This window comes from Globicephala melas, chromosome 15 (assembly GCF_963455315.2).
Source record: "Globicephala melas chromosome 15, mGloMel1.2, whole genome shotgun sequence".
Lineage (NCBI taxonomy): Eukaryota > Metazoa > Chordata > Mammalia > Artiodactyla > Delphinidae > Globicephala > Globicephala melas.
Window position 1 is genome coordinate 73,849,577 of NC_083328.1, and position 71,679 is coordinate 73,921,255.

The 71,679-nt window shown below is 48.9% G+C and overlaps 2 long non-coding RNA genes across 6 annotated transcripts; both read right to left on the reverse strand.

The window, feature by feature from the left end:
- Positions 1-11,190: 11,190 nt before the first annotated feature.
- Positions 11,191-12,883, reverse strand: LOC132593521 (uncharacterized). Of its 3 annotated transcripts, XR_011376751.1 has the most exons (4): positions 12,485-12,883; positions 12,042-12,178; positions 11,655-11,812; positions 11,191-11,315 (listed from the first exon to the last, which is right to left on the reverse strand). It is a non-coding gene; the product is annotated as an uncharacterized lncRNA (long non-coding RNA). The 3 variants fall into 3 exon arrangements; XR_011376752.1 differs by lacking the exon at positions 12,485-12,883 and having other exon boundaries at positions 11,655-11,809; positions 12,042-12,296; XR_009559120.1 differs by lacking the exon at positions 12,485-12,883 and having other exon boundaries at positions 12,042-12,296.
- Positions 12,884-19,404: 6,521 nt separating this feature from the next.
- LOC138842353 (uncharacterized) lies at positions 19,405-34,416 on the reverse strand. Of its 3 annotated transcripts, none has more exons than XR_011376758.1 (4): positions 33,610-34,416; positions 29,480-29,651; positions 27,790-27,952; positions 19,405-19,452 (listed from the first exon to the last, which is right to left on the reverse strand). It is a non-coding gene; the product is annotated as an uncharacterized lncRNA (long non-coding RNA). The 3 variants fall into 3 exon arrangements; XR_011376757.1 differs by lacking the exon at positions 19,405-19,452 and adding an exon at positions 25,448-25,527; XR_011376756.1 differs by lacking the exon at positions 19,405-19,452 and having other exon boundaries at positions 25,820-27,952; positions 33,610-34,412.
- Between the last annotated feature and the right edge of the window lie 37,263 nt (positions 34,417-71,679).

A 71,679-nucleotide genomic window follows, 5' to 3' on the forward strand; every position in this document is an offset into this window, starting at 1 on the left:
ATCTTAAATCCAGCTAAAGAAAATACATGATATTCAGCAAAACAATCAAAATGATGGCTGCTGACTTCTCTAAGAAATGGTGGGCGTCGTGAGGCAAAGAATAATTTTTAAATGCTGGGAGGTTAAAAACAACAACAAAAATTGCCAACTTAGATTTGCTATACACAGCAAAAATATCCTTCAAAAATGGATATGAAATAAAGCTATTTTCAAACAAACAAAATCTGAAAGAATTTGTCACCAATCAATTTACCCCACAAGAACTGTAAAGGAAGTTCTTCAGGCTGAGGTAAAATGATGCCAGAAGTAAGCACAGATCTACTGAGAGGGATGAAGAGCAACCGGAAGATAAATACTGAAGTAAATATAAAATACTACTTCAAATAAATTAAGTACTGACTTAAAGTAACAATACCAACAATGTATTGTAAGGTTTATTACATATGTAGAAGAAAATATATAACAATAACAGAACAGACAAGAGTGGCAAGTGGAATTACACTGTTGTAAAGTTCTTATTTGGTATGTGAATATGAGACTAATTTAAGATTAATTACAGGCACTTCCCTAGTGGTCCAGTGGTTAAGACTCCACGATTCCAATGCAGGGGGCGTGGGTTCAATCCCTGGTCGGGGAACAGAGATCCCACGGGCCGCACAGCACGGCCAAAATTTTTTTAAAAAATATATTAATTGCAATAAATTAGGAATGCATATTGTAGTCTCTAGAGCAACCACAAAAATATTAATTGAAAGGAATAGGTACAATGATGACAAAAGAGGAAACACAATGGAGTAATAAAAAGTCTTGACAAATCAAAATAAGGCATAAAAGCAGGGCCAAAGGCACAAAGAATAAATGAGACACACTAAATACTCCACTTAAAAGACAGAGATCATCAGGCAAGATTGAAATAAATAAACCAACAAGAAAACTAGACTCAACTTCTTTAAAAGAAACATTTTACTCAGAAATGAAAAAGAACAATGGATAAATTCAACAACATTAAAGAATCTCAAAAGCATGATGCTAGGCAAAAGAATGACTCCTTACGATTCCATTTGTATGAAGTTCAAGGACAGGCAAAAAATTATCTATGATCAGAGATTATTATAGAAGTCAGGATGGTAGTTATCTTCGGGATGTTACTGACTGGAAAAGGTCACAAGGGAATTTCTAGTCATGAAGGAGATTTATAGCATGACCTGAGTGGGGGTTATAAAGATGAATATGTGTTTTAAAATTCAGCAAGATGTATATTTAAGATTTGTGCATTTACAGTATGCAAATTTTATTTTCTAAAATGTGTGTATGCAATCATATATATGCACACACACACACACCACCCCTTCTCCCCACTTTCACTGTACCACTGTCCTCGATCAGGTTTACCAGGACCCAGAGGCTGAGATGAGGGTAGCCAATAAATGGTTTACTGTTTCCAGAATACCACCTGTGACAAAGCAAAGGAAGCAGGGAAGGGTGGAGGGAGAGCCTGTACTGTGAGCCTTCCGCAGATCCCACTGGAGCCCTGGCATCGGCGTGGCCTGCTGAGTTGTACCCAGTTGAGGATAGGGAGTTGGATCTTTGCAGCCCTGTGTCAACCAGTTACGGGATGTGGGCTACGCAAGAATGTAACACCCAGGGAAGGACCCAGCTGTGAGCTGTCGGCAGCCAACACCCCACCACCTCCAGCCCCCAGGGAAATGAGGGCCGGGGTCATGAGGGGGAGATGGGGTGGCATGCCACAGCGTACACGGCAACCGCCCTGGTCCGAGCCACTGGCTTGCTGACCAGGACAAACACCCCAGCCCTCTCGCTGGTCTCCAGGTTCCCACTCTGGTCCTCATGATGATTTGTTCACCCCACCACTGCCTGGGATAATTTCAGAAAAGAATGGGATGGCCAAAAAGTGCCTTCAGTTTTTAAGTAAAAATAAAAGACACGTTTTTCATTTTCACCAAGAACTTTATTGAACAACGTATTCACCCTTTTGTTCCACTACCTTCTGCCATTTTTCAGGCAACTTCATAATTCCATCTTCCCAAAACTTTTTATCTTTTTGAGCAAAGAACTGTTCCAGGTGCCTTTCACAGTCTTCCAGGGAATTGAAATTTTTTCCATTAAGAGAATTTTGTAAAGACCGAAATAAATGGAAATCCAAAGGAGCAATGTCTAGTGAATACGGTGGATGAATCAGAACTTCCCAGCCAAGCTGTAACAGGTTTTGCCTGGTCATCAAAGAAACATGCGGTCTTGGGTTATCCTGATGGAAGATTACGTTTTCTGTTGACTAATTCTGGATGCTTTTTCTTGACAGCCGCTTTCAGTTGGTCTAATTGGGAGAAGTACTTGTTGGAATTAATCATCTGGTTTTCCGGAAGAAGCTCATAATAGAGGACTCCCTTCCAATCCCACCATATACACAACATCACCGTCTTTGGATGAAGACCGGCCTTTGGTGTGGTTGGAGGTGATTCATTTCGTTTGCCCCACGATCTCTTCCGTTCCACATTGTTGTACAGTATCCACTTATCATCGCCCGTCACAATTTGTTTTAAAAATGGAACATTTTCATTACATTTCAGTAGAGAATCTCATGCAAAAATACAGTCAAGAAGGTTTTTTTTCACTTACGTGGAACGCGAACGTCAAAACAATGAACATGGTCAAGCTGGTGCAAATGACTTTCAACACTTTATTTGGATATTTTGAGTGGGTCGGCTATCTCCCGTGTAGTATAACATTGATTGTTCTCAATTAATATCTCGATTTGATCGCTATCAACCTCAACTGGTCTCCCTAACTGTGGAGCAGCATCCACTGAGGAATCTCCAGCACAAAACTTTGCAAACCACTTTTGACACATTCGATCAGTCACAGTATCTTCTCCATACACTGCACAAATCTTTTTTTTTGCGTTTCAGTTGCGTTTTTACCTTTCTTGAAATAATAAAGCATCATGTGCCAAAAATGTTGCTTTTTTCTTCCATCTTCAATGGAAGAAAAAGTGGTCACACAAAAATTCACCAATTTTGATGTCTTTTTTAAAATGCACGCTGATATGACAGCTGTCACACACAATCTAACAAAATTGTTTTGAATGAAGTTAAAGACAACTAAGTGCTACTAGAGCCATCTTACGGAAAAAAAATGAACGAACCTTTTGGCCAACCTAATACATCGTATCCCATCAGATATGATCCCCACTCGAATCCCTTCAGTATCTCCCCATCACATCTAGAATGAGATTCTTTAGTCTGGCTATTAGTCTCCACCTGGATCATCCACTCCAGCCACCCAATGCCTTTTGTGCAGAAAGGGGCGGCCAACCCATCCTGGTTTGCCTGGGACTTGCTGGCTTTAGCACTGAAGGTCCCACATCCTGAGAACCTGCTCAATCCCAGGCACACCAGGACTATTGGTCACCAGAAGATTTGCTGATGAAATTGAGACCGCTAGGTGGCATTTCGTGGGGCTCTGAGGAGCTCCGGTTCTTTATGTCTCAGTGCAGAAAGAATTCAGCAAGAGGCAAAGTGATATGTAAGAAGTGATTTATTAGAATAGGATGCTTGTGAAGCTTACAGGCAGGCAGGTGAGAGGGTGCCACACCATGAGTACTTAGTGGGCTACAGTTTTATAATCAAAGGAAAAGTAGGGAGAGGAAAAAAGACCACCTTCTTCCTCATTCTTTTTTTTTTTAAACATCTTTATTGGAGTATAATTGCTTTACAACGTTGTGTTTGTTTCTGCTGTATAACAAAGTGAATCAGCTATATGCATACGTATATCCCCATATCCCCTCCCTCTTGCTTCTCCCTCCCACCCTCCTTATCCCACCCCTCTAGGTGGTCACAAAGCACCAAGTTGATCTCCCCGTGCTATGCAGCTGCTTCCCACTAGCTAGCTATTTTACATTTGGTAGTTATATATGTCGACATTACTCTCTCACTTTGTCCCAGCTTACCCTTCCCCCTCCCTGTGTCCTCAAGTCCATTCTCTACATCTGTGTCTTTATTCCTGTCCTGCCCCTAGGTTCATCAGAACCATTTTTTTTTTTAGATTCCTTATAAGATTCTATCATCAGCTCCTCCTCCAGGCTGGGCAGGGGAGTTTTCTTGTCCCCACATGGTCAAGCCAGGACTGTCATTGCACTATGGAAAAATTATTTCAGGTCTCAGTGCAATGGGGGGGGGGGGGTCTTTCACTTTGAAATGTCACCTTTCCATAAATTATTGTTTCTTATGTGTGCAAAGAGCATGTCCTAGGGGTCATTAACTTACTGAGCTCACTGGGCAGGATGTGGGTCTCATGCCACCATTGTTTTATTGTTTTGGGGCATGTCTCATGCTTCTGTTGCATGGTTTTGTTGCTAAGCAAGCCTGCTTGGTTTCGTGGTTAAGCAAACCTGCTTTCTTGAGTGACCATTAACTTACAGGGGTCCCCCATACTTCTTTACTTACAATCCCCTAGTGGGATTAACTATTTAATTACCTACTTTGTCCCTTTACTCTTCCCCTGTCAAATTGACTAGAGAAAAAGCAAGAGATCAAGGGATTGACAAGGCTTTCACTTGAAGCATGGGTGAGTGAGGGCTGACTGCGCTGAGGACACCTGAGGAGGAGCCAGCCCACCTGCCCTCAAAGCCCAGCCCGCTTTTCATTCCTCTGCTCCCAGGGGACTGTTCCCAGAGGCCAGAGCCTTTGTGTGCAGCGAGGCGGGATGGTTCCTTGTGGTTGGGCCGCGATTAGAAAGGCATGCCAGGCTGTAACTGCAACCGATTTATCCCTCTGCTCACCGTAATTAAAGCCCCCAGCGCATTCCATCCACCAGGGCCTGGGAGCTTGGACCTGTCTGGACTTGCTGCTTCTAACCCAGCTGGTGTGTCGGGCCAGGCGGTTCTCTAAACGGTGCCCCCTAGTTGTCCTAGGGCCAGCTTTTCTGGGTGGAAACCTTACAGACTGACATTTGTAAAGAAAGAAAATAGGGGTAGAGAGTTGGGGAGATGAAACAAATTCTATGACCTTCTTTATTTCAAAACTTTGAAACTTCAAGCCTCACTCAGGGCATCTCAACAGTGGATGCTATAAGCATTTTGTGCAAGGCAATTTTCATCGTGTGGAACTGTCAAGAGATATTATGGGACATTTCATGTCCCTGGCTTATGCCCAATAGATGTCAGCAGATCACCCCTTTCCCTAGCCATTGTGACAATCCGAACACCCTCGCTCATTTCCATTCACTCAGCTTTGCATGCAAATCTGACACACAAAATGCCTTTGGAACTCAGTTCGGGGGGGTGGAGATGGGGACTGGGGTAGGGGACACAGTCCCAGCGGCATCACTGCCTGGGGGAGGCTCTTCACACGATGCCAAGCCGTTTCGTTCCTAGCGCTGAAGCCTGTCAGAGAATCCCATTAAACCCTCACCATTTCTGCAAGGAGAACAGGATGCTACTCACTGAGCATTCAGCATCCCCAAATTAGACAATTATACAAAATGGGAGAAAAGGAGAGAAGGATTCCGGTTTCCAGCCAGCAACCAGGTGCCAGGCCCAGTGCCCAGTATGGGCAATGCACAGACTCAAAGGAACTGCCCAGACTCACGGAGTTCATGGTCTGGTCAGCAGAGAAAAATCATGCACGGCAGCAACAGCCGTGGGAGCGAGCCCTGCGACAAGGTGGTGTTTTCAAATGGGCAGGTAAGGAGCTATCGTGGATCCTTACTTCTATCTAGTGCATCTTGGACAGTAGTTTGAAGCTGGAAAAGAATGGAAGAGAGTAGAATAGAATATCATCAGATAGTATCAGATCTGTAAATTCGAGTATATGTTGGCTTGTGATACAAAATAGTTCATATCGTGGATCAGAAGCAAAGAGTAAGCGGCCACAGTGTGAGGGGCTACTTCTGCAATAATTGATCTTAAAGCAGGTATAAAACGTGTCAGGAGTTGGAAACTCCACATCAGATTTTGGAAAAATTTGCAGGCAGAGAGCAACTACATATGCTGCATCCGTTTAGATGATTCCCCAACAAGCCCGAGAGAAGGCAAGACAGGATAGTTCTTGTTGCAAAGATGGGGAAAGGAGGCTAAGCAAGGCTGAGACGCTCTCCAGAGGTCACACGGGTGAGAGGCCAGAGCCCCAGGCCTGGACCCCGAAGCCCCAGACTCTGACCCAGGAAGGTCCCATCACACCAGCTGCCGCCCAGGCTCCACCCACGTCACCCAGGATCTCTGCTGCTGCCATGCGCTCCCACCACACACCATCTCCAGGCGCCTCTGCAGTTAAAGCCACAGGCTGGTAGAATTTTAGGAAAGCAACTCCGCCGCCAAGACCTCATGGGCACAAACTCCCCACAGTCCCCTCCTGGGAGAAAAGCTTCCTCCTGTGACCGTGACGCTTTTCTTCAACGCCACCGACTGTCAGCTCCTAAGGACGCCACCTGGTTTGAGCTCAGGATGTGAAAAGGGAAGCAAATCTCCCAGGTTTTTATTCCACCACAGCCTGTGGCTCATCACTCCTCAGACTAAAAGAGCCAAAAAAAAAAAAAAAAGAAAGAAAGAAATGTCAGGATTTTTTCCAGAGGAGAAAAGCCACACGAAATGGGGTAAAGAGTGAGTCATGCCCCTCCCCCATTTATGTTCCATCGCCCCCAGTACAGGTGTGTGTGGAGGGGTCCTGTCCACGCGCCACCTCCCCGCTCAGTGTCCCTCTGAGGGGCGCAGGGCCGTGGTCTCAGGTTTGGAGCTTACACATGAAGTGGGATCTGGGGTCTGAGCTGAGTCTTGGGCACAGACGGCTTCGTTCTTGCTGGAGGGTCAATGATGACCTGTGTCATGTGTGCCCAGGACGTGTGTCCACGTGGCAGTGCAGCCGGGGGGGCAGGGCACACGTCCTCTGTAGAGTGAGCAGGTTGGGGGTGACCTTGGGGATTTCTCCGCGCGCATGTCATCCATCCCACAGGCGCTGGGGAGCCCATGCTCTGTGCCGGGCATGGTTCCAGGCCCTGGGGATGCAGCCCAGACCTTGCCCTCGTGACGGGAGACACACAGTGAGCAAGAAATCAAGGCAACCCTGCAGACGATTCCAGAGAGTGAGTCGTGTACTGGGAAGAACTTTAACCAGGCTGAAGTGATGGAGTGGCGGGCGGGGGTGGACCTGAATAGGGACTCAGGGAATGAGGAGGGGACATTGGCCCTGAGTCCTGGAGGAGAAGGAGCAGATCATGGGAGGAGCCAGGGGCGGGGCTCCCGGCAGAGGCAGTCACAGCATCCCGCCCTTTCCAGCGGGCCCTGCAGGACCCTGAGAGAAACAGGCTCTACCGTCCCCTGCACAAAAGTCCCTGCGCTTGCAGCCTGGGGCCCTTTTGGGGGCCACACAGAATAGTATTTAGAAGCCTGGACCCCGGCACCAGGCAGTCTGGATTCAAATCTCAGCCCTCTCACTTACTAATGAACTTAATTACTGCTCTGTGCCTGCTTCCCAATTTAGAAATAAAACAGAACTGTTGTGAGGATCAAATGAATAAATCCCCATGCAGCACTTAGCCCAGCGCTGGTGCACGGTGGGGTCTGAGTGGCTGGACAGCCAATCAGCAGATGTCCTTGGAGGTCACAGCAAGCACTTTTAAACCAGCCCACAATCAGATCAGACCTCTGGGGCATCTTCAATGAGAAAATTGCACCTTTCCAGAATAACCAGGAAAATCAGTGCTCAGACTCCCAAAGGTCTGTCTTCTGTCCTGACACCAAACGATCTTCCAGAAAACCAGGGCTTGCCCTCAGACCGGGGACACAAAGGCCAGGCTTGTCTTCACTGGGGATGTAAGAAGGGGCCAGTGAACCACAGACCCTGAAGACAGGAAGGACCTTTGGGGCTATGGTAGAGGTTACAAGTCAGGGATCTGAGGCCAGATGTGGGTTCCAATCCCAACCCCACCACTTACCAGTTGTGTGGCCTTGAACAAGTTTCTTACCCTAAGCCTCAGTCTCCTCATCTGTAGAGTGGAGATAATAATCACAGAGTGGTTTATAAGGCACAAATGTCCTAAATGCTCACATCCCTCCTATATTCATATAATGTAGCATCATGAGTTGTCAGCGTTCATCCTACCACCCAGGGTGAGGACAGTCTGAAATCCTCAGTGCCAGTGAGGTGTGCAGACAGGACCTCACGGGAGTGGGGGAGGGGACCCATGCTAAGCACAGTACTCACAGGGGCCCAGAGATAAGCCGCTGAGCCCCACGGCCCTGTCTAATGCCCGCAGCTGGGATGGAGGCATATTCCTGTGTTCTGGTTACACAGCACTTACTTGGGGCTCAGCCCTGTGTTGCTGTGACCAGAGCCTACCGACCTCATTGACTCCAGGGACTGCCACCAGCCAGCCTTCTTGCCTTCTCCATTTCTCCTTCACTGGGATGGAAAAAAATATGCTCTTGTCCTGCTGGAGCCCTCATTCCCAACCTCCAGTACAAGTTCCTCTGCAAACCTGGAAATGTATTCCTTCCCTTAGAAAGTAACTGCTCTCTGGTAGGATCTTCACATCCTTACAGCACAGAAACCCAGCAGTGCGGGAAGGCTGCCAGCTGAGTGCTGTCTTCGGTCCCATCTTGGGAGCTGTCTCCCAACTCTGGGAGATGTAGAAAAGCCCCACAAATTGCACAAGGATTTCACAACGCAGTGAAACAGCCTGTGATTAAACCGAGATGTCAAAATCAATATGCAAAGAGTGTGATTAAAAGACGAGCGTGGCTGGCACCAGAGCATCACTCTTAATTGAGCCTGTGCCTACTTCTTCACATGCAACAAGGAAATTAACGACAGGGTGATAAACCTTCAAGAGAAATTAATTACCCCTGCTGCTTGTGCCTCTCCTGTGCTCTCTGTTTAACCTGCATTCTCCCTCCCCGGCAGCCAGCCCTAGAAGGGCCCTGGGGTTGCTGATTATACGTGCAGGGCTGCAGCATTCAAAGAGCCCCAACTCCTCCTCAGGCTCTGAGTGAGTCTGTTTCCTGGCCCCCTTTGCACAGATGCGGCCCTGGGAAGAAAGAGCCAATGGGTGTTTACCGCCGAGGAACAGAAGAAGGAAATAGACGGGGTGGGAGTCTGTGCAGGGTTAGAACGGGGTTGGTGCATTGTGTGGTATGCCACGTGGCTTCCCCTGGGACTAGACTTGTACTCCCATAGGACTAGGGAGGGAGGGAGGAAGGCAGAAGGGGTGAACGTGGCGGTTTCAGCAGAGGCAGAGCTAAGCAGGGTGTGCTGGCCTTGGCAGGCCTAGGCAGAAGTGACACGTGTATACGGGATGGGAGGTCACCAGGGGCTTCCAGAGTCATTGGGATTCAGGGCAGAGGCTCCAAGAAAAGAGATGATGGGAAAACAGGGGCAAAGGCGGAGATGAAAATTCAGCAGCGCTTCCCCAGCCCCGGGCACTGCCAGGGTGGGCTTTCTGCGGGAGGCGGACATCAACCCTGGGAGCGAGCCTGGGCTCTCATCGCTGGACAGACACCGAGAACTGGGAGTGGAGGAAACAACCACGGGGGCAGGGCGTGAGGAGAGGGCATGAGCAGGCAACACCAACGGGCCATGATGGGGCTGTGAGCATCGTCTTTGCAGTGACTAAAGGGAGACAAAGTGACAGAGGCTAGCAGGTTCCTGGGTGGCAGGTCCCCTCCCAGGACAGTGGGTTTGGGAAGGCAGAATGCACCTGGGCTGTCTCTGTGCGGCCACCCCAGGCTTGCTGGTCTCTGCCACCTGCCGGCCCAGCTGCACTGAGACCCCACGTCTCAGTCCCTGGCACGGGGCTCCCACCTCCACCTCTCTCCATCTTTTGGGACTTGTCTGAGCACCGACGTCTCCATCCACGCTTCCGGCCCCAGGTGCCCACGACCTGTCCCTGTTTTCCAACCTCCCTCAGTCGTGTCCTGCACACTGGACTCCACTTTGTGCCCATGTGAGGCCTCAGACGGGCGCCCCTCGGGATGGGGAAGGCCCGGGACACTGCCTGTGGCCCCTTCCGACAGCAGGAAATGGTGCTGGAATCACTCCTGTCACGCCTGAACCCGGGGCTCCTGGAGACGCAGGAGAAGGCCTTGAAGCCGCATCCCCCGGCCAGAACCATCTTCCATCAGGGGATGAGAAGCAGAAGAGGAAGCGCCTGGCCGATCCCAGCGGCCACACTTTCCAAAACATCTCCCACCCGCAGACGAGCACCCTGCCCCCAGGTGCACCCAGGCGCCTGAAACCAGCAGATAATAGGTGCCCGTGAACTTGCAGAGTCCTGCCCGGATTTCAATCTTAAGAGTTAATTTGAAAGAAATAATTTGCCAGATTGATAAGCTGCCAGGAATCTGGGCTGACCGGCGTTTTCTCTTGGCCTCAGTTCTGGACTCCAGAGCCAGACTGGGGCTGGGGGATGCCCCTTGGCCTCAGTGGGCCCTCACGGTCTGCGGGGAGCGACAGAGCGCACAGGCTGATTTAATGGACGTTTATGCAGCCCTGCAGGAGGCCATAGCTGAGCATGGCCCCTCCTGATTAAAGGACAGCGGCCAGTTGTTCCCCATCAGTGCTGACAAAAGAGGGTTGCTTTGGTCCTGGGAGCTTATGGGAGCTCCTCAGATGCCCAAATCTGGCACCTGCCAGCTGGCGTTCTTAAAGTGACCCTTTCAGGAGAGATGCCAGTGTGGGGGGACGGCTGTTATGGGGCCTCCACCCAAGCTGGGGGGCGGTCACTCTGCCCACATAGAGGCAGGAGGACAATGTCCTAAACCCTGCCCTGGCCTGGGGGGCAGAGAGGGGGTTTGCATGGGGGCGGGGCTACAGATGCAAATGCCTACAGGCCTGGGGGTCAGGGGACTCCCCGCAGAGGCTGGGGGAGGGGCACGGCCCACAGGATGAGCCCATCTCCAGCGTGGAAGCCACGTGGAAATACAGGCCCAGCATTGCCCGACCTTCCGGCCGCCGGGGCAACCCCGGGAAAGTGGAGGTGACTGTCCACTCCGGGAGTGTGAGCTGCGTCAGGCCCTGTCAGGTCCCTGTAACCCCGAGCCCCGCCCCACCTTCCCTGCAGAGAGCCCTCCTCGGCCACCCAGGGGGAGCGAAACAGGCGCCGCCCCAAGCAGCACCAGCTCGGTGGGCGGCGCCCCCTGAACGTGACAAGGTCTCGGGGGAAGAGCCCTCCTCTCACACCAGCCAGCCCAGCGCCACACTCACCTGATGCTCACGACTTTCCAGAAGGATTTTCTCTCAGGGAGTCAGAGGTCACACTGTGGACCCAAACCAGCAGCAGATGTGTCGAGTGCGTCCCTCCTGGTGCTTGTTGAAAAATGTGAAGCCGATGTCAACACGTGAAAAACCTGAGATTTCACTTGAGCATCTGATGCTTTGATTCTCTTCAGGTGTCAGGACACGGCGCCACCCTGCGCCCAAGTCCTCCCCTGGTAGCTTGCGGTGGCACCGAGGCCGGGGCAGCAGCCCCTTTAGACAGGCTCGTGCTCCACAGTTTGCCACCGATTCCACCCCTCCCCCGATCGTCCCCACATGGAGACCGAGGATCTGCCACCCAAACCCCTGTGCCGCATTGTCCACAGGCCGCTTGCTGGGTCCCTCCCCGGGTCCTTCCCCTACTACAGGGAAACGGTAACGAAATCACACCGCAGGGCTGGGGGACTGGCTGAGTCAGCGTCCGGAACCGGCTTGGACCGCGTCTGGCGGGCGGGAATCCCTCAGGAAGTGCGGGCTGGTGGCTGGTCTAGCCCTCTTCACTCCTTTGTTAACTGCTGGGCCCGTGGGGACACTGGCTTTCAGACCTGCTGCAGACGGAGGAACCAGACGTGGCCGTTTCTCTCCAGCTTTCTCCATCTCCACTGCTTTCCCCCACCCCACCTCCCACCTCGCCCACCTCGTCCCACACCCAGAGGGCGGGGGACGCAGAGCCTGGAGTCCCGCCACGTGGGTCCTGGGTCTTCCGTTGTCCTGACCCCCAGCGTCACTGCCAACCCGTCTGATGGGCATGTTCCTATTTTCTCCCACATCACCTACTTGGATGTTAATCCCTCTGTCCACCAGCGACTTCAGCACTGCATGGGAGATTTGATCAGGTTTGCAAGGGTGTTCTTTCTTCTTACAGCCCATGTTCTATCAGTGACACACTTCAGAATTCACTGGATGTAATATATCTTTAGGATTAATACACTGTGTTAAGTACTTTGAATGCAATCAACAACTATAATCCAATTACTACTGACTGCGTTTTTAATGCTATTTTGCCCCCAGCCCCTCATCTCAACTGTGCGCCAGACTCACTCCCACACACACACACACACACACACACACACACACACACACACACACACACGCACACAGAGCACATGCCAATTTTGTGCCCCGCCGCCTCGCCTAACAGTGAGAGCACTGAATAGGGAACAGCTGATCTGCGTGAAGTAACGTGAGAGCTCCTGTAGTCCTGGAGCTTTTAAACTTACAAACAGGTATCAGCCAGGTTGCCATGGAGAGCAGTGGACCGATGCCAGGGCTCACCCTCCGGACTCGTGGCCTCCTCTGATCAGCAGGGTCACGTGGGCTCTGCGAGGAGGCAGAGGCATGGCCTGGCATTTTAATGACACTGACTTGCTGTCTGAGCGGCGAGTGTGTAGGGGTGAGACAGGGCACGTGTGTGTGTGATTGTGCATGTGTGTAAGTTCGCACGCACAGCCCCACACATACGGGATGAAAACTGAATGGCCCCAAGGATCTGCTGGACACCTTTCATGTTCTAACAGAGACCGTGAGGCCTGAGGGGTCACTGGATGGACAATTCGAGTTTCTGAGTCAGGGCGGCTGCTGACTCAGCACCGAGGAAGCTGCTCCTCTGGCCCCATCAAGACCCCCCTCGCTCCCTCCTCTCTCTCACGGGCACCCATCCCCCCTTTTCTCCTTCCTCTCCCCCCTCCATTCACCGTCCTTGCCTCCCCCCCATTTTCCCTCACAGCGGCCTTCTTTGTCCTGCAATCCCCTCCCCCGCCCCGTTATGATGATGGGAGGGGAACCGCATCCTTGCCGCCTGCCACATCAAACCCTCGACACCGGTTTGAACCCATTTCTTGGTCTTGCAAATCCACCCCAACTCAGGGAAAATACATATATACACGCATCACATGCACAGAATGTAAACACAGACCACAAGAAAGCCCTCCATCCTCTGTCTCTGTTTTGGTTTCTCCAGAAGCCGACCCCGAGGCAAGGCTTCAAGTCCAAGGATTTCCTCTGGGGGCTGATCACAAACATTACCACTCGGGCGTGTGGGGCGGGGAGACCAGACAGGGAAGGGGGCGATGAGCATTCTGCCTGTTCCTCTGGCAACCAGCCGAGGGGTGTCTGCAGCCCGTGGAGTCCAGCCCCAGAGCGCAGTCAGAAGATGGGCCTGAGGTTCTTGGGAAGGGGCGTGTGCCCACCTCCAGCAAGTTACGTCCGTGGGAAACAAGAGGCCCGTCCCGCTGGGGAGCGCGCAGCACAAACAGGCACCGCAGCCAAGAGAGCCGGGCGCGGCCCCAACTCCATCAGGCCTGGGCCCCCCGGGGCGTTCATTTCCAGCCCCTCCGGTCTCTGGGGCTCCCACACAGCCCAGCCTGGCAGCTGGAACCCTCAGGGGCGACGCAGGGGCGGCTGCAGGAAGCCAGGCAGGGGGCCCGTGGTGGGCGGGGCCAGGGGACTCGGGGACTTTCGGAAAGAGGAGCCCCTCCTCCTGTCGTGCTGCTCTCTGGGGCTCACCCCTGCGCGGCAGACCTCCCCCCACCCCAGACATCCTCCCAACAGGTGAGTCCCTACTGTGCACCACGCTGGGCTCGAGCTGGGGTGCATCGGGAAACGGGCTCCCGTGCTGGGGGAGCCGGCGCTCCAGGGAGGCTCACAGAAGAGAAACAAGAGCCGGAAGTCACCGTGGTAACATCTGACCTGATGGGCGCTGGGAAGAGCAGAACGCGGGGACACGGGCTGCAGAGAAGTGACAACGGGGCAGAGCGGCTTAGCCAGGGCGGGAAGGAGCGGGGGCGGCCCGGGAATCATCGCTGCACCAGCCCTGGGAGACCCGTTCTCTCCCACCTTCATGCTCCCGGCCTTACAGTCTCCTCCCCAAAATCAACAGAGCGCAGACCTGCTGGGCCCCGGCGTGACTAAGTGTCACACTTACTCACACAAGTGTCACACTTTGTGTGCCACGAAGGCCATGAGACAGTCTGTCAACCATTTTTTAACGCAACCGCAGTAAGAAACACATGTCACACGGTGTTACACACACGCCTATTTATGTGAAAACCAGGCAGAAGTTTCCCCAGACACCCCTTCAGTGCACACCACGCGCTCTGATATTTCCTCATCTATTCTATTCTGGTCTATTGCAGAGTTTAAGCGCAGGGCTCCGCCCTCTAAATAGATTTCAAGACCCACTCATGCATCACAACCTGCAATTTGATAAACTCTGTACCAGGAAACATCCCGTGGTGGGTGTGTTGGACCAGATGCCCTTTGTCCCACAGTGAGGCCGGGGAGGGGGGCAGGAGGAGGGCCGTGCCCACTAGAGCCTGAGAAGTCACCCCCTCCAGTGTTTGCCCAGCAGCCTGCAAGTCCGGGGGGCTGGGGTTGGGGGCACAGGCCGGACGGCAGGAACTTGGCCTGTGGCCGCTCAGCCCGGCATCCTCCCGAGCCCACCAGGAGCAGCCCCCCAGCATGGCTGTGGCGGACAGGCCCCCGAGGGAGGCCTAAGCTGGGCCCACCCGCCCCTTCCCAAGAACCCCAGACCACCCCCCGGACCCGCACTGGGGACCAGGCTCCGAGGAGCAGGCAGGCAAGCCCTCGGCCCGGAGGACAGGCAGAAGCTGCCGCAACACCCTCAGCCAGAGCTGCTCCTGCTGCTGCCACGGGGTCGCCGGCAGCTGACTTGGCCGCAGCCAGTGCCCTGGGTCCTACGTGCGTCACCTCGCTTCCTGCTCGCGACGGCCCTCAGAGGCAGATACGGTGGTCTCACTCCTGGCACTCTTGGTGGCAGCAGCACTGATAGGATCGCAAACAGCACCTGACGTTCCCGAGCACCTGCCAGGCCACCAGCACGGTGCCGAGGGCTCCATTTGATCCCCGCTAGTCTGGAGTCCTAACCACAGATAGCATCTGTGTGACCCCAGGTAAGTAACTTAACCTCTCTGTGCCTCTGTTTTCTCAGCTGTAAATGAGGCTGCCCCTAGGAATTAAAGATGCTTAACTAGGGCCTCGCACCAGCAGGCAGTCCATATAGGTTGATATTAGCCCCACTCGACAGCTGGAGAAACTGAGGCTCAGAGTCACTGGCCTGGTGGGAAGTGGGATTCGCTTCCCAGCCTGTCCAACGCTGAGCTCTTTGGCTTCCCTCCCTTATGGCCACCTTCAGAAGGACAGGGCAGAGGGCCATCACCCCCACACACAAAGGGGCTGAGCCTCTGAGGAGCCCACCACCTGGCCAAGATGCCCCCCCCCCAGCTCCCAGGAGACCACCAATCGCTCCTGTGCGTCCGACGTTCCGGCCTCAAACCACATGCTGCCCACCGCGGGGGCATCTCCCCGTCCCGGGCCAGTTCTCTGCAGACGACATGTCTGCTGGGGGCAGGCCTGTCCTCCTTCCATCGTCCACGACATTCCCTCCTCTAGCTCCCCTCTGGACAGACGCTGTCCCTCTCATCTCCATCATTTCCATGCAGCTGACGGTGACAGCCACACTGGCCATGCTTGTCACACAGCCTTTTGGTTTCTGAGACTAATTTACAGCCAGATTTCACCTGATTCCACTTACAAGGGAAGGTTTCCTTCCAGTCTCAACTGGGTGGTCTTGGGTTTGGAGGCCTGGGGCTGGGCTGCAGGCTTGGAGGATTAGGAGGGAGCAAACAACACAGCCCTCACCCCGGGAAGGGGCTAGCGGAGCTGTTCCACCCTGGCCACCTGGGGACAGCCAGCACTCTTGGCCACCACAGGCCTCCCGCCTGCTCTGGGTGTTCTGGGTCCCACAGCCTGGGTCCAGGTCCCACACTTCAGACTTCCGGGTCCTGCGCCATCCTCTCACCTCCCAGAGAAATCTCGATATTATTCCCGGGAAGACGTTCTCATTCCCTTTTGCGGCCCAGGAGGTGGCAGAGCCGACTGGGGAACAGTATGGGCTCTGGAGTCACCTCCCTGGTTCAAATCCAGCTCTGCCACTGCCTGCTGTGTGACCTTGGGTAAGTTGCTTAAACTCTCTCTGCCTCCGTTTCTCATCTGAAGCGCCTGTTGGTGTCAGGGCAGAGGAGAGCAATCCGTGCTTCCCAGCCTCAGACATTTAGGCTTTTATACTTTTTCCTCTTGCAGGAGTCCTTAGAGATCCACCTTTGCATATTTTTCTCATTATTTCATTGGGATAAATTCCTATAAATGGACTTTGGGGCCCGAAGTTGTGCATTTGCAGTTGCAGTTGCTACATATAGTGCCACACTGCCCTCCGGAAAGACTGTACCAATGAACCCACCCAAGAGGTGTGGTTCTATTTAATAAAACTTTCTCCACCCCACATTGCCTTTGATTAGTCTTACACATCTCTTCAAAATCCTTGTCTCCCAGATCATGATCTTAGAAGTTAATACATGTTCTTCTTTCGGGTTATTATTAACATAAGATTTATCAGACTGTGTGAGAGCCCAGCCAGAGCCTTAGGGAAGGAGGTGTTCCTTTCTGAGCTGCAGGTAATAAAAATTACTAAGCCACGGAGATTTGGAAACAAAAGTGACCAGGGAGGAGTAGAAAGAATTATCCTTGTTATGTTAAAAGCATGGTTGGAATTTTCACTCTGCGCCTGGCATGTAGTGTTTAGAACAGCGGCTCATACATGAGGTGGGCACCCAGTAATCCTTTCTGAATGGAAAGAGTTGTGGAAAGTGTGTTCCAGACAGAGGTAACAGCACATGCAAAGGCCCTGAGGCAGGAACGTGCTGGGCCCGTTTGGGGATAAGAAAAGAAGTCAGCGTGGACAATTCCTCCTATGACTATCCCAGGTCTAGCACTGCAAGTTCTGTGTCCAGAGAAATGCCTCAGCAAAGCAGGACAGTTGGTCACCGCAGGCCGGAGCAGTGTGAGCCAACTGGGATACTGTCTCCCAGCATCCACTGTCCCCTCCCAGTAACAGCCTGCTTCCTGGGCACACAGCCGGGCAGAATGAAGACTGCACTTCTCAGCCCCCTTTGCAGTCAGGGGTGGTCATGCGACTGGGCTGTGGCCAGTGGGAAAGAGAACTGTGTGCTCAGCTGGTGGGCCCCACCCTTAAAGGGAAGGCTTGTGCCCATCTGTCCCCTCTGCCCCTCCCTGCTGGCCAGACACTGGGATGTGATCCACCTTGTGGGAGAAGCCACACCCCAAGGGTGACAGAGCAGCAAGGTGGAAGGAGCCTGAGACCCTGAAAACTACAGAGAAGAATCACCCTACGGGCTTGGATTTCATGCAAAAAAGAAATAAACTGTCTTATTGAAGCCACTGTAATTTGAGGTCCCTGTCATGCTCACTGAGGCTCTAACCTACTTGGTAGAAAGGTGGGGTTGGAGAGTCAGGCAGGGGCCGGGAGGCCAAGGTGAGGGAAGAAACCAATGAGGAAGGATTCCAAGGCCCACCTGCTCCAGGTGAGAGTCCCAGTGGGTGCCCCTCCCACCGCTGAGTAATAGGATTTTCCCCACGTTCCCTTTAGGACGTTGCAAGACACACAGCCTAGTCTCTCGTGCTTATCTCCTGAGATGTCCTTTAAGATTACTTAGATACCCTTTCATTTTACCCACAGGGAAACTGAGGCCCGGACAGGAAATAGCCCGCCCTTGTCCTCAGGAAAGAGCCAGTTCCCTTGAATATCCTCCTGCGTCAAGTGGCCATAATTTGCTTCTACATCTACTGAGAATCAGACCAGCTGATTCTCATTCATTCGTTCATTTATTCATTCACACGTCCATCTGTGAAATACTTTTTGTAAAGCAAGATGGTCACAGGAGCCTCTATTGTAGGGAGGGGAAAGTCCTTCCTAATCAACGCCTTCTGCACCCAACGAGGTATTTCTAACCCAAAGATGCAGGGGAGAAGGTAACGACATGGGGCCGCCCCTAGCCTGCCCCCCCCCACACCTGCCCCAGCCTCACCCCAGCGGCACCTCCACCTCCTCCCCGAGCCCTTGGAGTTCCTACCTTCACGGCCACCGCCGTCTCCAGCCTCTGGCCTCGCCTGTCCCCTCCCAGTGGTCAGAGGAGCCAGGCACCATGCGCCATGAATCCGAGAAGAGACCCGATCCCTGCCCTCCCGGAGCTTACCGGCCTGAGCGTGGGATCCTCCAGATCCGCCTCTCCACACACACAGGGCTCACCTGGGAGCAGCTCAGGGCTCACCTGGGTGGAGCCGGCGGGGGGCTGGGGGGGCCTGACCCCGACCTCTCACCTGGGAGCAGCTCATGTAAAGCGCTCGTAGCTCACCCCGGGCTGCTGGTTCCAGCCTCCAAGACACCCCGAGGCCTCCTTGGCTGCTTGGTAATCAGACCAGGTACCTGTAAGGAGACGTGACTCTCATTTTCACTTAACTGGAAAATCCACATCATCAAAGAGGCGTAGATGCTCAGTGGCCCTCCCTTCCCTCTCCAGTGACCATTAACCTTTAAAAAGATGCTTCCTGAGCCGTTTGCTGAGCCTCGTTCTCTGTGCCAGGTGTAATGAGGCTCATAGGCGGGCCAGACTCGGGAGGGGGTGAACGTGAGAAATGCCACAAACGAGAGACCCGGGCAGAGCGGGCCCCGGAGTGGGTGTGTCAGCCGCCACGCCGGAGCCCAGCCCGGGGGCTCTGGGACAGCTAAAGCCAAGTCTCGTTCAAGAAGTGAGTTCTACTGAGACAACGGTGGCAGAAATTAAGAAGCCAGATGCTGTCACTCCTCTGATCTAAACCCTCTGCTTTCCCCTGACTCAGCGTAGAAGCCAAGTCCTTACACCCACCTTGGGGCCTTTCTGACTCGGCCCCTCCTCACCGCTCTGACTCCCCTTCCCCTCGACCCCTTCCTCTCTCCTGTCTGGTTATACTGACCGCCTTGCTGAGCCTGGAGGTCCAGCTCCACGCCCACCCCAGGGCCTTTGCACGAAACCTCCTCCCCCAGGTAGTCTTAGGGCTGCTCCCTCTCTGTCGCTTTCTCAGGGGGCCTCCCTCACCCCACTTTAAAAATAACACCCCTACTGCATCCTCCACACTCAGGGTCCCCCTCCCTGCTTCACTTCTCGCCAAAGCACGGACCAGCACTGACACCATCCCTTTTACCAGTTGACGTCGGCGTTCGTCCCGCTGTGTTAGGACGTACAGATCCTGTAGGGAGGGATCTTTCCGTCTTGTTCACGGCTTTGTTCCCAGTGCTCAGAACAGGTCAGACACGCAGCGGACACTTCATAAACATCTGTGGAATGAGTGAGTGAATGCATGAATGAATGAAGAAAATCATACCTGAAGGACAAACCCCTGAGACCTGGAAGAACTTGTTGATTAAAGGGGCGAAGTTCCAGAGTCCACGTCTCTCCATTTGCTGAAGGGAGAGATTAAGAAATACAGTTATCCAGTGGGACGGCCTCGTGCCCGGGGCCTGAGTTGGCAGCAAACTGGCCGTCACGGTGACGCCCTCCGTGCACAGGGGCAGAGACACGGGCGGAACAGCAGGGCCAGCTGCGCGGCGGCTGCTGCCCCAGAGCCACGTGCTGCCGATTTAGAGGCTGCGGCATCTTGCTCCCGCTCCGCTCTGCCTGAGCCCTCCCCGCCCAGACCTCCCCAGGCAGCTCCTCTTCATCGTCTGGGGCTCAGCTCACATCCAGCTCCGCAGAGAGCCCGCTCCCCACCTCGGGATCCGGCGTGACGCCCCCTCCCCCAATCACTCGCCGTGGTTTCGATTCCTCAACGCGCTCATCGCTCCCTGACTTTCTCTGGTTCACTCCTTCATGCACTTGCTTGTTCTCGCTGAACCCCCATGAGGACATCAGCTCCGTTTGGAGGGGGACCTTCCTGCCTCGCTCACTGCTGAACAACCCCCAGCCCCGTTCAGGGTCCAACACACAGTAGGTGTTCAATAAACATTTGTGAAATGAATGGCTGGAGGAAACAAGTGTACATACACTTTGAGGATTTATAAAGTGACATGGAAATTACCAATTCTTTGAGGGCCTGCAAGTAGCATTTACCGTCATCCCGGGGGGTTAGTTAGATGTGGCCTGATGTGAAGATAGCCGTGAAGACGGAAGGGTGGCCCAATTAGCTTCCCACACCCCCTTGGGCTTTTCTGTACTTCAATAAAAATGTTACCTTTCCTCCTTTTGAATCTGTCTTCATTGAAGCCCCAGTAACGATGGAATACAGCAATTACTTGCTTTTTCTTGTTTCTCCTTTAGGACACAACATGATTGTGTTACTGTTGGTTCAGAGGCTGAACGCCCTCCTCTGTCTCGGGAGGACCACGGTGTAGCATTCAGGGGGTTGGGCCACCCAGGAGTGACCAGGACTCTAGTGCCGCTTCTGCTCCTGCTACCTGCCCAGGCCACGTCACGCCTGGGCCTCAGGGCTGCTGCTGCTGCCTATGGGATGAGAACTGTGATGAAATGACCCCTGAGGTCCCACCAGCTTTGACCTGCTTTACTCAACGGGTCCCTGACAAGGTTGTAGGGGGTAGAATCTGGCTGGGGACCAGCTCCTGGAGTGGGCGTTGGCGCTCTGGCCCTGTTCCCTCCTATGGATAAGGGCCCGTCCATCGTCCTCGGAGGATCTAATTCACCTCGATTCCTACCTGTCTGCCCGTCTCCTCCTGCGGCCCAGACCCCAAGGACGCCCTGGCTCCTCCGAGGCCCGGTTCTCTGCTCCCCCGTTTCCTTCTAGTCAGTTCCTCTTGTCCTGGCCTCAGAATCCAACCTGCAACCTCAGATCCCGAGTGACTCAACCACCACCTTTCACCAGGACAGGTTCCCGAGTCTTCAGGCCCCCAAGGGGCCTTCCTGGCACATCTCGGATGACGGAGCACCTCCAAGGAACCCCAGGACCTCAACACCCTCATCAAGAGCTTCAGGAGGGACCCCCATTGGGAGACCACCATGGGGACCTTGGGGACCGTGGGACAGGCCGGGCGGGGCCACCACTCAGGCCTCGGTGTGTTGACTCAGGTCGTGGCTTCTGTTCCCCTGCCTCGACTCTCCCTCCAGCAGACCAGCCCCCGCTCTCCCGCTCACGCCCTGTGTCACCTGTTGTGACCTGAGGGCTGGCCAGGCTGTCCTCACGACCCCCACAAGGAGCAGGAGGTTGTGGGAAGGGGAGGGGCGGTGACGCCTGTGAACGTGGGCGTGAACGAGGTCAGGAGCTTGATAGTCGTCTGGGGCTAAAACTGCTCCGGGAATAATGCTGCCTCGTAATATTTAAGTAGACATTTATCAGATGTGTTTCCATGGGGCCCCACCTTCAGGGGGGATTGGATCCCATCACTGTGGGTGTCACTTCACACGTCAGCTGCATCGAACGATCAGACACACTCTGCTGCCCTCCCCTCCCAGCCCCAGTCCCCCGACCAGGTGTCCCCCAGGGCCCGGCCGCGCGGCTTCTGCTGGGGCCCAATGTCCCCCAGGGCCCGGCCGCGCGGCTTCTGCTGGGGCCCAGCGCAGAGCTTGGTGCGGTTGGTGCGGTTCCATGAGACCCGGGAACCGGGCCGTGCTGGGATCCGTGGTGACCAAGTCCCTCGTGAATTAAATCATTTAACAGATGAAATGGAAAAGGCCTCCTCGCTTTCCTTTTGAATGAGCCGTGAAATAGGCTCCGGGACCGGCCTCCAGGGCGAAGCAGTCAGCAAGGCCTGGCTCCCAGAGGGACTGATGAGGTGTCAGAAGACGGGCGCCAGGAGGACACGGCGCTCGGGAGCACCTGTCACAGTGCACAGTAGTGGAGCCTGTGTCCACAGGAGCCCCGACCTCGAGAGGCTGGAATGGGCGAGAGGGGTGTCTCCGGGGTGCCCACTGGCCACATGCTGACGGGCGTCCCCACTCTGGGCGACCAAGCACCAGAGCTGAAATCCTTGGCCTCCCATCAGGGAGCGGGTTTGGATTCTGGTCAGAGAAGCTCCTGTCCACACTCTGGGTCACTGACGCAATTCTTCTCCAAGTGCTGGAGTTCCTCGTCAGAGGGAGCTGCTGGGGCACAAATGACACTCAGTCAGGCAGCGACTTGGTTTCCTCATTGGTTCGAAGGCGGGTCCATCCAACCCTGAGAAGGTGGAACCCAGGACTAGCAGGTCCCGGCAATGAATTCTCCGCAAATTAAAGAACAACAAAGCACATTAAATCGGACTTGCACAAATGCTTTTCAACACGTACTACTCTGTGCCTGTGAGGACACAGCCACATGGACACAGACCTCTCAGCAGGTGGGGCTCTCGGGTGGGAAACGCCACCTCCCAACGCAGGATCTGAGAAACACCACCAAGGGGCGGTGCTCTCAGGTGGCAGACACACCCTTTGCTGACCAGCTCCCTTGTGCGTCAGAGCGGCTCCATTGTCCAGCTGCAGCTCTTCTGCCGAGTCAGCCGGGGCGGGACCCGCTCACCTATGCAGGCTTCAGGGCTGGGATCAGACCTGAATCTCCTTGAGCCATCGAGAGTTGACTCACGTTCCCTATTCATCAAAAATGGTTCCTAATTACTGCAAAATACTGATTAAAAGTAATGAATGCCTTAGAAATGTTCTCTTGAAATGAGTTTCTTAATAAAAATATGGACACTACTTGATCATCCAGTGGCCCATTATCCACCAGAGAGATGGAGTGCCCTTGGTGTCCCTTCCATTCCTCTAAAGAATGAGGTAGAGTTAAAACTACATGGGTTTTGGAATCAGACTGCCATGGGTTCAAATCCCAGCTCTGATATTTGCTGTGTGACTTTGGGCAAATTATTTCATTCACCTGGACTTTAGTTTCCTCATCCATAAAATTGGTATGATACCTACCACACACGTTGACATAATAGTAAAGGAAATAGCACAGGTAGAACCCTTGTCCCATACCTGGCACATTAGCTCCCTTCTTTTATGCCCGGCTGGGAAGCCACCAAACATGCTTTCACTGTGCACTAGGTGGTCATTAATCTATTTTTTTCTCCTTTATTCCTAACATTGGTGATTTAGAGATGGCACAAAGGGAGGTGTTCGTGAGAGGTGCCGAGTGCTTTGTGTCACAGGCTTCCAATCCTGGAAATGGATGTAAATCCTAACTCTCTCGGGGAAATGTGTGATCAGATGGTGTTGGTGGCAGGTAACATTCACTGAGCACTAACTGTGTGCTATAGGGACACACACTAGCTCATTTAATCCTCACAACCACACTTGGAGGTCGATATTATTATCAGACCTATTTTACAGGTGAAGAAATGGAGGCAGAACTTAAGTTCGAGATCACAGAGATGTAACTGGCAGACCCACGAGATCTGACTCCAGAGCCTGTGTATTTCACCTCTGGGCTCCATGAAAGCCCGCTCAATGGCCACACTTCTGCAGGGGTGACCTAGCCCCCAAGTTGGTCTTCATTCCAGCCACACCGTGTCACCCTTACATGGGTCTCAAAGACCCTATTGTTCCCAGAAACGGTCAGGAAGAGTGTGCCATGGCCTTGGAGGGTGAAGAGCTGCCTGTGGTGGGCCGCTCAGAGAAGGGACAATTGCAGGGTGTCTGGTAGGGGGCACTGTTGTTCCTTCAGCCCCCATTCTCTGAAACCTGTGTTCAGGGAAGGCAGGCTTGGAGCCAGGAGTAGGAGAGGATAGGGCTGAGTCCTCCAGATCGAGGGGGCACCACAGACACATGCCTTATGAGCAATAAGAGAGACAGGATGAGTGTTCGGACTTTATAGTTTGGTTCACCCGCATCTGTCACTCCTTCTTCTGGTTCCTGATTCCCCTTTGGAAAAGCCACCTCTCCCCATCTTTTAGTCTCTGGGGTCAGAGTGGACATGACCCAGGCCTGGTTCATCAGTATCTGCTTCTCCCTAGCCACTGCAATTGGTTCAAGGAGGAGCACATGAGAATAACTGTTCAAATGAAATTCAATCAAAGGGTTGGTCTGGTATGAACGGAAATGGGGGTGGGGAGAGCTCCCTTTCCTCTGGGATGGCTCAGCCGGGAGAAGGTAAGCCTGGACTTCTGCCTGCAAATGAAGGCAGCACCAAAGAACATTAGACTTGAGAGATGCAGAGAAACTGAGTCCAGCCAACATTTTGTGAGCACCTGGATACAGCCATACCTGAGGTCAGTGTGCCTCGGAACTCTTCAGTTACATGAGCCGTTAATTCTTTTTTGTTTTTCATTTGTTTGTTTGTTCAAGCCAATCTGAATGGAGATTCTTCATTTAACACCAAGAATTCTGATTCAAACGAAGACCAAGAAAATCATGGATCAGTCTGGTTTGGAGTAGCCAGGCTCGTTCACATACCATCTCTATACAAGTGTGTGGTATTAATCATGGAAGTCATCCCCAGAGCTCAATTTCTCAAGCTCTGCAATTCCCTGGGGGTGGAGGGGAGGTAAGAGAGCGAATAAAATTATTCTTTAATTCTTATGTTATTGAAAGTCGGCTAGGCGCACTGCAGATGCAATCTCTTGCTCAAATTGCATAGAATTTGATTGGCTGGTGAAAGAAATCCTTCTGGAGGTTGGTCTGGGTGCTTCTCTTCCCACAAAAGTAAAATTAATGGCCTCTGATGAACCTTATGAATTTCAATTATCATGAAAGGAGAAAGACTCTCACAGTAAGAACACTAGCTCTTCTGCCCCCCAAGCGTGCCCCCCAAGAGCCCACTCATTAAAAAGGGGGTGAAATGTTTCCCCGACTCAGGATTGTAGTTTCAGTGGAGGGATGCTGGTAAGAGGTGGCACCGGAGGGTTACCGTTTCTTCTGGCAGCAGGAGGGTGGGTGGCGAGAGTGTTCTCACCCGGATGGCCAGACGGGCTGTGGGGCAGTCAAGGCTCTTGGCTGGAAGCCATAGTGACCCACGTGGGTGACGTGAGCACAGTGGGCTTTCCCTGCGGGATCTTGAGCCCCACAGACTAGAAGAGACGCAGAGAACCAGGCGGAAACCACAGGACTCCGTGGGGCTAAGAAAGAGCATCTCGCACCAGAACGGGCTGATCAGGACGCTGCCTGGGAAAGTGACCTCCTCCGATCCCTCTTTTTTCCGTCACTTGCTCAAAACAGAGTTCAGGAAAGAGCGTGTAGGGGCCAGACTTAGACCAGCGCCCACCCCTCAGGAAAGCCGGGTGGAGAGGGAGGACCTCGACCCTTAGCTTTCGTGATGGGACGTGTCACCAGGGGCTACCCCGCACCCCTCCTACCTGGGGGAGGAGTGATTCCCAAAAGGACGACTGGAGCTTCAGCGAGGGGATTCAATTGTGGGCAGCCAGAAATGATCCCTGTGCCACTTGGGACAGGACCACGGTGAGCCTTGGGTGCCGGGCTCATGTGAGCTTCCCCTATAGGGGCACCGGGGGGCAGGGGACACATGGTGGACCTTTATGGAAAAGGCAGCTCTCGGGACTCTTGACTCCAACTGAAATGCTACAAGGCTGTACTCGGGGGTTATTTCTTTTTACAATGAATATTTATCACTTTCATAGTAAAAACGATTTTTCATTTAGAAAATTAAAAAGCTACCGTCTCCGCAAGCAGCACACCAGAAGTTGGGGCTAATGGGGCCAAATGCTTCCAATCAAGTCATCCGCACGCTTTGGGTCCCCACGGCGGCTCCAGCGCTACGGTCGGTGCCCAGGGGTGCGGGGGTCGGAACAGTGAGTTTCGTGGAAACACCTGCCTCCAGGGGCCCAGCTGGGCAGACCGTCCCTTAAATTGCTCACAGTGAGATTGATGAGGAACAAATTACTTGCCGCATTTGCCCTGTGTAGACCCAGTCAACACACACACACGTCTCGCTGCCGACCTTTCTTGGGAAACAGTGTCGTCGTCAGATTTCCACTTGCTCCGCGGTGGCCCATCTCCTTAAGGCCCCTCACGTGCCGAGCAGCACGTTTTCAGGGCCTCTCTCCGCATTCCCTCAAGAGCAGCACTGAGGCCAGCAGATGTGATCACGTGGTTTGTTCCCTGCACACCTCCAGGGGGCCCCGTTCCCACTGTGGTGGGCGTGAGTGGTGTCCCAGGGTGTGCAGTGCCAGCATCTGCCGGCCCCCCTCTCCTCAAGTCCTCAGGGAGACCCTCACGCACCCTAGAATGTCAGTCTGGAAGGTGCCTCGGAGACATCTCATCCGGGGCTTTCATCTCCTTTCCTTCCAGGAGAACTTTGCTCAAAGTGGGTCGTGCTCCTTGCCCTTAGGTTTTTCAAGACATCACCCAGCAGAACAAATTTCAACATCACGGGTCCAGTCCACTGTCCTCGGTGAAAGAATGAGGAACTTGAACCTGGAGAGGAGGCACGTCTGCCAAGGACGCTCTCCAGGCAGAGCCGGGGCGAACGACCGAGCAGCATTTTATAATTTGCAAATGTCTCTCCACCCCGTGTTGTTACACTTGACCTTCATGATCGTTGGTCACTGTCAGATGACACTGCATTTCACACATCAAAGACAAAACTGACCAGATAACGCATCATTGTTTTATGTGCCACTAAGAAAGAAAACATTGACAACTGAATTACAATGCAACAGTGAGACTCCATCGATTATGTGACACAACCAGATTCAAGAGATATTAACATGTGAAAAGGGTGCACCTTAGAATCAGTGCAGTTCAGTGTTCTTCCCACTTTACAGATTTTATTTTCTAGATTCAGGGGTCTGGTTCACCTTGATTCCAAGGTCTGGTCTGTTCACACACGCACTGCTGGCCAGAGGACAAGCCTGGGATGTAACCTCAGCCCCCTGGTGACCATCTCCAGTCTGGTCCAGGATGGGGACACGCACTGCCCCCATCTCCCTTCGAGGACGGATCTGCCGCCCAGTGTGGGACCTTTGGTCAGCAGACAGGCCCCCACTTCTTTAACATGACTCCCCAAGCTCATTAAAGAACAGACGAATGAGCTGTATAAATAACAATTTAACACTGTGCGTCCTCATTCCTACTGTGAAGCAGTGGCCTGGACTCAATGGGAGAACTGAGATGCGCGGAAGTGAGTTGTTTGAAAAATTCCGCAGTCTGGCAGGGAAGTGAAACCACAGGTGGTAGCAGGCCTGGGACCTGAACACCTGCCCTTGGCTCAAGGAATTTCAATGATGCTTCGACATTTCCACTGAATGTTGGCATGAACCCTGAGGTTCTTCTACAAGAAGGATGGATAACCTATGGCAGAATCTATAGATACAAGCTGCGCCTGGATGACTATGATGCTTCCAATAAAAGTCTTTTTAACCTGAATTATCTGGGGCATCTACCCTGCTTTCCCTTTCTCAGTCTATGCTGCTTTCGTGAATCCTTGGACATAAATCCACATTTGCATCTAAGTCTTCTGTTTGTTTTCTTCTGCCCGTTGGAAGGAAGACAAAGTAGGGGACATTTAATAACCTGCTTCCGCCCTCTGGTTCCATGATATTAATCTGACCACAGAGGATCCTTAATGCTTCACCATCACAAAGACTCAGTTTCATACATGAATGAATCGATGTCAAATGGGAGGGGGGCACGTGCCATGTTTTCCTGACACCTCTTAAATGCGTTCTTGTTTCATATTGATACAGATCAGGGGCCGTGGGTCATGCTGACGAGCTCGTGAACTACCTGCTACTCACCAACAATACGAGGTCCTGTTTTCCTGATGGAGCAGTTGATGTTGATTGCAGAGGATGTCCGTGAACTTGAAATTGTTTTGATTGTTGTTTACCCGCCAGGGACCTTGAGCTTGAGACCTTCCTACTCCACACAGAGGTGCAGATGACACACATGGTGGGAGTACTGTCGAGAGACATAAATTAGAGCAACTAGAGTGAGATGGAGAAAGAGAAGGATGCGTTACTAATTGGGGCATCATTACAGGGCTTCTGAGAAGCTAAGAGAGATACAGCATCAACATCGAAACCCCAGAAGTGGCAGGCAGAAGTGACCACATCTACAGCCAGAGGCCATGAACATAACTGACAGGCTTTATGACCCTGAGGGGGGGCAAAATCACTCTGACGTGACAATATGCTAAAGTGGGCGTTTCATTGTTTTCCAGAAGCTGTAATTTTCAGATGATGACTTCAGGGATCCTTTAAGGAGGATAACTGATTACCCGGCAAAGAACTTGTAGCGTTTCCTCTTTACAGTGGAAGAGAGAAAAAGCAACAACTCAGCTCTTTCAAGCCGAAATGGAGCATTTTTCAGAAAAAACATTGCAAAGTTTATAACAATGGGAGCCGGAGGAAACACAAATACATCTCGCCTCTTGACAAATGAGATTTAATTAAGAGACTCTTCATGCTAGAAAACAAAGTCTTGCCTGTGCCATGAAGGGAAAAGCGACAGGCTGAGGGGGAGGGTGTCGCTGACAAACAGCCCTGCGTCGGTCCGTTAATTATTCATAAACGTCCTTGTGATGGAATTCCACTGCTTCACCTATTTTTAGTTAATTCTCTGTTTTTTTACTCCAAATGCTACTTGTGCTAATTGATGAAATAGTTAATCCAGACCACAATAAGCACAGATGAAACAGAGAGGCTTGGGTTTATCTGCTCGAGGAATTTTAATAATTTTACACTTTGCAGGGATGTAAAGCATGGGCACTGAAGGTATTTGCACAGAGATGCACCTGTGTCTCCCTGCTCCCCATGCAGACCTGCAGTTTAGTGGGATCTAAACCTCCCGGCCAGCTGGTGCTCGCCAGCCGACACTCCCAAAGCTGGGGGCTTCCATTCTGACCCTTTCGCCGGTCCCCCCAACCATGGTCCCTGTGATTCCAGGTGGTCCTGAGGCTTCTCCTCAAAGCCCTGCGTCAGGCTCAGTCCCAGAACAAGATACATTGCTGACTGACTCTGAGATCCCTGCTGGCCACGCCAGAGCTCCTTTCTGCATATTTCCTGACCATCTCTCTGATTTTCTCCTGAGTTGTGACCAAGGTCCTAAAACTGAGGTCTGCCATCCCACCCAGGTTCTGAGCCATGAAGCAGGCTGTGGTGGGGAATGAGGTGGAAAAGAACAGCCCTAGACAAGGAGAACTTCCCGTTACAACTGGAAACATCCGAAGAGGCAAATATGACCCCAGTCACACCCCTGCTTCAAACCTTCCAGAAGCTGCCCACAGCCCTTAGGATGGAGCCCAAACTCCCAGGCCCCTGCCCCTCACCAGTCCCACCTCCCACCACTCACCTCTGTGTTCACTGGGTCCCGGCCTTGGACATACCAGGCTCCCAGCACCTCGGGGCCTTTGCACATGCTGTCCCCTCCTCCTGGAATGTTTCCCCACCCCCACCCCAATTCCTCACCTAGTTACCTGCAGCTCACCTGTCATGTCTCAGATGAAATGTCACCTCCTTGAGGGATTCTTCTGTGTCTGTCATTATCCCCGCATCCTGGCCCAGGGACCAGGTCAGTTCCCCCGAAGCTCCTCTCATGACACCACAGTGTGTTTCTTTCCCCGCAAAGACCACATGTAATGACATGAGGTCTTTATTAGCTGAGGACAATCCAAACAGATAAAAAGCCATTTGAGGCAAATCCAATTAAATTAGGTATCAAAGCTTCATAGCAAATGTTTTGTAATTTAACAAATATGTATCTGGGATTTACTTTCGGCCAAGCGCTATTCTCAGTAACCTACCCATGTTGAATTGCTCAATCTTCCGCACCATGGATACTGGTGCTATTATCCCCATTTACAGGTAAGGATACTGAGGCACAGGAAGGCTGCCCAGCTAGTAATTGGCACAGTCAGAGTTCCTGCTCTCAACCACCTCTTCTGAACTAAAGGCTTCTCCTAGAATAAATGAAACTAAATTCTGCTCCTCAACGTCTGTCTGCTAAGCAACCCACGGCCTTGTTCCAGGACATATATTCAGTCCGTACACGGATGTGCCTTGAGGGCTCACTATGCATCAGGAGCTGTCCCGGGTGCTGAAATGATTTACCTCAGGAGCAATCAGACGCTAAGCTGTTCAAAGATCTCAGACCTATGACTCTAGTTGAATTCACCTATCAATCGAGAAAAGGCGGTGCTAGTTTTTAATAAATAGGCCTGTCCTCTGAGGGCCAAGCACACACAAAAAACAGACGAGAGTGAAGATTCAGTACCTCACTCCAGTTCAAGCAACAGATCCCAACCCATGCCGTGTCGTCACCGTGGCAGAGAAGCAGGTGGGGGTGGGGCTCCTCTGGTCACCTGCCCCCCAAGCTGTCGGTGGCAGTGCGCCCTAAGTGTCACGTTCCCAGGGAGCACCATGTAACCGCACCTGAGCCAGCAGGGAGACTGACCACACACCCCACCAGCTCCCTGGACTGTTCACCCCACCCCAAAAGCCAAACCTCTTCTGGACCCCAGTCTAGCCAGTGGTCAGTCACTCCACCCAGTCCAGGACTATGATGGGGGGAGGGGAGGACCGGAGCCACTCAAGACGACATAACCTCAGAAAGGAGCTTCAAAAACACAGTCGGCGGACTTCCCTCGTGGTACAGTCGTTACAAATCCGTCTGCCAATGCAGGGGACACAGGTTCGAGCCCTGGTCCGGGAAGATCCCACATGCCACGGAGCAACTAAGCCCGTGAGCCACAACTACTGAGCCTGCACTCTAGAGCCTGTGAGCCACAACTATTGAGCCCACGTGCCACAACTACTAAGCCTGCGTGCCTAGAGCCCGTGCTCGGCAAAAAGAGAAGCCACCGCAATGAGAAGCTCACGCACCGCAAGGAAGAGTAGCCCCCGCTCGCTGCAACTAGAGAAAGCCCGCGCTCAGCAACGAAGAACCAGAGCAGCCAAGATTAAATAAATAAATTTATTTAAAAAAACACACACAGTCGGACCCACCGCCTTGTGAAGCTTCAATAGCCTGCAAACCGGCTCTGCCTGCTCAGTCTGCTTTCACACACGGCGTCCGTCTCCTCCCCGGACTGTTGTCGCCTGGATCTCAAGACACACCAGCCACCAGGAGGTGTGGACAGAGGGGTCAGATCTGCCACATCGGACGATTTGATTAAGATCCTCCTTGTTCTACTTTCCACAGATTTTTTCATGTCACACCTGACATGTCATATGCCCTGAATGAATATTTTCCTGACGGAATGACAGAAACTTTGGTTTGCAAAGGTGCTGCTGGATTTTGACCTTGGAGTGAGAATCACCTCACATGCTTTCAATAATCAAGAGATCTTTCGTTTTAATTCACTCATCAAAGATATGTTTTCTTTCTGAGATGTTGATTTGGTCCCTCTCTGTTTCTTTGTCCATGTGGGAAGCAGACAGCAAATTGCGTGAATGTGAAGTCCTTAGCAGAGCTGCCATGATTGGCTAATTTGTTTCTCTCTCTCCCAGAGCGCAATCAGGGAGTGTCTTCACGGGAGGCTGGTTAGGGGAGCGTGTCCTTTCCTTCTGCAGCTGCGGGTGGCCTGGAGCGGGGGCGGGGCCGGGGGAAAGGTGGAGCATATCCCCACCGTTCACCCCAAATAGAAACATCCTCATTCTCACACGCCGGCCACTACATTGTAATACAGTAGAAAGCAGAAACTGCGTGAGTCCTAACAGCCTTAGGAGCTTTTCAAATGAAGGAGGAAGTCCCTTAGTTTCTGCTCATGGAGTTTTGAGTCCCATGCAGCACTGGGCAGTGGTCCGGAGGCCACCCAAACCAGACCCATCGCCCATCCATGGGCTCACCCCGGCAGGCCACGTCCCCACTGGCTTCCTTTCCTGCTGTGAAGCGAAGGGGAGGAGCTACCTGATCACAAACGGTGTATCAAGCCCAGGAGACGATACCGGCTTTCCCAGACTCATCCTTGGGGGCCAAGGTTCAGCCTAGGTGAGAGGTCCGGGTGCCTCCACTGATGTTCCAGCCCAAAGGACTCAACCCTTCCTGCTACAAAGATTTCTTTGAAAAACAGATAAACTGCAGTCGGAATTTAAAAATCTCTGTGTTCAGGTTCGCTTTTGATCCTTCCTCCTTATGACCAGTTGGTTTAATCACACTTCTTCACTGGCACCTTTATCTGAGATGATGGGTTTTTACTAGGAAACAGGCTTCTGACTTCTCTACGTCTTGATTCTCTGGTCTTTTAAAGGTTGTCATTGGAGTTACATAAATAATGTAGGAGGAATGAACTAACAGGAGAGGCTGCTCAGACGTTGGATTAACAAACTCCTGCCTTTAGTGCTTCACTCCCTCCCTCTTTTCCTCATTAGCTCTTTCTCTTGAATAAGAGAGAGAATTGTTCTTCAAATCTGTCTAGATGTTATCCTTGGGAGGTTAAAAAAAAAAACTGGCCAGTTCCTCATGTCGTAGCATCAGCCTGAGCCTGGGACACGGGGGCTGCAGTCCAGCCGCCCACCGTCCTGACCACAATTCCAACCGTTCTGAATTTTTTCTTTTTGGTATGTTTTATTTTCTTTCTCCCAACTTATTTTGTTTTAATGTCAAACCTATAGAAAAGTTTAGAGTAATACAGTGAATATTCACATAATCTTCACCTAGATTCACCAGCTGGCAATACCAGGCCACGTGTGGGTCATCTCTCTCCGTGGGCATTATAGTATATGTGTGTGTGTGTGTGTGTGTGTGTGTGTGTGTGTGTGTGTGTGTGTGTGCAGTTTTCCTTTTCTGGCTAAATGATTTGAGACAATGGTGCAGAGATCATATTTCATTTCTAAACACTGCAGTGTGTATCTCCTACGGAAAAAGACATTTTCTTACATGATATCAATACCATTTTCACACTCAAGACAGTTAACGTTGACACAGTAATATAATCTGACAGTCCAAATTTAGTGGGTTTTTTTTCATTTCGGATCACGCACTGCATTTGGTTGTCACGATTCTTTCATTCTCTTTAATGTGGAACAGTGTGCCGTCATTTGGTCTTGTATAGTGTTGACTTTTTGAAGATTCCAGACAGTCGCTTTGTACCATGAATGCAGGAAGTGCTCAGAGATGATGGGAACAGGTCAGAAGCTATGACAAAAGGCTTCCCCTGGACAATGTAAAACTATTTGAGCATAAAAAAAATGTATGTAAATGGATAGGAACACACTGAATATTTTTCTAAAAATCTATGAGTTCACAGTGATTGAGGCCAGGGACAATTCTTTCTGAATAATGCCAGCTGATATGCGTAAGGAATGATAGAATTAGAAAAACGTAATAATTGACTCAGGTGCAGACCATCAGTGGGCACCAAAACCATTGGGGGAAAGCATTTTGGGGAACACAAGATCCCCAAGTATCACCCTGTATGTTACTTAGCGATTACAAAGGGGAAAAGGATCCTTTACAACAGAGACATCTGGTGAACACCACCTTAACCAAGGACTCAAACCTGACATCCCAATGACAGATGAGCGGACATTATGAGGCTCCCTCCCTGAGATGAGCTGGGCACAGCCTCCCTCTGCAGAAATCCCGGCCTTCATCTATCGGGAAACAGTCACACTCACCCATTCTGTGGGACGTCCTACAGGCCAGTGGGCCGGCTCCTGTCTGACCTCGCCTGGGCAGTCAACAGACACTCCCTGCTTTGAGCTCTGCCTCGTGCCAGGCCCTGCGCTGGTGTTGGAGATGCAGAGATGGAACCTTGTCCTTCAAGGATGGAGACGATGCTCAGGAGTCCGTGTCCGCGGGGCCTCAGGCATTTGGATGACCTTGAAATGATTTCTAGATGACTGCAACTTCTCCGCCAAAAGGAAAAAGGAAAAATACATATAGTTGTTGTTTTCTTCTCCGGATCAAACCAGACGGGCTGGTTTCAGAATCATCTGTCACTAGAGAGGCGCACTCAGGAGCAATCTGTGGGCCCTTGGTCACCCCATCAAGCGAGATGGCTGGGGTAGCTGGGACCGTTACCATCACGACTGCCATCAGGATCTGTGGCTGTGACATCATCACAGGGCGTCAGCCAAGCACCCGCTGGAACAGGAGCTTCTATCAGCGGGTCCAAGCCCCTCTGCAGCGCCGCTGCTGTTGGCAAAGCAGACTTGGCCACAGATGGCAGCAGCTTCAGAACCAGCCACGAAAGCAACGGGAGGAAGGTCTGCGAAATGACAGAGTCAGATCATCCGGTCTAGAACCGGGGATGTTTAAGGGTTCTCAATCTCTTGCGCTACAGCCTAAGAGGCAGATCTCTGAGCCTTCACTCATTCCTTCTGCACATATGTCAGGAGGACCAACTATGTGCCAGACACAGCTGAGGTCCCTGGAGATGCAGCAGAGAACAGATAAAGACCCAGGCTTCGGGAGCTCGTGATCTACAGAGGGAGACAGTCAACAACGAGTGACAGCCCAGGACAGTGAGCACAGCACACAGTGGGGCTGCATACCCCCTCGTTCCTCACCATTTTTGCCCCGTGGTGGCTTCTTACTGCCCCTGAGCCTCTCCTTCTGAGGCCTTCAGCTGCAGGGGCCCGCGTGGCTGGGAGCTGACATCCTGGGAAGCAGCCTCCTGCGAACGCAGAAGGCAGCTGGTGCAGCATTCCCCGGCTGAGTCACCCTCAGCGCATCCCCTCTGGGGCCTGTTCCAATCCGTCTACCAGGGCAGCCAGTAGGACTGAGCCTGGTGTCCCATGGTGGTCACCTGCTCAGGACCCCAGCAGGGTCAGTGTGATAACCCTCCTTCCGTCTCCCTTCCGTGGTCTCCTGCCAGAGCTCCCTGGGATCGCCTCCTGATACTGCTGATGACACCCAGTCTCAGGGTCAGCTTCTGGAAGAATCCAGCTTTAAGTCATATGGAAAGCATAAAGCAGTAAGGAGGCAGTGAGTGTCCTGTGAAAAATGGAGCTGGGAGGGGGCAGAGGTGGTCCTGGAGGGAGGGGCTGTGGTTGTATAGAGAGCAGGTGGAAGGCGACATTGGAGCAAGGCGGGTGGGCATCTGGGGGACGAGCGGGGAGTGCAGAGCAAATGTGGACCCTGCGGCTCCTCCTGGGAAGAGCAGGAAGCCTGTGCAACAGGAGCAGAGTGAGCATGAAAGACAAGTAGGAGAGAGACTGGGGCGGAGGGAGCCAGAGTGAGGCGGGCCGCGTCCAGCGTGGAAAGGGCTTCGGCACGGAGCGGGGTGGGGAGATGGCGGGCCCCGCGCAGGGGACTGGGGTGACCTGAAGTCCCTCTAACAGGTTCGCTCTGATCAAAGGTGGAGAACAGACTGCAGGGGGCGAGGGCCAAGCAGGGACACCAGGGAGGACTCTGTTACGACAATCCCCAAAGAGATGACGGTCAGGTATCTAGGGGGCAGGGAGCAGGGCAGGTGGGCCAAGTGGACGGATTCTGATCCATGTGGACGGCAGGGTGGACGTGTGAGCAGAGAGAGCATCTGGCGGGCGTGAGAGGGGGAGAGGAGCTGAAGTGAGCCGGAGCACCCCCGGGAAGGGGAAAGCTGTCACCCTGGAGCTGGGAACTGCATGGGGTATGAGGGAACCCGACGACTGTTAGACGGGGAGGGATCCAGAGCAAAGTTGAGCATGTGAACGTGGCCAAGAGAGGAGAGGTCTGGTCCCACGTAGAAATAACTATTTTAAACTAAGAATACCAGGCTATTCCTGATGTCTCAGACAAATCAGATCACATCACAAGCCCCTGAATATGACAAATTATATTTTTGTCAACCTGGAACCCCTCCAACTGAGGAAACATGTGAGCTTCCCAATGAAAATGGAGAACCAGATGGAGATGGTGTAATTAGAGCTGAACCACAGTCATTCCCCACTACATCCTCACACCAACCCATTTCTCAGTGCTCTTGCCTCGGGTGGGAGTCCCCAGTGGCAGAGACTGGAATTTTCAGTTCAGGGTATTTGGGGGGATCAACACTTGTGGAGGGAAGTGGGGGAAGAAGGCCAGGCAGGGGAAAGTTTGATGCAGGCCTGACAAAACCTCAGCAAAACCTGTGGGGAGCTCTGGAGCTTGTAAGGGTCAGCCCACATTGGGGCCAAATGTCCAGGCTTTATACCCCTGTCTCGTTCAGTCACCAGGAGTGGGCTCTCCAGGAGGGGCATGACCATGGACAAGAAAGCTCCCTGAAGCTAAGACAGAACCCGAAGGAGGCATCTTATGCCTTGTATAAAAATTTTGCAAGAAAATCTAGGATATTGCAACTACGATTTAGAGAGGCTGGTGAGACGTTACAAACCAAGATGGATAATCCTGAAATCACAAAAGGGGGAAAAAAGACATATTGAAAATATTAAAGTTTGGAACGTTTGTACATAAAATGATTACATTAAAAAGTATATATGTCTGTAAAAGTATTTGTAAGTCAATAATAGATGAAGAATTCATTTAATATAGTTCAATATACAAAGAACTCTTACAAATTGATAAGAAAAAGAGGCAATGGCTATATATAGACAATCCATGGAAGAATGCATCTCTTCTGACCTCACAAATTGTTGGAAATACATCCCATAGAAGTAAAAGTACTTATATCTTGTACCAATACACACAAGGATGTCACTACAGTGTTGTTTTTAGTGGCCTGGAACCGGAAAAAGAATTAATTCCCTTTACTAATGGAGTGGCTAAGTACTTTATGAGTATATCTGTGGAATATTGCACAGCGCTGTAAAGAATTACTTTAATTTAGAGCTACAGACGGTGACTTGAAGTATTTAATTTTCAAGTAATGAATTACTTTAATTTAGAGCTATAGAAGGTGACTTGAAGTATTTCTACCAGGAATTGAGTGATAAAATCAAGATACAGAAACATGTTCGTTATGGGTTTATCAATTCTGTGACCTTTTTAAAGAACTAACTTTTAGCTTTGTTAATTTTATCTATTGACTTCTGTTTTCTATTTCATTTGCTTTAGTTCCTTATCTTTTCTTAATTCAACTTACCTGGTGTTTGCTTTCATCTTTTTTTCCTAGTGTCTTAAGGTGGAATCTTAGGTCATTGATTTTTTATCTTTCTTCTTTTTTAACATATGCATTTAAAGCTATAAATTCTCCTCTTTGCACTGTTTTGACTGCACCTCTCAAATTTTGATGTTGTATTTTCATTATCATTCAGCAAAATTTCTTTTGAAAAAATACTGAGTCTATTTAGAATCTTTTAAAAAGCAAATAATAATTCAGTTGATACACAAATGTGTCCAAAATGATGAAGGAAAAACAAAAGTTACTGAGGTTTGGGACATAATATTGTAGCATTAATTTGAAGAAAAAAAAAACAACTTTGTCTCAAAATTTGTTAAGGAGGTTGAAAACCAAGTAATCTCCATCTGTCAGAAGTAAAACTGAAAGCTAGTTGAGAATCTCAGTTGAGATAGTAGGATTTTGTTTTCCTGTTTTTACTCTGAGTTGGCTACCCGTCTGCTTGCAGTAACTAACTGTCCCTTATCATCTGTACAACCCTTCTTCCTTTAGTAACAGAACCCCTGTGGTTCAGGAGGCACATTTATCAGCGCAGAATTAGGACTACAGTTTCAAGCCTCCCTTGCAGTCATTTGTGGCCAGGTAAGTACTGGCCAGTGGAATGTGAGGAGTACAGGTAAGGAGTACCCCTGCCAGGCTGTGCCGATGAAGGGAAGCGTGTGCCCGATTCCTCTCCTTTCCTCTCTTCTCAGAGCTGAAATGCAGACAACTGTGGGGCATCTGGCCCAAGTGGATCAAGCCAGTGGTTTTGGCATAGTGGAGCAAAAAGATAGAGGATGTCTGGGCCCCTGACAGTTTCACGGGCCAGAACTGCCACACCAGCTCATGTTCACGAGTGAGAAATAAACGCCTATCTTGTATAAACCAAGATCTCTATCACAGCAGCCAAAACTAACTCCTAATTCAGAGCCCACAGACACTGGATAAAGACCTTAACAGACATTCTGATTGGGGCTCTTGAGATATTTCCCATACAAACCAAACCTAGAGGAGAATAAAGGAATCAGGTTTAGAGCCTTTAAACATAACCCATGGCAGAAATAGAAGGAGCTGATTTTGTGGGTGGAAAAATTGAGTCTGAGACAGATGAAATGAATCATTCACCAAAGTTAAGAAGCAAATTTTGCTACTTAAAATGTAAAGGTTTAACAGTGTACCCCAGACGGCAAGTAACAGACCTGAGACCACATCCAGCCAGGAGATGTGCTGTGACCAGCCCCCAACTCGCTGGTGTGTGCAATTGGTTTTTTTTTTTTTTTTTTTTTTTTTTTTGCGGTATGCGGGCCTCTCACTGCTGTGGCGTCTCCCGTCGCGGAGCACAGGCTCCGGACGCGCAGGCTCAGCGGCCATGGCTCACGGGTCCAGCCACTCCGCGGCATGTGGTATCTTCCCGGACTGGGGCACGAACCCGCGTCCCCTGCATCGGCAGGCGGACTCCCAACCACTGCGCCACCAGGGAAGCCCTGCAATTGGTTTTTGACACTAAAAATGAGAAGATTCCATAATGTATGTTTCAATATATCAGATCATCCCGTTGTGCACTTTAAATCTCTTACAGTATTAGCTGTCAATTGTACCTCTATAAAGCTGGAAAAAAACAGAGAAGGTTTCACATAAAAATCTAGATTTCCAACTTCCTCTGAAAAATCAAAGCCATGCAGGTTGGATGTATCTTCCATCAGGCAACTCATGACCTAAGCAAGTCTCGGCTGCCCTCACTGGGTGGGTGTGAGGCTGAACTTGACACTGCGCTTAACACCCTCTGTTGGCCCTGACGGTCATTACTATTCATCATCCCTCTGACTGCTGGGCTTTTTTTGTAAACAAACCTCTTTACCCTTCTCTCTGCTAAAACAAACAGAACAAAAGATGAATCAAGAGAGCCAAGTTTTTCAAGAAAAATGAGAGCATTTATTTACTATGCAAACAGAATACAGCTGTGTGGAAAAAACACACTCAGCCAGCTTTCCTCACATACACCTCCTCTCTAGGAGGCGCCCTCTGTAGACATGTGAGTTTTGATCCCTTTTGCACAACCTCTGGGTACAACCTCCTCTCTCCTTTCACAGTTCCTCTAACCAGAGCAAGGTTCCAGGGCCCCTTCATTCAGGGGAACCTGCTCATTTTTCCAGATGATGTCATCGCGTCTGGAGCCAAGTCTCTATTTGAAGGTGTTTTCTTTGACTTTGTTGCTTTTTCCTTCTTGGACCCGGGCAGCAACTCAAGCCTGCCCGCTTCCCCAACATGTTAACACAGACAGCCTGCTTCCCAAACTAGAGAGGCACATGCTAGCTTAATTACAGTGAGGGAGACTCAGTTGCTATTGAAACAGTCGAGTGATAGACAAAACCCTTCATTTGGGAGGAAAATTAGTTGTACACAAACAGGAACACATTTCATCTTGATTTAAAAGCTGCGACACTCCCCTGGCACAGAACCCCGGCTATTTGTTTTCTTTTCTGCCTCCGTCTCCTCCTCCCAGGAGGGATTTTCTTGGCAATGGGCCGGGCTTTGAGGCCCCACGAGGGTCCCTCCTGCAATCTCCCTTCATCGGCCAGCCGTCCTCTTGCCTTTGTGGAAGCTTCAGTTGCCCCAGCCCACCTGGAGCGGGACCCTCCCTCCCAGCCCTGTCCCTTCCTGTGCCCGGTCCCCTCCCCGCAACCCCTGAAGAGTAAAAACTGTCAAGTCAGGGACAGCTGCTCCGCCCGGGGGCCCGGCTCCTGGAGGTGAACGAAGGATTAAACGTGATGAATAACAGTCAGCGAAGGCGACACACGCGGGGAAAGCGCTCGCTTTAGCCCAAACTCCCAGATCGATCGAGAGGGCCACAAATAACGAAATCATCCATCTTCCACCCACTAAAGAGGAGTCCGCTGCGGCCAGTTGGAAAAGGGCAGCGAGAGACGTCCCGCCTCCGCCTTGCAGCGATTCGCGCTCTGGGATGTCCCTGCTCCCGCTGCCCAGCGAATCCCCGGGCCCCTGGGGACGGTGCCCAGCGGACGCCCCACAGAGGTCTTCCCTGAGGAGAAGAGGGGTGGCCAACAGCCCAACCCCACCCACAGGGGCCGGGGGGTCCCTGACCCCATAACCTGCTAACTCACTTAGGACTTACACCCTCAGCGCCCCTGAGGAAAGGAAGCCAGCCAGCCCCTGCTTCCTCAGTCATGGTCACACTCATGGGTTACTGACATAAAACAACTCAATTTTCATCATTTCGCTGGGAACATCTCCATAACACTCTCCCAGGAATCTGGGCTGGAAATGCATTTCAAGGCTGCCAGAATCCAGGACACACTTCTAGAACTTTCTATCATCCTCATGACCAAACCGTTGGGACAGGCATTGGAGTCCCAGCATCAGGTGCATGGTCCCCACCTCACCTCTACTCTCCCCTGGGAAGTACACGTTGCTGTTTTGTCCTCTTCGGTACAGTTATTATTACCTGTAGTACTTGAGAATTTCATCAAATCTAAGATGCCTTGGGAAGAAAACGTGGGGATGTCAGGGAGCAAAGAAGTGCACGAAAAACCGGGACACCAGGGAGGGGTCGCTCGCAGCAGAGCCAAGAGGGGGAGGGGCAGCAAGGTGGAGACGAGGTTTTGAGTTCCGGGCAATGTAAGGACACCTAAAATTACCAAGACAATTAAGATTGCCCCATGCCACAAAACACATGAGGCAGTTTTCAAGGATGTAAGGAGGAGGAGATCATTAAACTAAGTTACCAGGGCTTCCACAAGAGAGCGGGAGTAATTTCGTGAGAGGCCCTGACATTGCAGAAAAATCTAAATTAATTCTTTGTTTGGCTGTTCTTGGAAGAGGATGAGGAAGTAGTTGCTGGAAATAAAAGGCAACTAGAATACGTGATTTTTTTTTAGGAGACAAAATGCATATGTGTGTGTGTGTAAATATAAAAATATCAGAGAAAGTAAGCAAGATAAAGAAGTGGAAGAATGAGAGGGAAGAGGGAAATGATTTCCCATAATGAAGGGAAATAAGGTTAATCACTTCTTGATGTTGTAGCGGGAGTTCCTCTGACACAATAAAACTTGAGAAGCCACCTTCAGCCTGCCCTGGGAGCCGGAGCTGATAGCTACCTGCAGGTGTGGGCTCTGGCTAGGACCACGGCCGCCCCCCAGAGCTCTGAGGGAGCCAGCACTGAGGCCACATCCACAGTCCTTTGTCCTGTAAGTCCTGCATCCCCGCCCTCCCCCACTGCCTGCATAGGGTCTCCCGACTCACTGCTCCAATGTGAAAGCAAGGCTTCCCACCCGCCAGCTCCCTTCTCTGGCTTCAGAGCTTCACAAAGCGCAACGCATGAGGTCATTTCAGGAGACACGCATTTGCACCCTGTAATGATTCTTCCTCACCTCTTCCAGTTACCTCAAAGACAACGTCTTGATTTGGTGCTAATATGCCTTTAGCACTCTCTAAGCCTCGCTCATCATCCTTTGAAACAAAGAAAGAACAGGCCCCGGCTTAGTGCAGGATGCAGCCCCGCTGTTTAGGTGTATCGTTTTTATTTCCACGGTTACCATCCTCCTGCAGCAAGGCGTGCTGGTTTCCCATTTACACCAGCGATATGGTTTCCCTCTCAAATAAAAGTCTTTTAGTGAAAACAAACATGGGTTTATTTAAAGAAAAATATTGAGTGAATATTCAGCAAACTTCGGGCCAACTACCTGTTTTTGTAAATCAAGCTTTACTGGAACACTGCCACGCTGATTCATGTACATGTTGTCTCCGGCTGAGCAGAGTGAAGAAGCCGCCACAGAAAGCAGGTGCTCCACAAAGCCTAAGAGAGTTACTCTCTGACTCTTCACAGAGCACATGTGCCCGCCCCTGGAGTGACGGATGGTCCTGGTGATGTGCGGGTGTGGCAAAGTGGAGACGTGGCCTGGGGATGATTTAGACTGGGTGACCAGTGAGCAATGGTTAGGAGCTTGGGCTGTAGGGTGAGACAGCACCAGGCAAACCCCAATACCCCCGCTTACCATCAAGGCCTTTCGCCTGAATCATCCTCAGTTTCTTCGTCTGTAAAATGGGAAAACAGTCTCCACCTCATGGAGCTCAGGTGCAGAATAATGACCTCATAAGGAAAAGGCACAGGCCCAGTATCTGGCATAGAGCAGACAGTCAGGAAGTGGCCATGAGTGAGTGTCAATGGGGAGAAAACACATCTCTTCTCAGCTGGGATGAGAGTTGCTCAGACTAGAGGCACTTCCATAATTGTGAGGAAATTATACTGAGAAGCCACTTGGGCTTGGAAAATGTAGGCCCCCCAATAGGGAAAAGACCACAAAAAAAAATAACTACTCAGACATAAGTGGAGATACAGAGGTGATATCGGGCTGGAGAAGGTAGAAGGAAATTCAGTTGCTAAGCAACACATCCTGATGCTGGATTTGAGAGAAATGGCCAAGGGACCAGGGCATCCACTGATAAAATCACCAAATCACCTCGCTCTGTGCTGCTCCAGAGTCCCCAGTAAAGAGTGCCCATTTTGGACTCCTGTAGGTGCAAGATTTGAGCACATGTACCAGCCAACACCTGGGTTACCATGAGATTCTGTGGTCCTTTCAAGGCAGGATCGTTTGTGACCTTAACAAAGCTGCTGTGAAAACAACAGGCGCAGGTAAGACAAGCTGGGTCCCCAGGCCCAGAACAAAGAGACCGGGAGAGTTCCTGTAATCCATGAGTTTTCAGAGCCTCGGGTGCTCTGACCACACTGTCCGCCTCCCCACCAATCTGGTGTGTTCCTCGAGCTTTACCAAGGTCGAGCCTGTCTGTGTCAGTGTGACCATCATTTCACCTGGGGTGCCACAAAAGTGAGATGAAATAAATGTTTATCTTGTTAAAAAATCCTCCTTTTTGGTCTCCACTTCTTCCTAAGTCATGCCTGAGGCAGCCCTTTCTGGAAACATCCATGTGCCTAGGCCAAAAAGAAATCCCTTTTTACCTTGGCCTTGCAATTGGGTTTTCCATCTTTTGGCAAAAGAAAAAATTCCTAATTTATAGAAATCAGAGGAAGTCAATACAATTACCTATCAATTGCACAAATAAGGAAACTGAGTGTCCTTCTGTCTTTTAACCCTGCATCCCTGTTCTCTCCCAGCCAATGGAAAGAGAAAGAGAGACAATGCTCACACCCAACTGGCCACTTCTGGTAACAAGGGAGTCTGGGAAATGTAGTCATTCTTCTAGGCAGCCAGGTTCCCTGCTTTTACGAGAGACGTGAGAGAGGGATACTGAGTTGGGGAGGACACCCCGAAACCTCTGCCACAGCTCAGCAACACCTGCCCTGTCCCCCACCAGAGGGACAGATGACCCTCAAGCCCGACACCAATGTGACAAGGCATCTTGATCACACTGGCCTGGCTGGGTCGTCCCTGCAAGAGGACAGCACTCAGATCTGGGCAGAATCAAGCCTTCTGTAAACGACAGGCCAGAAGGAGAAAGGTGGGGAGCCAGCATGGTGAGCACCTCCCGCAAAGGACTTTGCCCCTTTGGTGGGACTTCAGGGGAGTCCAGGTCTTCCCTCCAGGCAGCTGGTTCCGTCCCACATCAGACACCAGAGACGGATGCTGAGCTGAGGGGACCCACAAGGCAGTCACTCTGCACTGAGTTGGAAACTCCACCCTTTGAACAAGATGCTAATTATAGTTCCCTGTGTGCCCTCCTCACCTGCTAAAAATAGGCTGTCTCGTGTTTTCATCTCCACAGGTGCAGCTGAGTTTGGGGCAATAACGACGCTTTTAGCACTGGTGCAAGTAGATGACCGACTCCTGGACTCAGGAAACCAGGTCTGTCTGTGCGGGAACTTGTTTCCGGGAGTAAGACCCATGGCAGCGGGCCAGTCAGAAGAGGTTCTGCGACCCCACGGGCTCAGCTGGGGGGTGGGTGATGGTGGGAGGACAGTGCTCCTGGGTCAGCCTCCCACGTGGAGGTGGCCTGCAGAGCTGGGAGCATCAGCGATGGGCCGCCAAGGCTGAGAGTCATTTGTCATCCAGGCAGGAGGGAGGCAGTTAAAGAAGGTCACTGGCAGTGCACAGGGGCCCCAAATCCACGATGAAGGCCAGGAAACAGGGATGTTGGAATGAGGTGGGGAGGGGGTCCTGAAGGCGATAGAGGTGTGGGGGGAGGGGGGAGGGGATTGAGAAGTTTCATTCATTCATTCACTTATCTATCTGACAAATATTTCTTGAGTCCTACTGTGTGCCAGGCTCTCTGCTAGGTGCTGGGTTGAAAGGGACAGATAGGATCCCTCATTCATTTATTTTGTTTTGTATTGTTTGGGTTGTTTTGGAGTTTTTTTTGTTTGTTTTGGCTGCACTGGGTCTTTGTTGCTGCGCACGGGCTTTCTCTAGTTGCGGCGGGTGGGGGCTACTCTTCCTTGCAGTGTTCGGACTTCTCATTGCAGTGGCTTCTCTTGTGGAGCACGGGCCCTAGGCGCACAGGCTTCAGTAGTTGTGGCATGCAGCCTCAGTAGTTGTGGCTCACGGGCTCTAGAGCACAGAGTCAGTAGTTGTGGCGCACGGCCTTAGCTCCTCCGCGGCATGTGGGATCTTCCCGGACCAGGGCTCGAACCCGTGTGCCCTGCGTTGGCAGGCGGATTCTTAACCACTGCACCACCAGGGAAGTCCTCTCATTCATTTATTAATTTAACATTCCAATAAACACATGCTGAGCCAGACACTGCCCTGGATACAACAATGAACAAAATCCCTTCCCTCCTGGAGCTAAAATTCTAATGGGGGGTTCAACATCCTCTTCCCCAAAAGCAAATGAACAAACAAAGCCATGATCCAGTGATTTTAGTAAAGGAAAACACCAGCTTCTGGGAGACCAGAACCCACCAGGCACTAAGAAAGGGCATGGGAGTTGGAGGAACAGGTGTGGCCTTTACGATGAGGAACGTTCTTCCAGATCCGCAGGGAAACCCAGTGTTGGCTGCAGCCTGAGAGAGGGATCCACAGCTCCAGGGCCCCAAGTTCCCCTTAGATGAGCCCCTCCCAGCACCCGAGGGGATGCCCCAGGCCAAGAAAACTCCCCCACTGGCCCACTCCACCCCTGTGTGCAGTGAAGCCCCAAAGCCAGAAGAGTCTCAGCACAGGACGTGGGCTTCTGAGGGTCTGACCCAGGATGTATGACATTGTGAATGCAGCAGAAGGGAGGCCCCACAGTTATAAATTTCTCAGAATTTCAAGGAGGACCCAGCTCTCCTGCCAGCTCAGTCTCAGGGAGCCACTGCTGGGCTCTGTGTGGTCAGAAGGGTTTGCTGTGCCCTGTAGACACTGCACCAGCAGCCTGCAATGTCCAGATGGCAGGATTCTGCTCAGCTCAGACGCAGAGTTCACCTGGTGTGAATATTTAGTGGCCTGGTCCCTGGAAGCTGTGTTTCCATCTTTACTGCTCAGGGACTGAATCACCGCCAAGCGCCTCCTGTCCCTGGCAGGCATTTCTGTGAGCGGGTCGGAGACAAGCCTTAGGAAGCTGCTCCGGCCCGGCGGGGGTGGGTCTGTCTCCGAGGCGCAGAATGGGGCTCAGGTTCAGCTACTCTCTGGCCCGCTGGGAGGGGCCCCCGTTGCTGTCGTCTCTGGTTTTATGGTCTCACGTGAGAGATGAGAAACCTCTCAATCCAGGAATAACAGCTCAAAGCCCCTTGCTTTCCCCGCTGCGGGTGGATCCCGGTGTGTAGCTGAACTTGAGCGCAGTCCCTCTTGGTCATAAAGCTACAGATCCTGCTTATTCTCAGCTGGAGGTGAGGGCCCAGACCCCACCTGCCAGTTCTGCAGCCCCGCTCTGCAGGCACCGGGGAATCAGCGTTTGCCTGTTCTTAGCAGGGGCGGTGGATGAGACAGGAGCAGAGAGTGGGAGGTCACAGAAGGGGTGCATGGAGTCTGGAAAAGAGGAAACACCTGGGTGAGGTATTTCCATTTTGCCTTTTTGGAGGCCAGATGTTGGAATGCCAAGAAATGTGACCTAAGAAGGTCACAGAGTGAAACCGTTCCTGAGTGTTTTCTGTGCAGGCAGACAGCACATCACAACAGTTAGCTTCCTGAGAGCACGGCCTCTGGAGGAGGACTCTCTGGGTCCAGATCCCAGCCGGTCACACCACTTACTAGCTGTGTGACCTCAGGCAAGTTATGTAACCTCTGTGTGCCTCAGTTTCCTCACCTGAAAAACGAGGATAATGAGAGTCCCTGTTGCATAGGATCATGGGACAGATTAGAGCAGAAAGTGGCAGTAAAGTGCTCAGCAGTGTCTGCCCATAGGACGCAGGGCTTAAAATGTTAGATGACATCATCATCATCATCACAGCTGCATTTGATGACACTCTGGCGACCTTCATTCCTGACCTTATCAGCTCCATGTGGTTTTTTTCTGGGACCAGTTCCATCCCCTGGTTCAGACCTTTATCCTGTAGAAACGCAGGCTGAGAAGGATGCTCTGAGGCCATCCCCCTCATCGCCATCACCATCAACAGCCTCAGATGTCACTGAGCCCATGGCAGGTGCTAGCCCACCGTCCCTCAGATGGCAGCACTCTACAGTTTGCAGAGCAGGTGACTTCTCATTCACCTTCCCAGCATCAGCTGATCCCCAATGGCCCTGCCTCCCCTCCTGCTCACGAGCAACCCCTCCCCCACAGGGGGGCAGTGGAAGGGACCCTTTCAATGCCTGAATCAGATCACGGCTGCTCTCTGAGTAAAATCCTCCAGTGCCCCCTCGCATGGGGCTGTCTCCTCTCACATCTCGTCTCTGCCCACGCTCGCCGCACCCCAGCTGTCCTGCCCATCACTGCTGCGTACCACATCCCTCAGGCTTGTCCCACTTCAGGTCCCAACACCAGGAGAGACCTTCCCTAAATATGCCTGCCCTCAGCTGCCTCCTTATCATCAGACAAGGCAGGTTAAGTGGCCCCTCCTCCAAAGACCTCCCAACGCCCCAGTCCATAGTCGGCCACCCCTCCCATGTGTCATGTCAGCCCTCCTTTCCTTCATGGGACTCATCGGGGTCTGACACCGCCCTGTACTTACTTCGTTCACACATTTACTCTCTATCTCCCCCATTCAAATATAAGCTCCAGGAGGACAGGGACACTGGTCACCACTGCATCCCCAGCACCCAGTAAGTGCTCAGTAACACTTATGGACGAATGATGACTCGCGGTGGCCCAGGGGAGGGGAGGGGGCCGTGTGCCGTTATTATAATGGACGCTCATAAATAACAACATCACCTTGTGTTTACAACCTGCTTTACAGCCTGCAGGTGCTTAAGCATCGGCCAGCCCTGAGAGGGAAAGAGAACACAAATCTAGACACTTAGCCAGAAAAGGGAGGGAAGGAGAGATTTAAGAATGAGCGAGGGATGCATTTTCCAGCATTGAGTGAGAACACGTGTTTCTTCCTGGTCTCAAGATCAAAGAGGATACCCAGAGGACAAAAGCCCTCGAGAAGGACTATGCTTTATCCTGAAGATTAGCCCACAGCAGAGAGTCAGGGAATCTGCAGGAATGGAGGCTTTGGGATTGTTGTTTTTTAATTAGGAAGCAGGAGGAGAAAGGGCAGCAGGCCCTGAGCCCAGAGCTTTGGAAGGTGCGTCTGTGTCTGGCCACCTGACAGCAGCTCAGGGCGGGTGCACCCCAGGGAGCCAGCCCGCCGTTCCTCCCCACAGCCCTTTCTGCTCTCTGCTTAAGGATATAAAACCTTCTATGGCTTGTCTCTCGAGAGCTATTGGAAGCAAAGCCACCAATTACAGGCTAAATCTCCAAGCATCCCTACAGAAACCTCTCTTCCTAAACCCAAAGCCCTGATTCCAGGGCAGCCTCTTGACCAGACTCACCTGTGAGCCTGATTAGCGATCCGCTGACGACAATGGGCTGACCTCACAGGCACTTACTGCGTGGGGCCTGGGTCCTGAGCGCTCCTGTGCGTTAACTCGCTTAATCCTCACCTGGATGCAGTCACACGGGCCCCATCGGGAGCCTCAGGTCACAGGGGCAGAGTCAGGCTGGGCAGAGTTGACACCTCCTGGGGCCCGTGGCTGCAGGGCTTCAGAGCCAGAGTCCCGGCCTGCAGCACTGACCCCTGACCGCCGGCCGAGCACTGACTGTGTCCTTGTGGGTGGAAGAGGGGGCCTTGGCAGACATCAGTATTGCTCCCAAATCCTCTTTCCAAGAAAAAGTACTTCTCTCCTCCAGTGGACTTTGAAGGAGACTTTCCTGAAGGACTTGGAATTTTGGCTGAAGTCCCAAAGCTAGAAGTTTTGTAACCTACTCATTCTAAAGAGAGTTCTGGAAACATCCATGGGAGCCAGTGACCATCACCCCACGAGACAAGAGGGACATCTGGAAGGAGATTCCCGGGAGGGGATTCACAGCAGGAGACGCTGTTCGACCCAGGGCGAGTGACGGGGGGCTGTGAGAGACCTGAAGAGGCTGCGGTGCTGCAGGGAGGGTGTCACATCTCTCCCCCACTGGATGTTCCCAGGGCTGCCATGAAACCTGAGCTGAGGGGGGCCTCCCAAGAGCCTGGCCTGGGTTCCCTGCAGGTCGGAGGGAGGCCAGATCATCCTGGATCCCTGGGGAACTGCACAGCTGCTGAATCCACCCACACTGAAGTCGACCTGATGGCTGGTCTCTGTCGTGGGAGATGATGAACTCCCTCACCACGTGAGTCAGGTTCATTACGAGTTGCTCTTACTTGCCACCAAAAGCAAGCTAATGGACACACCATCCCCTCCAAAAAGGCTTCTCTGACCCCCTGCCCCCAGCAATCCCTCGCTGCTCTGAACCTCAGGACCCTTCACTGCACTCACCCACTGCACCCTGTGTGCTATTTACGTCCATGTTCATGTCCCCCACCAGCCAGGGGCTCCCTGAGAACAAAGTCTGAGTCATACCTCTCCTCCCTAACCAGGGCCCTACACTTAGTAGGTGCTTTGTAGATTTTATTGCACAAACAAATAATTAGAAGATAGGCATTTCCATTTTTATTTTAAAAGCTAGGTAAATGAGTTTTGTTTTTAAAGAAACACGTCACTGTCACAAAGAAACACATCATTGTCACATAAACTGCTCTTTCAGATTGTACAGCAAGATTTATCCAATAGCAATGGACATTAAGATGTTTTATTTAGGGCTTCCCTGGTGGCGCAGTGGTTGAGGGTCTGCCTGCCGATGCAGGGGACGCGGGTTCGTGTCCTGGTCTGGGAAGATCCCACGTGCCGCGGAGCGGCTGGGCCCATGAGCCATGGCCCATGAGCCTGCGCGTCCGGAGCCTGTGCTCCGCAACGGGAGAGGCCACAAAAGTGAGAGGCCCGCATACCGCAAAAAAAAAAAAAAGAAAGAAAGAAAAAGATGTTTTATTTAATGTGATAAGCTCCACGTCTATAAAAGCCCCTCCCTCTTTTATCCCAGGTGATAGCATTTGAAGATGCAGGACTCTCCTTCCAGCAGATATCCCTCTTTAAAGTTCACGCTCCCTTTAACAGATGTAGCACATTCTGACAAACACATCTGGACAGGTGGCTACAGAGATAAAGCTCCGCAATGGGCCCAAGGGACTTGGGACCACCAATGCGTTTCAACAATTCATCCGTTCGCTAATTGTGAGGGCTATTCATCCTTATCAGGAATAAACCTCGACTTCCAGGATACAGTCCAGGCTGGGCTCCCTGGGCAACCTTGGAGCTGGGAATTCAGGAAGGGCCATGATGAGTGGACATGCCAGGACCCACCGTGCTGATGGAAAGAGGCCATGGGAACCAAGGGCGGGGACAGCACTCAGCATCAGGACCACGAAACGCCACTGCAGGTTTCCGAAAGCTCCATCTCCCCCCAAAGCCTACCCCTCCCATAGTCTTCCTCATCACAGTAAACGGCAACTCCACTTCCAGTGGTCCAGCCACATCCACCGCAAACACCATGGTCCAAACATCTGGCATCTCTCACTGAACTGTTACAGGTGCCTCCTCGCTGGTCCCCGCTTCCACTCCTGTTCTCTGTACAGTTAATCCTCTGCCATCATCAAATCCTCCATCCAAAACCCTTCAGTCCTGTCCTACCTCATCAGAATATAATCCAAATTTCTGTGTCATGTAGAGCAAACAGCTTGTCCACGTTTGCCTCGGGCTTTCCCAGAAAGTTGAAATTCCTGCTTCCTCCCAGGCCAGGGCTCCTTCCTGATGGAAGTTTCTGGGAGCCTTGGCCCTGATCCCTTCCCTCACCACTCCTGGTGAGTCAGTAGGACAGGATTACTAGAGCCCAACTTGGCAAAAGAGGAAACTGAGGCACGGCCAAGGCAAGTGATTCACCTTTCTTCAAAGGGCTCATTACTGAGGGGCGATTACAGGTGGTTACAGTGTGGGCCTGAGCCAGCGGCCTGGGCTGGGTCCCGGCTCAGCCACTTTCAAGCTGAGAAATTGCTAACCTCTGTGTGCCTTGGTTTTTCCATCTGTAAAATGGGTAATAAGCATAATTGACCTGTGGCTTTTTATGAGCATGAAGAAACCCAGGCATCACCATGGGGAGGAGCCTGACTCTGGAACCAGACGGCCAGTCAACCCACCAGCCCCTCCACTCGCTGCCTCTAAGACCCAGGGTCACCAACCCTCTGCGCTCTGCAGATGGAGACGATGGCAATGCCAACACACACACGCACACGCACACACACACACACAGCTGGCTGGAAATCACTGAGAATTAAAAACCCCACCAACCACCACCACCACCTTCCAACCAATGACTCTTAGGAGTTGGTGTGTAAATAACTAACCAAGAACCCAGTGTGATTTTCTGATTTTCTCCCTCTGGGGAGGTTCTTGACCTGGGCCACTGCTTTACTCTGAGATAAGGACTTTCAACTTGCACCTTCAAAAGTCTACAAAAGAGAATCTTTTAGGTACAGTGGGTTTAGGAAATGTATCATAACCCTACCATTCCCACCAAGAACATCGTTCTCCCCACACCAACTGAAAGGTCTTCCCTGGCTTTCCCCTCCCCCACCCCCAATGTCAGACCCCAGTCCTGTGAGATTCAGTCCAGAAAGGCCTTGAAGGCACCTGACTGTGAAAACCAGGAGTCAGGACGGGCCTGCCTGGAGATTTCCTCTGGAAGGGGCTGATTGCTGTCCATGAAATATCGTTACATGGCATCAGTTACTGAGGGAAGAAAATGGCAATGGCTTTGATCTGATTTGCAGTCTGAGAAGCCCACTCCAGCTGCTGCTATAGAGGGTGGACTTGAGCGATGTCAGTGGGATGCCTGGAGCCCAATCAGGAGGTTGATGCAAAGGTCCAGGTAAGAGGTGGAGCCAGCCTGGACAAGGGAGGTGGTGGCGAAGATGGAGGGACCATTGTGGGTGATACAGAGCGTGACACAATAAAAAGTGTATTTTGTCTTTGTCCCCCACTACTGGCCCAGAGACCCCATAGCTCTTGGAAGTGTTTTGCTATTCATAAGAATCCCCTTTTGAGTGCACCCGATTTTATGCTAATGAGGTGACTTAGGGTGGGGTCCCCAGAGAGCCTCATGATGCAGGCCGGTCACCAGAAAAACCGAACAGGATTAGAGGGTAGAAACCCAGCCCCATCCTCTGACCTCTGGGAATTTGGGGAGGGGAGTGTGCAGCTGGGTCATAAACACTCTCAAACAAAGATGTTCAAGAGCGTCCGGTCAATGATCACATCGAAGTGCTGGGAGGGTGGTGTCCCAGGAGAGGGCAGGGCAGGTCCACACCCCTCTCCCCTTGCCTTGTCCTGTGTATCTCTCCCATTTGATTATTCCTGAGTTTTATCCTTTATCATAAACTGTAAATGCAAATAAAGTGTTTTCCTGAGTTCTATGAAGCTGTGCTTGTAAATTATGAGACCCGAGGAGGGGGCTGTGGGAAGCCCCATTTCATAGCCAGTGGGTCAGAAGTATGGGTGACTCAGGACTTGCAACTGGCATCTGAAGTGGGGGGGACAGTCTTGTGAGACTGAGCCCTTAACCCAGAGGGTCGGTGCCAACTCTGGGTAGTTAGTATCTGAATTGAATTGAATTGAATTGTTGGCCACCCAGTTGGAGGATTGGTGGCCGGTGTTTTCACATCACACATAGGAAGTGAAATCAACAGGTATGTGTAATGGATAACGTGATGCAAATGAGGAAGAGGATATTTCTGACTTAGGCAAATAGATGGGTGAAGGTGCCATTCTCTGAGAAGACAAACGCAGGAGAGGAGCATGAATGGGACAGGGGGCAGGAGATCATGGGTTGCGTCTTAGGCTGAGCTGAGCTCCATTTGGAACATCCTAGTGGAAATGTCAGAAAGACTAACTAACCGTCCCTAACTAGGTCCAGGGGTCTGGAACCCAGAGAAGAGGTGTGAGTTATTGAGACCACCTGCCTAGAGATGGTAAATGAAGGAAGAGAACCTTTAATTACAGATGGGGAAACTGAGGCACAGAACGGGAAAGACATTTGGCAAGGTTCACACTACCGGTGGGTTAGCGGCACAGTATCTTTGTTTTGGTGGGCTGAATGATGACCCTCTAAAGATGCTCATATCCTAATCCACAGATTTTGTCAACATTTCCTTCCAGGGTAAAAAAGGACTTTGCAGATATGACCAAGCTAAGGATCTTGAGTTGGGGAGATGATCCTGGATTATCTGGGTGGGCCCAGTGTCATCAATGGGTCCTTGTGAGAGGGAGAAGGCAGTGTGAGGAGGGGTGCAGAGATTAGATTGATGCAGCCAAGGAATGCAGGCAGCCTCTAGAAGCTGCAAGAGGCGAGGAACAGATTCTCTCCTGGAACCTTCAGAAGGAACCAGCCCCAAGACACCTCGACTTTAGTCCCATAAGACTTATTTCCAACTTCTGCCCTCTAGAACTATAGGAGAGTAAACGTGTAAGTCACTAAATTTGTGGTAATTAGCTACAGCTGCCTCGGGAAACTGATACTGTTGAATTTATATTACAGTTGACGGTGTGAGCCTGGCTCTGCTGGGGATTCTTCTGGCCATAAATAACAATGTTCTGAGGACATTTACTGTTTACTTAACAAGAGTTTCTAGGACTGGTTCAGCGGCTCAGGCTATCTGCCTCCTTCTCAGCCTTCAGGTTAGTAAAGTCTCTGCCCAGAATTAAAATAGGGCTGTGGTAACCCCAAGCATCATGACCTCAGATGACAGTCTCTAAAGCAAAGAAGGGGACAGGAGGCCGGGGTCTCCACATTCTGAGGACCTCTTGATTTAATGGGGAGAAAAGTCTTTCTGCGAAGCCTCGGGAGACTTCCTTTTCCACCTGCTTGGCCAGAACTGCTCACATGCTCATCCTGGGATTGTACTGACTGGCTTAGAGCAGTGATGATCTATTTCCTTAAGCAGAAGTCATTGTTGTCTGGGGGAAGGAAATGATCAAATGTTCTGCTCTGAGCTTACTTCCATGATCCCAGGTCCTGAGAGCCTAACCTCCACCCTCTGAATTCCTTCTTTAAGTCAGTGATTCTGAGAAAAGGATATGGTGGACAGAATCTGGCCACTTCACAAGAAAGTCCCTTTTTACGGGATTACAACACCTGTCTGGTCAGAACCCACCAAGGTGCAGCTGACACTCTGCCAATCTGGTTTCATTGCAGCATCCATTCCATTGCAGTTTGAGTCTCAAACAGTTTTTGAAAGTTCGACATGCACCCCCAAAAAGCAGATTTCTATTTCCAAAGAAGAGGGGGAACCGTATATTGGGGCAGTGACCAGTAGTTGCTGCCACAAACTTTGTCATGCTCACTGGTTATATCCATTTTACCTACCAGACTTTAATAACCCAGTAGTTCTCAGCCAGGGACGACTATGTCCCCTAAAAAACACTGGCAATATCTGGAGTCATATTTAGTTATCACAGCTAGAGAGATGTTGCCACTAGCATCTAGTGGGTACAAGCCAGGGATGATGTTAAACATCTTACAAATCATAGGACCAGCCCCACAACAAAGTTATCTGGCCCCAAATGTCAACAGTATCAAGGCTGGGAGGCTGATCTCATCCCTTGCGAGCAGGATAGCGCTGGCAGATTTAGCAGAGGACACACTTGTGTTTATACTAAAGAAGTATTCATTGTTTATCTGAAGTATAAATTTAACTGGGTGTCCTATATCGTATCTGGCAACACTAGAAGAGGATGATAACCTATACCGCAGTGTTTGCTAAAGCCGGGTACTGAACAACTTAATAAACGTTTGTCAAATGAATGAGCATCTCAGCAAAGATGTACAAGGCCGCTGCATGCTCTGATAACCCTGATCAAACCATTTTCCTCGGCAGCTCCAAGGCACAGGGCCAGCCCCTCCCCACTGGGCTCAGCGAGGAGGCTCCCTGCGTCACCCCACCCCCGCAAAGCAGCTCACATGGCTTCCCTCTCAACGTCTCCCCCCAGGGAAGGCCTGGCTTCCTGTTCTGAAATGCACTGCTAGAGCAGAACTCGGCCAGTGGGTAACCTAAGAACAATGCCTGTTTGGGGGGCTTTCACTGTTGCTTACATCCAGGCTGAGGCAGACAGCCTGCGGCCTTCGGTCCAAAATAGTGTCTGTTAGTGGCCCCTGGGGGTGTGGTCCCTGTTCAAAGAAAAGAAACAAGCCCTCAACCCACTTACTGTCTGAACAGACAACACCAAGAGCCCCTATGGCCTGGCTTATGACTCCTTACAAGCCTGAGTGAATGCAGCTATACTCAGGCCACACTGATTCCTTATCCACAGGGGAAACTTTTAGAAGGTTGATAGTAGGGATTTAGATTTGTGGACCAACTGCCCCGGATTTTCAGTCCAGTTTTGCAGACTCTCAAGGAGTCTCTCAGGGCCCATAACAATCCGTTTCCGATTTTTTTATTTTCTGTTTCCAGTTCTGATTCAACGAACACTCGTTGTACACCTTCTGTGACCCAGGCATCCTGCGTGCATTTTATCCTTGTTAATCTCACCTAGTCCACATGACGACCTGCAATACCCTCAATATCATCCCATTCTCAAGATGAGGAAACTGAGGCCCAGGGAGGTCAGCTAAGGAGTCACCAGTCAGTAGGATCAGAGTCCAGGTTAGTGACCATGTCAGCCCCGGGACTGCTCTGCTTTTACTAAACGCCACCAACATTAATCATCTCCCAAGTGCACTTTCTGAAAGGTGATTGTAAAACGAGGTGTGCTCTCCAGACAGACTAAATTGAATTGCATTTACAGTCATATGGACCCTGCTTTCCCCTTTAGAAAACTATTATCCACCGGCGACCCACAAGCTCTGCCTTGTCCACGGAGATCCACAGCTGTGCTGCCGGGGGCCGTAGTACTCATTTTAATACTCAGTTACTTGGGGACTAACGCCACTTGGTGTCTGTTTCATCACACAGTAAAATTCATGTGTTTAATCTTCCGTGTCCACTTACAAAAGCGAACTATTGGTGGACAGTTAAGCAGCTAGACAAATCGTCCCTGTTATCTGTGTTCTTTGAATAGTGTCTTAACGGGATGCTGCCCCACTGTCTTTCACTGATAAGAAGTCTGATTAAATCTCCTTGGTCTCCAGCCCCCAGGAGGCTGCCGTTATTCCTGTTTATAATTTTCCACCTCCCAAACTAACCCTTTATTCCTGAACACACACTTTTAGGCATCGGGCATTAGTATAAATTACACTTTACAATTATTTGTAATTAAGGGAGAAAATATGTCCTGTGCTGCAAAGATGAGCCCTACTGGGCTGAAGTTAATCATGTCTGTGCCAGAGCACCGGCCCAGGGAAGCAGCATGAAACACGATTAACTTTCATCTGACTTAATGGAAGTTTATGTTGCTGTTTTTCATAATCGTAATATCTCGAGACAAATAAACAGTTTTTCTCCAGTGTAATTGAATTTCTACCAACAAGACACCTTGGGTTTAACTGAAAGTTCGGGCAGAATTAACCACAAGTGTGTATTCTATGGATGAGGCTAGAATTTTGTTATGAAACCCATGCAGGACTGTCCCCATTCAGGAGCTGAGAAGTTGATCACACCCCCCCTGAGGGAGACCCTGCAGCCTCTTCTGTTCTCCTGGAAATAAGTTTTGGCCCCATTTTGTGAACCATTAAAGCCCCTTGCTCTAGTTCAATGCCCTTGTGCTCTGGAGCTTAAAGATGCATCCCAGGCCACATTTTTCCTACTTTTAACATTTCTCCTTTACACATCGATTTGTTTGAGACACATTTAAAGCTCGACTTTTATAACCCTGATAAAATCCCATCTGCTCAAAGCTCCAACCCACACTCAGCCAGAAAGTACTAGGACAAAAATGGCTCAGATTGTATTTCAGCCTCTAGATGCAAAGATATACACACAGCAACAGCAATTACTTTTGTCACTGGGTGTAAGTCAGGTTTTCTCCACAAAATGCCTCCAAGAAGGATGCAGAAGGAAGAAATGAGGTTTATGCAAATCAAGGGAAAGGTCCCCCTGAGGTTAAACCAACAAGGAGGTGGGGAGTGGCGTGAAAAGCCTGATTATCCAGCCAGGACCAGGACATCACGGCGAGAGGTGCCACCAGGGTGAGGAGGGACATGGAGCAGAAAGGCTGGTGGGGCTGGAGACCCGCAGGGGCTGCAGAATTAGGAGGTGGAAAGTTCTGAGAATTCCAGAGGCCCCACCCAGGTCCCCACCCAGTCATGGCTGAGTGACTTCCCAGGCTGGGGGGCATCTGAGCCCCTGAGGCCCCTTGTGTTTCCCAGGCAGACCCTGAACTCCTGAATGGGGCCAGGAGTCCCCACCTGCCTGGAGGGAACCTGGAAAACTTAGGCTGAGGCCTCGGACCCAAAGAACTGTGGAATGAGCTATAAGAAAGAAACATGGCCAGAGGGAACTTTGCAGGCCCTGCGACCTGTGAGTGTCTGAGCTGATGAGTTCCGTCCTGACCTGAAGCCTGTTCCACAGCGTCTGCCTGCAGTGGACACACACACGAGCTTACACATGCACACAGGCACACATGTGCATACCCACAGGCACTCACATACAAACACACACGCATATATACAAGCATGCACAAACACACGAACACACGGCAGCACTCAAGAAAGAGACTTTCCCCCTCCTCCCTAACAAAAGAAAAGGAGCAAAACACAGACATCACCATGTTTGGTCTCTGAACAGCAACAGCGGGAAAAGTAATCAAGTGACACCAGCTCAGCCCAGCCCACAGCCCCCATTTCTACTGTGAGTCTATTTGCCCTGCCTCTATTATTGTGTTTCCTGGATGGGGAGAAAGAGGTAGAGCAGAAAACTGTGGGCGGGGCTCAGCCTGGGGAACTGAGGCCTCGTGCGCTTGAGGCCTGAAGGAAGGCAGTGTGCTTTTCAAAACTTTTTTGCCCCTATACATACACAAACACAGGCTGCCAGATATAGGGGGAGAAAGTTGCATTTCAGATAAACAAAGAATACTCTTTAGTATAAATATGTACCAATAATTACATGAGACATGGTTATACTAAAAAACTATTGGTGTTTATCGGAAACTCAAACTGAACTGCGATTCCTGTATTTTATCTGGCAACCCTACTACCCTCCACTCCCCTTCCACACACGCACACACATTCACACACTTTTATCCCAATGAAGTCTTACGTACAACCCAACATAAAAAATAGTTAAAAGTCAGGTCCTACCCCTGGCCAATCCCCATGGCCTTGAGGCACCTCCATGGCCTCTGAGGGCCCAGTTAGAAAAGTCACTGGTACAGTGGGACGGCTTTGTGTCCCAGAGCCGGGCACAGCTTCATCTGGGTCCAAACCCCACCTGTCACCCTTGTGACCTTGGACAAGACCTGTTACCTCTCTGAGTGCCGGTTTGCTCATAAGATTCAGCTTACATTTGAATCTGGGTATTTGCACATCTGTACATGTCGGGACACCCTCCCGCGTACCCCTCCATCTGTCCCCTGCCTCTTTCCCACAGCGCCGCTCTCCCTTCCTTTGGGGCAGAGAAGGGAGGCTGCTCTTGGGCAGGTTCTCTGGGGGCCAGAGAAGCAGGGAGAATGGGCTTTCCCTGGAGGACACCCAGTGTCTCTTTCCAGATCTGTTCATCTTGTGATTAATAGTGAAGGGGATTTCTTACTGTAATTCCACCTGACATTATAGAACCACTGGAGGGTTTTAATTAAATTAAAGCCATTCATACATATAGGAAGGTGGTGAGGAGGACAGACTGGAAGATCCCTGACCCTGTTGCTTGTCCTCTTCTGTCATAAAGGAGAGAAAAGTCATCACAACAGCCTGTCCAGGTGTGTGATTTAGTGTCCTAATAAGCAGCTCAAAGGGCAATGGTAGCAGGAGGACTTGAGTAGTGACATGTTGGACGTTTGCACACGAGGGATCTTCCTTTGTCAGGCCAAGTTTATGGACATGCCACAGCTGAGGGGTGGGTGTGAGGTTTAGGCTTTGGGTATATTTGTTGTTTCATTTTGGTTTCCTCTTTTTGAATCTAGGAGCTCTCCTGGAACGTTAGTAATATGTTACGTTTGAGGACTGACGTAAGCAACATGGCAGAAGGAAATCTCACTTTTGTCTCTCCCCTTCAATCTACAACCAGGAAGATAGCCACAATGCGACAAGGCACCTCTGCCCAACACACTAGGGCACCAGAGAATTCCACACATCTGTACATCTAAAAGTGGGTGGATTAGAACACATAGAGAAGGCAGAACTGGGGAACAGTGGACGTGGTGCCTGCAATTCCAGCCCTCTGGCCACAGCAGCTGAGTCTGCAGCCCCAGAAAACCCAGTAGTGGCAGCGGGGGCAGCGCATACAACTCCAGCCTCCCAACCACAGTGGCACCTGTGGACACAGGTAACTGGGCAGCAGCAGCAGTGGGGCCTGGGGCCCCATCCCTCCAGACACTGAGATGCCCATGACTCCAGCCCTTCACCGCCCCCCCCAAGTGGTGGAGCCCACAAACCCTACAACACTGGACATGGCAGAGGCCCCTGGGTGACTCTGGCTTTCCCCCACCCTACCCTCCTGCTGCAGCGGCAAAATCCCCTGCAGGGACACGATGGAAGAGCCCACCCTCCCAGTGCCCCAGGTGACAATGTCAGCAACGCTGGCAGCAGGAAGGCACCAAGGACCGACCGCAGAGTCACAAGAAGCGATGATGAGGGCACGGGGCCACGGAATGGCACCTCTGCCAGAGATGGTGGAGTAGGGAAGTGTCGACTCTCAGAGATAAGCAGGCAGCTCAGAAACAAGCAGAAAGTCGTCCACTACTTCAGATGCACTGGCAGAGGAACAACTCATTGAGGACCATGAAGAACCACAGTGACGAGGCACCACAAAAATAAAATAACAGTTCTCTAGAAACCAAACTTAAAGGCACAGAATACTACGCTCTAACTGACAGAGAATTCAAAATAGCTGTTGTAAAGAAACCCAGTGAGCGATAAGAAAGCTCAGAAAAGCATCAAATTAATGAGCAGAAGGAATACTTCACTAAAGTATTTACCAAAGAGATTAAAACCCTGGAAAAGAACCAAACAGAAATTCTGGAGCCAAAGAACTCAATAAATTAGATAAAGAAAGCATTACAAAGCACTGGAAATAGGGCAGACCATATGGAAGAGAGAATTAGCAAGCTCAAAGACAGAAATCTAGAAATGATACGGGTAGAAGAGGAAAGAGAAACAAAATAGTTTTAAAAAGAGGAAATTCTATGAGAACTACCTGACTCTTTCAGGAGGGACAACATTTGGGTAATGGGTATCCCAGAAGGGGAAGAGGGGGAGAAAGGAACAGAGTTTATTTAAAGAAATAATAGGTAGGCAGTTCCCAAACCTGGGGAAGGAACTGGATATGCAAGTCCATGAAGCTAAGAGAACGTCTTTTACCTCAATGCAAAAAGATCTTCTCCAAGACACATGACATTAAAATTGTCAAAAGTTGATGACAAAGAAAGAATTTTAAAGGCAGCCAGGGAAAAAAGAATGGTAACCTACAATACAAAAAACAAACAAACAAACAAACAAAAAAAACACACTACATTAGGCTATCAGCAGATTTCACAGACCAGGAAGAAGTGGAATGACATTTTCAAAATACTGAAAGATAAAAATTATCACCCAAGAATACTCTATCCAGCAAAGTTATCAATCAGATAGAAAGGAGAAATAAAGACTTTCCCAGACAAACAAAAGCTGAGGGAGTTCATTAACACTAGACCCGCCTTACAAGGAATGTTGAAAGGAGCTCTTCTGCCTGAAACAAAAAGGCAATATTACACAAAACTTTGAGTAAGGTGGTAAGTAGACAGAATCAGAAAAGTGCAACTCTGAAACAAAATAGGGTTTTGAGCACTTTATTATAACATAAAGGTTAAAGGAGGGGAAAGGCAGGAAAAAATAACTATATATATAGTTATTTTTGAAGTTTTATATATATATATATGAAGTTATATATATGAAGTTTTATATATATATATATAACTTCAATTTGGCAACAAACTCACACTATAAGAAGGAACAAGTTGAGAAAACAAAAAAACAAGGGGAAGAGGAAAAGGACAGAATTTGTATAGATACATGAAGATAAGATGCTATCAGCAGAGAAAGGACTATTTTATCTATAAGACATTTTATACAGACCTCATGGTAAACGTAAAACATAAATCTAGAGAAACAAAACATTAAAAAAAGAGGAAACTAAGAAAAATATCATAGAAAACCACCCAACCAAAATGGTAGACAGAAACACAAGAAAAAAGAAACAATACAGAGCAACCAGAAAACAAATACAATGGCAGTACTAAGTCCTCACCTCTCAATAATCACCCTAAATGTAAATGGGTTGAACTCACCAATCAAAAGACACAGAGCGGCTGGCTGGATAAAAAACAAGACCCAACTATATGCTGCCTCCAGAAGACCCACCTCAGCTCTAAAGACAAACATAGGTTCAAAGAGAAGGGATGGAAAATGATACTTCAAGAAAATAGCAGCTGAAAGAAAGTGGCTATAGTCATACTCATATCAGAAAAAATAGACTTCAAGCCCAAAAAGGTAATAAGAGACAAAAATGGACAGTACATAATGCTAAAGGGGACAATTCATCAAGAAGACATAACAGTTATCAATATATATGCACCTAACAGAGGAGCACCGATGTATATAAAACAGTTATTAACAGACCTAAAGGGAGAAATTGACAGCAACACAAGAATAGTAGGGGACTTTACTATCTCACTTAACATCAATGGATAGATCATTCAGACAGAAAGTAAACAAGGAAAGAGTGGCCTTAAATGAAACATTAAACCAGATAGATTTGATAAATTTGTACAGAACATTCCATCCAAATGCGGCAAAATACACATTCTTCCTAAGTGCACACAGAACTTTCTTAAGGATAGATCACATTCTGGAACACAAAACAAATCTCAATATATTAAGTACGTTGAAAACACATCAAGCATCTTTTCTAATCGGAATGGTATGAAACTAGAAATCAGCTCCAAGAGGAAAGCTGGAAAAATCACAGATGTGTGGAGACTGATCAACATGCTACTGAACAGCTATTGGGTCAACAAAGAAATCAAAGGAGAAACTGAAAATTACCCAAAGACAAACAAAAATGAAAACACAACAAACCAAAATCTATAGGCTACAGCAAAAGTGGTACTAAGAGGGAAGCATCTAGCAATACAGGAGTACCTAGAGAAACAAGAAAAATCTCAAATAAATCTAACCTTATACCTAAAGGAACTAGAGAAAGAAAAAGAAATGAATCCCAAAGTCATTAGGAGGAAGGAAATAATAAAGATCAGAGTGGAAATAAATGAAATAGAGACTAAAAAGACAATAACTAAGAGATGGTTCTCTGAAAAGATAAAAAAATTGACAAACCTTTAGTTAAAGTCACTAAGGGAATAAAAGAGAAGGCTCTGATAAATAAAATCAGAAACAAAAGAGGATAAATAAAAATGGATACTACCGGGCTTCCGTGGTGGCGCAGTGGTTGGGAGTCCGCCTGCCAATGCAGGGGATGCGGGTTCGTGCCCCGGTCTGGGAGGATCCCGCGTGCCGCGGAGCGGCTGGGCCCGTGGGCCATGGCCACTGGGCCTGCGCGTCCGGAGCCTGTGCTCCACAGTGGGAGAGGCCACAGTGGTGAGAGGCCCGCGTACCGCAGAAAAAAAAAAGAAAAAAACAATGGATACTACCGAAACACAAAGGATAATAAGAGAATATCATGAACAGATATATGCCAACAAATTGGATGACCTAGAAGAAATGGACAGATTCTTAGAATCATACAATCTTCTAAGACTGAATCATGAAGTAACAGAAAATCTGACTAGACTGATCACTAATACAGAGAATGAAACAGTAATCAAAAAGCTCCCAAAAAAACAGAAGTCCAGGACTAGACGGCTTCACAGGTAAACTCTACCAAAAATTCAAAAAAGCTTTAATACCTATCCTTCTCATATTGTTCCAAAAAATTGAAGAGAAGGGGATGCTTTCTAACTCATTTTATGAGGCCAACATCACCCTGATTCTAAAACCAAACAAAAAGAACACACAAAAAATGTATAGGCCAATATCTCTGATGAACATAGATGCAAAAATTCTTAACAAAATATTAGCAAACCAAATACAACAATACATTAAAAGGATCAAACACCATGATCAAATGGGATTTATTCCAGAGATTTAAGGATGGTTTAACATCTGCTACTCAATCAATGTGATACACCACGTTAACAAAATGAAGGATAGAGATATGGTCATCTCAATAGATGCAAAAAGGCATTTGACAAGATTCAACACCCATTTATGATTTTTAAAAAAACCTCTCAATAAAGTGGGTATAGAAGGAACATACCTCAACATAATAAGGGACACATATATGACAAATCCATAGCTAACATCATACTTAATGGTGAAAAACTGAAAGCTATCTCTGTAATATCAGGAACAAGACAAGGACGTTCATTTACAACACACTTATCCAACATAGTATTGGAAGTCCTAGCAGGAGCAATTGAGCAAGAAAAAGAAATAAAAGGCATCCAAATTGAAAAGGAAGAAGTAAAACTGTCACTATTTACAGATGACGTGATTTTATATATAGAAAACACCAAAGACTCCACCAAAAACTATTAGAAATAATAAATGAATACAGTAAAGTTGCAGAATGCAAGATTAAAATATGCAGAAATTGTTGCTTTCCTATACACTAGTAATGAACTATCAGAAAGATAAATTAAGAAAACAATCCCATTTACAATCACAACAAAAAGAATAAAATACCTAGGAATAAATTTAACCAAGTAGGTGAAAGACCTGTACACTGAAAACTATAAGACATTTTTTAAAGAAACTGAAGACACAAATCAGTGGAAAGATATTCCACGCTCATGGATTGGAAGAAATAACATTGTTAAAATGTCCATATTACCTAAAGCAATCTACCGATTCAGCACAACCCCTATCAAAATCTCAAGAACATTCTTCACAAAAATAAAACAAAAAAATTCTAAAATTTATATGGAACCATGGAAGACCCCAAATAGCCAAGCAATACTGAGAGAAAAGAACAAAGCTGGAGGTATCATACTCCCTGATTTCAAACTGTATTAGTCATAGTAATCAAAACGCATGATATTAGTAGAAAAACAGATACATAGATCAATGGAACAGAATTGAGACCCCAGAAATAGACCCACACACATATGGACAAGTAATTTATGAAAAAGGAGCAAAGAACAATGGAGAAAGGACAGCCTCTTCAATAAATGATGTTGAGAAAACTGGACAGCTACATGCAAAAAAATGAAATGACCACTATCACAGACCATACACAAAAATCAATTCAAAATGGATTAGACTCGAAGGTAAGACCTGAAACCATAAAACTCCTAGAAGAAAGCATAGACAGGATGCTCTTTGACATAAGTCTTAGCAATATCTTTCTAGATATGTCTCCTCAGGCAAGGGAAACAAAAGCAAAAATAAATAAATGGGACAATATCAAACTACCAACTCTGCACAGCAAAGGAAACCATCAACAAATGAAAAGACAACCTACTGAATGGGAGAAGATATTTGCAAATGGTATAACTGATAAGGGTTTAATATCCAAAATATCTAAAAAACTGATAGAAGTCAACAACAAAAAAAACACAACCCAATTTAAAAATGGGCAGAAGAGCTGAGTAGACATTTTTCCAAAGAAGACATACAGATGGCCAATAGGAACATGAAAATATGTGCAACATCACTAATCATCAGGAAAATGCACATCAAAACCACAATGAACTATCACCTGATGCCTGTTAGAAGAGCTATTGTCAAAAAGGCAAGAAATAACACCTGTTGGTGAGGATGTGAAGAAAAGGGAACCCTCATACACTGTTGGTGGGAAAGTAAATTGGTGCAGCCACTATGGAAAACAGTATGAAGATTCCTCAAAAAATTAAGACTAGAACTACCGTATGATCCAGCTATCCCACTTCTGGGTATTTATCCAAAGAATACAAAAACGCTAATTTGAAAGTTACATGCACCACTATGTTCATCACAGCATTACTTACAATACTAAGATATGGAAGCAACCTAAGTGCCAATCAGTGGATGAATGGATAAAGAAGAACATGAAATATATACGATGGAATACTACTTAGCCAAAAAAAATGAAATCTTCCCATTTGCTACAACATGGATGGACCTTGAAGGCATTATGCTAGTTGAAATAAGTCAGAGAAAGACAAACACTATATGATTTCACTAATAGGTGGAATATTAAAAAAAATCAAAAACAAAATAAATGAACAACCAAACCAAACAAAAACAAACACAAAGATACAGAGAACAGTAGTGGTTACCAGAGAGGAAGGAATGGGGGCAGAGTGAATTGCATAAAGGAAATAAAATGTACGGTGATGGATGGAAACTAAATTTTTGATGGTTAGCACATTGTAAGATACACAGAATTCGATATATAATACTATACACATGAAACTTATATAGTGTTATAAAGCAATGTTACCTCAATTAAAAATAAACTAAAAAAAGAAGCAAAATCACATTAAGTGGTTTTAACTTACTGGTTAAGTGATGAGTTAACTATAAAAAGCCTGGCTTGGAGGATGAGTGTACATGTGTGTATTTGTGTGTGTTTGTCCATATGAGGGTTTTTTTTTGCATTTTATTTTATTTTATTTTTATACAGCAGGTTCTTATTAGTCATCCATTTTATACACATCAGTCTATACATGTCAATCCCAATCTCCCAATTCATCACACCACCACCACCACCCCCTGCCGCTTTCCCCCCTTGGTGTCCATACATTTGTTCTCTACATCTGTGTCTCAATTTCTGCCCTGCAAACCAGTTCATCTGTACCATTTTTCTAGGTTCCACATATATGCGTTAATATGCGATACTTGTTTTTCTCTTTCTGACTTACTTCACTCTGTATGACAGTCTCTAGATTCATCCACATCTCTACAAATGACCCAATTTTGTTCCTTTTAATGGCTGAGTAATATTCCATTGTATATATGTACCACACCTTCTTTATCCATTTGTCTGTCGATGGGCATTCAGGTTGCTTCCATGACCAGGCTATTGCAAATAGTGCTGCAATGAACACTGGAGTGCATGTGTCTTTTTGAATTACAGTTTTCTCTAGGTATATGCCTAGTAGTAGGATTGCTAGGTCATACGGTAATTCTGTTTTTAGTTTTTTAAGGAACCTCCATACGGTCATCCATAGTGGCTGTATCAATTTACATTCCCACAAACAGTACAAGAGGGTTCCCTTTTCTCCACATCCTCTCCAGCATTTGTTGCTTGTAGATTTTCTGATGATGCCCATTCTAACTGATGTGAGGTGATACCTCATTGAAGTTTTGATTTGCATTTCTCTAATAATTAGTGATGTTGAGCAGCTTTTCATGTGCTTCTTGGCCATCTGTATGTCTTCTTTGGAGAAATGTCTATTTAGGTCTTCTGCCCATTTTTGGATTGGGTTGTTTGTTTTTTTAATATTGAGCTTCATAAGCTGTTTATATATTTTGGAGATTATTCCTTTGTCCGTTGATCCACCTGCAAATATTTTCTCCCATTCTGAGGGTTGTCTTTTTGTCATGTTTGTAGTTTCCTTTGCTTTGCAAAAGCTTTTAAGTTTCATTAGGTCCTATTTGTTTATTTTTGTTTTTATTTCCACTACTATAGGAGGTGGATCAAAAAAGATCCTGCTGTGATTTATGTCAAAGAGTGCTCTTCCTATGTTTTCCTCTAAGAGTTTTATAGTGTGCAGTCTTACATTTAGGTCTCTAATCCATTTTGAGTTTATTTTTGTGTATGGTGTTAGGGAGTGTTCTAATTTCATTCTTTCACATGTAGCTGTCCAGTTTTCCCAGCACCACTTATTGAAGAGACTGTCTTCTCTCCATTGTATATCCTTGCCTCCTTTGTCATAAATTAGTTGGCCATAGTTGTGTGGGTTTATCTCTGGGCTTTCTATCCTGTTCCTTTGATCTATATTTCTGTTTTTGTGCCAGTACCATATTGTCTTGATTACTGTAGCTTTGTAGTATAGTCTGAAGTCAGGGAGTCTGATTCCTCCAGCTCCGTTTTCTTCCGTCAAGACTGCTTTGGCTATTTGGGGTCTTTTGTGTCTCCATACAAATTTTAAGATTTTTTGTTCTAGTTCTGTAAAAAATGCCATTGGTAATTTGATAGGGATTGCATTGAATCTGTAGATTGCTTTGGGTAGTAGAGTCATTTTCACAATATTGATTCTTCCAATCCAAGAACATGGTATATCTCTCCGTCTGTATCATCTTTAATTTCTTTCATCAGTGTCTTATAGTTTACTGCATACAGGTCTTTTGTCTCCCTAGGTAGGTTTATTCCTAGGTGTTTTATTCTTTTTGTTGTAACGGTAAATGGGAGCGTTCCCCTAATTTCTCTTTCAGATTTTTCATCATTGGTGTATAGGAATGCAAGAGATTTCTGTGCATTAATTTTGTATCCTGCTACTTTACCAAATTCATTGATTAGCTCTAGTATTTTTCTGGTGGCATCTTTAGGATTCTCTATGTATAGTATCATGTCATCTGCAAACAGTGACAGTTTTACTTCTTCTTTTCCAATCTGTATTCCTTTTATTTCTTTTTCTTCTCTGATTGCCGTGGCTAGGACTTCCAAAACTATGTTGAATAATAGTGGTGATAGTGGACATCCTTGTCTTGTTCCTGATCTTAGAGGAAATGCTTTGTTTTTCACCATTGAGAATGATGTTTGCTGTGGGTTTGTCATATATGGCCTTTATTATGTTGAGGTAGGTTCCCTCTATGCCCACTTTCTGGAGAGTTTTTATCATAAATGGGTGTTGAACTTTGTCCAAAGCTTTTTCTGCATCTATTGAGATGATCATATGGTTTTTATTCTTCAGTTTGTTAATTTGGTGTATCACATTGATTGATTTGCGTATATTGAAGAATGCTTGCATCCCTGGGATAAATCCCACTTGATTATGGTGTATGATCCTTTTAATGTGTTGTTGCATTCTGTTTGCTAGTATTTTGTTGAGGATTTTTGCATCATATTCATCAGTGATACTGTTCTGTAATTTTCTTTTTTTGTAGTATCTGTGTCTGGTTTTGGTATCGGGGTGATGGTAGCCTCATGGAATGAGTTTGGGAGTGTACCTTCCTCCGCAATTTTTTGGAAGAGTTTGAGAAGGATGGGTGTTAGCTCTTCTCTAAATGTTTGATAGAATTCACTTGTGAAGCCATCCGGTCCTGGACTTTTGTTTGTTGGAAGATTTTTAATCACAGTTTCAATTTCATTACTTGTGATTGGTCTGTTCATATTTTCTATTTCTTCCTGGTTCAGTCTTGGTCTAAGAATTAGTCCATTTCTTCCAGGTTGTCCATTTTATTGGCATAGAGTTGCCTGTAGTAGTCTCTTAGGATGCTTTGTATTTCTGCGGTGTTTGTTGTAACTTCTCCTTTTTCATTTCTAATTTTATTGAGTCCTCTCCCTCTTTTTCCTTTTTTGTTTTTTTGCGGTATGTGGGCCTCTCACCGTTGTGGCCTCTCCTGTTGTGGAGCACAGGCTCCAGATGCGCAGGCTCAGCAGCCATGGCTCACGGGCCCAGCCGTTCCGTGGCATGTGGGACCTTCCCGGACCGGGGCACGAACCCTTGTCCCTGCATCGGCAGGCGGACTCTCAACCACTGTGCCACCAGGGAAGCCCTCCCTCTTTTTCTTGATGAGTCTGGCTAATGCTTTATCAATTTTGTTTATCTTCTCAAAGAACCAGCTTTTAGTTTTATTGATCTTTGTGATTGTTTTCTTTGTTTCTATTTCATTTATTTATGCTCTGATCTTTATGATTTCTTTCCTTCTAACTTTGGGTTTTGTTTGTTCTTCTTTCTCTAGTTCCTTTAGGTGTAAGGTTTGATTGTTTATTTGAGATTTTTCTTGTTTCTGGAGGTAGGCTTGTATAGCTATAAACTTCCCTCTTAGAACTGCTTTTGCTGCATCCCATAGGTTTTGCATCATCTTTTTTTCATTATCATTTGTCTCTAGGTATTTTCTGATTTCCTCTTTGATTTCTTCAGTGATCTCTTGGCTATTTAGTAACATATTGTTTAGCCTCCATGTGTTTGTGTTTCTTACGTTCTTTTCCCTGTAATTGATTTCTAATTTCATAGCATTGTGGTCAGAAAAGATGCTTGATATAATTTCAATTTCCTTAAATTTACTGAGGCTTGATTTGTGACCCAAGATGTGATCTATCCTGGAGAATGTTCTGTGTCCACTTGAGAAGAAAGTGTAACCTGCTATTTTTGGATGGAATGTCCTAGAAATATCAATTAAATCTATCTGGTCTATTGTGTCATTTAAAGCTTGTGTTTCCTTATTACTTTTCTGTTTGGATGATCTGTCCACTGGTGTAAGTGAAGTGTTAAAGTCCCCCACTATTATTGTGTTACTGTCGATTTCCTCTTTAAAATTGTTAGCAGTTGCCTTATGTATTGATTTGCTCCTATGTTGGGTGCGTATATATTTATAATTGTTATATCTTCTTCTTGGATTGATCCCTTCGTCATTATGTAGTGTCCTTCTTTGTCTCTTGAAATATTCTTTATTTTAAAGTCTATTTTATGTGATATGATTATTGCTACTCCAGATTTCTTTTGATTTCCATTTGCATGGAATATATTTTTCCATCCCCTCACTTTCAGTCTGAATGTGTCCCTAGGTCTGAAGTGGGTCTCTTGTAGACAGCATATATATGGGTCTTATTTTTGTATCCATTCAGCAAGCCTGTGTCTTTTGGTTGGAGCATTTAATCCATTCACGTTTAAGGTAATTATCGATATGTATGTTCCTCTTACCATTTTCTTAATTGTTTTGGGTTTGTTTTTGTAGGTCCTTTTCTTCTCTTGTGTTTTCCACTTAGAGAAGTTCCTTTAGCATTTGTTGTAGAGCTGGTTTGGTGGTGCTGAATTCTCTTAGCTTTTGCTTGTCTGTAAAGCTTTTGATTTCTCCATCGAATCTGAATGAGATTTTTGTCGGGTAGAGTAATCTTGGTTGTAGGTTCTTCCCTTTCATCACTTTAAGGATATCATGCCACTCCCTTCTGGCTTGTAGAGTTTCTGCTGAGACATCAGCTGTTAACATTATGGGAGTTCCCTTGTATGTTATTTGTCATTTTTCCCTTGCTGCTTTCAATAATTTTTCTTTGTCTTTAATTTTTGCCAATTTGATTACTATGTGTCTCGGTGTGTTTCTCCTTGGGTTTATCCTGTATGGGACTCTCTGCGCTTCCTGGACTTGGGTGGCTATTTCCTTTCCCATGTTAGGGAGGTTTTTGACTATAATCTCTTCAAATATTTTCTCGGGTCATTTCTCTCTCTCTTCTCCTTCTGGGACCCCTGTAATGCGAACGTTGTTGCGTTTAATGTTGTCCCAGAGGTCTCTTAGGCTGTCTTCATTTCTTTTCATTCTTTTTTCTTTATTCTGTTCCACAGCAGTGAATTCCACCATTCTGTCTTCCAGGTCACTTATCCGTTCTTCTGCCTCAGTTATTCTGCTACTGATTCCTTCTGGTGTATTTTTCATATCAGTTATTATGTTGTTCATCTCTGTTTGTTTGTTCTTTAATTCTTCTAGGTCTTTTTGAAACATTTTTTGCCATCTTCTCGATCTTTGCTTCCATTCTTTTTCCAAGGTCCTGGATCATCTTCTCTATCATTATTCTGAATTCTTTTTCTGGAACGTTTCCTATCTCCACTTCATTTACTTGTTTTTCTGGGGTTTTATCTTGTTCCTTCATCTGGTACATAGCCCTCTGCCTTTTCATCTTGTCTATCTTTCTGTGAATGTGGTTTTTGTTCCACAGGTCGCAGGATTGTAGCTCTTCTTGCTTCTTCTGTCTGCCCTCTGGTGGATGAGGCTATCTAAGAGGCTTGTACAAGTTTCCTGATGGGAGGGACTGGTGGAGGGTAGAGCTGGCTGTTGCTCTGGTGGGCAGAGCTCAATAAAACTTTAATCTACTTGTCTGCTGATGGGTGGGGCTGGGTCCCCTCCCTGTTGGCTGTTTGGCCTGAGGCAACTCAACACTGGAGTCTACATGGGCTCTTTGGTGGGGCTAATGGCGGACTCTGGGAGGGCTCACGCCACAGAGTACTTCCCAGATCTTCTGCTGCTAGTGTCCTTGTCCTCACAGTGAGACACAGCCACCCCCCGCCTCTGCAGGAGACCCTCCAACACTAGCAGGTAGGTCTGGTTCAGTCTCCTATGGGGTCACTGCTCCTTCCCCTGGGTCCCGATGTGCACACTACTTTGTGTGGCCCTCCAAGAGTGGAGTGTCTGTTTCCCCCAGTCCTGTTGAAGTCCTGCAATCAAATCCCACTAGCCTTCAAAGTCTGATTCTCTAGGAATTCCTCCTCCCACTGCCGGACCCCCAGGTTGGTAAGCCTGACATGGGGCTCAGAACCTTTACTCCAGTGGGTGGACTTCTGTGGTATAAGTGTTCTCCAGTTTGTGAGTCACCCACCCAGCAGTTATGGGATTTGAATTTACTGTGATTGTGCCCCTCCTACCGTCTCATTGTGGCTTCTCCTTTGTCTTTGGATGTGGGGTATCTTTTTTGGTGAGTTCCAGTGTCTTCCTGTCGATGATTGTTCAGCAGATAGTTGTGATTCTGGTGTTCTTGCAAGAGGGAGTGAGAGCACGTCCTTCTACTCTGCCATCTTGAACCAATCCCATTCGAGCTTTTGTGTGTTTGTCTGCCCAGAATGTGGTTCACATTCAATGATCTTTAAGATACAGTTAATGTATTTACAAAGGCAATTAAATACAGAGGATGTCCACTGATATTTGGAGGTCAGTCACCTTGATTTGGGGATAACTTTTCTCTCCACTGGTCTGGAATTGGTGAATTAAGTGCTGAGACCTGCATCACAAGGATGGTTTCCAGTCTCTTGATTTAGGCTGGATGGGGAATATTCTCAGCCCATCCTGTCCCAGGGCAGACATTACCTTTTCTTAGACATCATTTCCCACAGAAGCAGGGACTTCTCTTCACCTAGAGACCACTCTGTCTTGAATGCTTCATGCTCTCTTAATGAGTTTGAAA